The 71,766-nt window shown below is 40.0% G+C and overlaps 3 protein-coding genes and 1 long non-coding RNA gene across 5 annotated transcripts; 2 read left to right on the top strand and 2 right to left on the bottom strand.

Moving 5' to 3' along the window:
• Window positions 1-7,776: 7,776 nt before the first annotated feature.
• On the bottom strand, window positions 7,777-22,480 carry LOC116511742. 2 transcript variants are annotated; one of them, XR_004255768.1, is made up of 3 exons: window positions 22,442-22,480; window positions 12,313-12,458; window positions 7,777-9,024 (listed from the first exon to the last, which is right to left on the bottom strand). It is a non-coding gene; the product is annotated as an uncharacterized LOC116511742 (long non-coding RNA). The 2 variants fall into 2 exon arrangements; XR_004255767.1 differs by lacking the exon at window positions 22,442-22,480 and adding an exon at window positions 12,833-12,954.
• Window positions 22,481-22,566: 86 nt separating this feature from the next.
• Window positions 22,567-29,722, top strand: MIEF1 (mitochondrial elongation factor 1). Its single transcript, XM_032221578.1, has 6 exons — window positions 22,567-22,684; window positions 23,568-23,993; window positions 25,291-25,439; window positions 25,656-25,836; window positions 26,614-26,876; window positions 27,467-29,722. The coding sequence occupies exons 3-6, from the start codon at window positions 25,296-25,298 to the stop codon at window positions 28,271-28,273; spliced, it is 1,395 nt and encodes a 464-aa protein (XP_032077469.1). The 5' UTR covers window positions 22,567-22,684; window positions 23,568-23,993; window positions 25,291-25,295; the 3' UTR covers window positions 28,274-29,722.
• Window positions 29,723-39,798: 10,076 nt separating this feature from the next.
• ATF4 (activating transcription factor 4) lies at window positions 39,799-42,798 on the top strand. Its single transcript, XM_032221628.1, has 3 exons — window positions 39,799-40,271; window positions 41,412-41,726; window positions 41,874-42,798. Exons 2-3 carry the CDS (start codon window positions 41,510-41,512, stop codon window positions 42,710-42,712), a joined length of 1,056 nt encoding a protein of 351 aa, XP_032077519.1. The 5' UTR covers window positions 39,799-40,271; window positions 41,412-41,509; the 3' UTR covers window positions 42,713-42,798.
• A 3,071-nt stretch (window positions 42,799-45,869) lies between these two features.
• On the bottom strand, window positions 45,870-52,037 carry RPS19BP1 (ribosomal protein S19 binding protein 1). Its single transcript, XM_032221787.1, has 4 exons — window positions 51,848-52,037; window positions 51,624-51,758; window positions 49,794-49,891; window positions 45,870-48,526 (listed from the first exon to the last, which is right to left on the bottom strand). Exons 1-4 carry the CDS (start codon window positions 51,897-51,899, stop codon window positions 48,386-48,388), a joined length of 426 nt encoding a protein of 141 aa, XP_032077678.1. The 5' UTR covers window positions 51,900-52,037; the 3' UTR covers window positions 45,870-48,385.
• Window positions 52,038-71,766: the final 19,729 nt, after the last annotated feature.

The following is a 71,766-nucleotide window of genomic DNA, read 5'->3' on the forward strand; positions in this document are numbered from 1 at the left end:
TTTATAATCCAGACACAGAAGAACGCAGAAATATTATATTAAATATTATAATTACATTGCTTCTATTTCTATTAATTCATAATGATCAAGATAATTTAGAAAGGATGTGAGCTGGATATTGATGTAAATTGACAAAGTTTTTTCCCATTACAAATAAAGTTATGGACAGAGTGGAAAAAGTCACTGGGAGGTCATTTTACACTGATTTTTGTGCTTCAAAGGTGGAAGAAGCACTACTACTTTACCTAGAGCAGTGTTTCTCAACCTTGGCAACTTGAAGATGTCTGGACTTCAACTCCCAGAATTCCCCAGCCACCGAATGCTGGCTGGGGAATTCTGGGAATTGAAGTCCAGACATGTTCAAGTTGCCAAGGTTGAGAAACACTGACCTAGTGTCCCATTGGAACATTCCATGTCAATTGTTTTCCAATTGAATCATCTCTATGTTCCATGCCCTACTCTAGGGAACAATGGGACTGGGGGAAAAAAGGTTGTTTCTACTTTATTTTTCACCTAGGAACGATTGCCTTCTTTACGTAAAAAAATACCCAAGGGAATGATTTTTCAAAACAAAAGTTTGTGGAAAGTTTTTAAAAATTCCTATAAGATTGTTTAAGTATATTTTCCCACCTTGCCCACAGAAAGAGCTATAGAAGCCTAGCAAGGAACAATCTATACCATGCTTCATTCAACTGAGCCCTGAACATGAAGAGGAGCAAATATATATGTATTTACTGTTTATTGGCTTGAGATTTGTTTAACATACAAACAAGTTGATGGCTGGGGGCTAACAGCAGCATCTACTTTGAGCATGTGTTTATGTAAATGCTATTTTTCCCTTGCTCTATTTCCTTACCTATTTTTGTCCAAGCAGTAGAGATAGAATCACGCTGCAATGTCCTTGTAAAAACAAAGAGCCTCTTAGAATACTTGAAACAATACTGTTCAAAATGGCTGTTTGATTCAGGTTTGCGACAAAACAGTGCATTTCATTCAAAGATAAGGACAAAGCAGTTTGAACATGATTCCGTTCCAACCTCAACATGCTCAGAATATCTGTTCCAAGCTTGAAATCTTTTATACATCCATTGTGAAATGTATTTCCAAGGTATTAAAATGGAATTCCACATAATTTAACCAGTGGACAGTTATTCATTGGAAGCTTAAGCATTATAAATCATGGATCTACTTCAGATATTTTGTTTGCAATTCGAGAATAGAAGAGAGATTAACCTGTGACAGTTGGCATTATCATTTATAAATATATCTCCAGCCCCTCAATCATTAGAGCAGTTAATATAGATTTTGGCTTTCTATTTTATAAAGTGAAGATGAACAAACACACCCACAGTGAGTCCTTCTGATAAAGATAACTATTTCAGACTATACAGAAAATTCAATTTGTCAACAAAGATCAGCTTTATCATTCACTCATTTGCACTTGTACTGTATCAAGTTTTCCAAATGTTGGCAGGGAAAGATTATTGGATCATTTAAAATAACAATATAATTTAGTGTCTTCAGTTAATGGAGAATAAACAAACAAGCAAACAAATAACGTAAGCTTTGTCCACATTCCATATTATAAGATGCTCAGGACTTGTCACAGGGAAAAAAACCCGTCATGTTCTTCCAACTCATTCTCTGAACTGCTTAGTGCTTTCTCATTTAAAACAAATATCTGTGAAACTACCTGGGGCTGTATTCTGGTCTCAGTGTCCAGCTTAGTGTCATCTGCTCCCAATTTTGTCCGGTGGTTGAACAAGATGTATGGTCTCAGCTGGCCCCCAGGTTTATGAAAGACTGAGGATAAAGCATGGTGGCACTACCAAGCAACATCAGGAGTAGTTCACTGGTGGTCTTTATGAAAGCCAGGGGTCCTCAAACTTTTTAAACGGAACCAATTCATGGTCCCACAGACTGTTGGGGGGGGGGATAGACTTGCTGGGTGGGTGTGGCTAGGTGATCATGTGACTGGGTAGATGTGCCTAGGTAGTCATGTGACTGGGTGAGCATGGCCAATTTAGCAGTCCATTAAACAATGCGCACAAATTAAACTTTAATTTGATATGCTTCTGGGGGTGGAAAGCAGGTTAGGGAAGGGATGTGGCTGCCTCGGTGTGTGTGTACATCTCTCTATCTCTCTCTCCCCCTCCCTCCCCGGAGGCTGGGGAGGACAAAAACGGGCCCATTTTTGGCCTCGACCTCCAGAACTACTCTGCCACCCAAAAACTGGCCTGTTTTTGGCCTCCTGAGGCCTCCATGCATCCCATTTTTGGCCTCCTTGGTCTCCAGAAGATAGGTGGGGGCAGGTGGGTAGATGGGGCGATGTGTGTGGGCAGTCTTGTGGTCCGTCACAGGCCAAATTAATGGCTTCAGTGGGCCGTATCCAGCCGCCAGGCCGTAGTTTGAGGAGCCCTGGTGAAAGCTCATCCATTGCCTGGTTGACCTAGTGCAGCTGCCTAGAAGTTGGAAAAAGGATAGTGAGGGCTGGAGGCACGTTAGGAGATAGCATGATTGAGGAATGGCTGGGGCTTGAACCATTTATCCCCCCCTCTCCAACATACCTTAGGTAGCAGTCAGAACAGGGAATAGGGTCCTGCATTATAAGAACGTGAGTTTTGCCCTCCATCTCTGGTGAAAATGGGTTGGATTTTTTGGAGAGAGTATGCAGGGGGATTGGCTCACCGGTGCTATGTGCCTCATCTGATGCTGCTTACCAATTTAGAGGAAGTGGGTTTAAAGCTGAAGTGTAAATTGGACCTTTAATGGCTGGGGAAAAGGAGTAGGAGGTGGTGTTGAGAGATTGGTCAGTGGTCAGATTCCGGGGAGAATATTGTGATGATGACAGGCAATGGAGGATATGGGAGAAGTTGGGATGGGATGCACACAGAGAGCATGGGAGAAATGCCTTGTATCAATTTCACATTCCAACCCTCTGCCTCCATCTTCAGTTACAGGTTACGGAACCTTATGCAAGCAAGGTGTTTTGAATGTCAAGTTGGCTTCTAATAATGGTCCTTATGAGAAGTGGAATCACGAGATCACTAGCCTTGGTGCTAGTGGTTAAAATGCAGTATTGCAAGCTAACTCTGCCCATAGCCAGGCATTTGATCCTGACCAGCTCAAAGTTGACTGAGCCTTCCATCCTTCTGAGTTTGGTAAAATAAGAACCTAGATTGTTGGGGCAATATGCTGACATATATAAACTGCTCAGAGAGTGCTATTATCTGACCCTGCATAAGATGACTGACCTAACATATATTATCAAGACCTGGCTGGGCCAAGATTGGGGAGTGGTGGTGGCTTACTCTGAAACATGCCCAGGGGGTACCAATTCTAAGCCAGAGTGGGGAATTCCTATTGTTTTCTTAAGATCTGCAGGAGCTGATCTGTAACCAACTGTGTTTGAGTCACAATTGTGAGTCTAGGTCTTAAGACTCAATAGAGAGTTCTGCTACTTTGCTCATCGCCTTGCTGTTTGGCATCCTCCCTGCTTCCTCTGCTCAGTGTTACCTCTGAATTTGTAATGATCTATGATTTGGGAGGATTTTAATCTGCCATCCTTGGGGATAGATTTAAAAGGCAGTGTAGGAATTCGTGACCACCTGGGATTTGACTTACCGTATATACTCGAGTATAGGCCGACCCGAATATAAGCCGAGGCACCGAATTTTACCACAAAAAAACTGGAAAAGTTATTGACTCGAGTATAAGCCTAGGGTGGGAAATGCAGCAGCTACCGGTAAATTTCAAAAATAAAAATAGATACCAATAATGTTTTTGAATATTTATTTCAAAGAAAAACAGTAAACTAGCGGTGTATTCAATGAAATACTTCACTCACCTCATGATGCTGATGTCCCGCTGTGATGATGATGTCCCGTGCAGCCGCGGGAGCGATGTCCCGCCTCCTATGACACACGGCACAGTGATTCCTATCATTGGATCACTGTACCAGAGGAGGTGGGACATCGCTATGTGGCTGCTTGCCATAACAAGGAGGAGGTGGGACATCGTTGCAGAGCGGCAGGAGGGGGAGGAAGGGGAATCGTAAGACAGCCCTGCATTACATTAGAACGTGAGGAGGGGGGATGGTGCGGTGCGCGCTGCGCGGCAAACTGACACAGAGGGAGGGGAAACTCACAGGGGCACTGGGCCATTCACGAGTGTCACCCAGCGGCATGGCCCCGCCCCTTTTTCTCCTCCATTTCGGGCAAATTTTTCACTGACTCGAGTATAAGCCGAGGCGGCTTTTTTCAGCCCAAAAAGTGGGCTGAAAAACTAGGCTTATACTCGAGTATATACAGTAGTTTATTGCAGAGCCAATCCCCAGGACAGGTCATAGGTTAGTCTGTTTTTATTTTTGAGATAATGGTGATGTGATTTTGTGGTAAACAGATCACTCCTTGATGATCCTGGTCTTTTATTTTTTTAATGATGTATAGTTATTTTTTGTTTTTTGGTTAATGCTTATTCTTGTTGTATGTTGCCCAGTCATATTGTTTGAATTAGGCTTAAAATGAATAAATAAACTTCCTGCGAGGAATATTGTGCATTGTACAGGAAGAACATCAACTCATATTTGTAAGAAATGCCTCAACGTTTCATATAAGGCCTTAGATTTGGAAATATCATTACTATGGTCACAAGTTTCCAATATCATGTAGAAATAGAAAACTAGTGAGACAGAGGCATACTCCCTCATTTTTAGTTTCAAATAATTAAAAGGAAACTAGCCCATATTTGATAACTTGCTGAAAACAATCTAGACAAATTAAAATAAGTAGGTAAATTTTATATATCAAGAGGTCTATGGGATGTTCAGAGTTGTCTTAGGACTTACCTGAGTAGTCAATAAAGTGCAAACTGAAAATGATCTTGTGCATTGGTAATGCTTAAGGATTTGAAATCCAGCAATAGGACTATTCAAGCTCCTACCCAAATGCTTTGCTTAATAGGAGTGAAACACTGTCTGGAATATTACGTTCTGTGAAACTAAATATAGAAATCTTAAGAGAGGTTAAAGGTTTGTGCCAGTAAAGTGTATGGAGTTTCCATGCCTCTCCACTCAGCAAAATGGGTAGAGAAATTGTAATTGAAAAATTTGCCTTGCCTACCAACTTTCTTTCAAGAACTGGAAACTATTTATACATTTGGAATTCAACTGTATAGCTCCAGCTATACATATTTCTTGACAGAAGTGATTTTCTGGCTGCTAATTTTACTACAGTATTTTTCCCTACACACGTTTTTGCTTTTGAAAATGAAACCAGAATGTGTCAGTCACAAGTGATCCTTATACAAATCCAGCTGGCTTCAAGAGGGTGAAGAGTAATTCAAACACAGCTGCAATCCTATGCAACCTGGCCTTCTGAATAAACTGGTAAGTATAAGACTGGAATATGTGTGCTGCATTTTCAATGGGCATATATATATATATATATATAATCACAATTTTAAATATCTCTTTCACATCTGTCATATCCTCTCCTAGTTCTGAGGAAATTGATGATACTTTTGACCAGTCAGTGAATTGTGTTTTACTTTACAGAAGATGATGCAAGATTTTAAAGAGAAAAATGTGGTCTGCATGACTTTTTGAGGAAGCTACTATTCCTGGCGAAAACATAAGAGTCTACTGTAGTGGGAAGAAGGAGGAAGTATTTGAAATTATGACTCATTAATTCAGGGCCAAACTATGGTTGTACCGCACCCCATCTGAATTTGCTCTCCTGATAAGTTTGCACCTGTCACATTCAGAAATAGTTACATAATGATATATACTTTACATGTAATGCTAAAGTTTGTTTGGCTTACCATTTATTTATTCTTGCTCTTAGTTACAGAAAACCGCAATGCAAAATATATTTGCTGAAAGTATACTGAATTCATGGCCCATCAAGACACAAAGAACACAACACAATGAAGGATTAAGCAGAACCAACTTATGAAATAAACCTTTTTCCTTGTAATGCAGATGAATCCAGAATATTCTCAGAATATCTCAACTGAAAGGAAGCAGACTTGCCCGCATAACAATAGTGCAGCACTTTAGAATTCGATCTGAAGGGCCTGATATGGTAGTATGCTTTTAGGATGTATCATTTAATGAGGTGAACATTAGTTTTTTCAATTTCTTTCAATGAGGGTTTCTAAAAATATGTGTTTTTACATGAAGAATTCAAACTGCTGTTATTTTTGCAATTGTACACTGTTTAGCTTGGTATGGTAAATCTATGTTTGATCATATAATCCACCAAAGTCTCTTATAATGTAAATACTGTTAACTTTATCTTCTCAAAATTACACCTTGTGCTACAAAAATCAAAGTTTTTTTTCTCCATGAATCTTATCTAGCTAAGCAAAAAATAATCCATGCAATCATAAATTAACACCAGAAAGCAATTATTTGAGTTACAAAAATATTTAAGCAAGTTTCATAAAGTCGTTTTGATTTGTTCTTTGACATCAGCCAGTGACTTGCTTCTTGGCCTCTGATATAACCCTCATACTTCTCCTGTATATACTCTGCTACCTGTCTCTGTGATCTCTCTATTGATTGGGCTTGACAGGGCCACTGTGGTACTTACATTGGTTCATCAATGAACTGCTTTCTTTCTGCTGTAGTCAGTTTGTACATCAAAAGTGGCTCATATACACCTTCAGACCACTCAATCACTTCCAGCAGAGTGGATGCTCTGGCATTGATTAAAGGCTTTTTTCTTGCACGTACAGAAAAATCTCCCAGTGCATCATCGTCTGCACCCCTCAAGTCAATGATCTTTTGTACACCAGCTCTCCTCTCTTGAATGTCATCTGAACACAAGACTGTCTGGATTATCATTTCACTGAAAACATACCATACTGAATGGTTGTCAAAACAGCATACACTACAGCCTTCTTTTGCAGTCTGACTTACTGCAGCTGGAATGTCACATGACATGGGACTTCAATCCAGTAATATTTTACTTTGATGTTGAACCAGCAAGGGTAGTACACACCAACCATGTCTTCCACTATCATTCTTAAGTTTTGGAGAGTTTTGCCTTTGAAGCCATGTTTTGAAACCTATATTTAACAAAGCCTATTTGCAGTTCTCAACCAGCATAAATGGCTTATGAGGCCAATTTCCAGAACAGCCAGTTTAGTGGGAAGTTCTCCTATCCTTATTGCCTGTGTGATCCTATATCCATACACTTGATCAGTAGAGAGATCCTTTACAACACTATCGCTCAGTGAAATGAGAGGCTCACCATTTGAAACTCTGGTGAATGATCAATATCAAGTTCTGTTGCAGTGTCTAGCATGTTGCCAATTTTACATGCCCAATTGTTAGACAAGGACTTCCCATACAATTTTGTGATTAAGTGCCCTAGGGGTAACTCATTTGTGTAGAGTATACACACAAATCAAATCAACTTCTAGTCAAGCTTAACCTCTATCCAGTGTTTACGGTTTACTAGGATTTGTATGCCGCCCACTCTCGAGACTCAGGGCGGCTTACGGATAAAAACAGGGAGGGGGAACATATACAAAATTAAAAAGAACAGACATTAAAATTGCACAACATTCATATAGCTTAGGATGAGGCTGGATAAATCAGCAGCCCCAGGCCTGCCGGAACAGCCAGTGTATGGCACCACCTTTACAGCCAGTATTAATATTTGTAGACTCTCCTCCAATGGCCTCCAATTTTTGTCAATGAATTTCTTCTTCATGAAATATACCAGATTATCTGCAATCACTTTAACAGGTTTTCCTGTTTTTGAGTCTTTCTCTGGAGTGAAATGATAAAGATATCTTCCACCTGGCTCACTGCACACAGATTAATGTTCTTTGATGATACTAGGTAATTCCTGGTTTGAAGTGTTTGCTTTCAGCGTAACTTTATTTGCATCCATATGGCTGCCTAAGATGATGCATTCTATTTTGCCCTTCTTACAGAGTCTATCAAATTCTTGATCTAGTGACTTCATAATTTTTTCAGGACATTGTAATTGTGATCAATTACAAGTTTCTTGTCTTCTTTGGTAATCAAACCAACATCTATGAAGGTGGCTGTGGCACATAGACCAACACTGTATTTTATGCTCTGCTCTGAATAGTGACTTTTGTTATTTCTAATCTATTGTATTCTGTATTTTCTTTTGAAGTAGAGGGCACATGTGTTTGGTCTAAGGCCTCTTCGTAACTTCCATCACATTCCTCTTCATCTTCATCATCTATTGTCTGTCCTTCATTTTCATTGTAAGAGATAATTACTTCATTTGTCAGTATTGAAATGTCTGGAATACTTATATTTAGTGAGCCTTTGTCTCTCATTGCCTTGCCACTTTTGCCTTTTGCCTAGTCATTTCTGCTTGGGCACATCTGGCAAATCAATCTGGTGCAATCCAAAAGACCAATCTTGTTTCTCTGACCCTTAATGAAAGCAAGTTCCTTCAATAGTATCTTTGTCTCCTTAGGACAGGGACAGTTAATGTGGGCTTCTTTTTTGCAGTCAGCAGGGCAGCCAAATTTGGCACACAGGACAATTTGACACTTGCTGTTGAGGATGTCAAACAGTTTGTCAAGTTTCACAGTGAAAATCTCTTTGACATCTAGCTTTCGTCTACCAAGAGATGTTTTTGGCTTGATCCCAGCTCTCTTGGATCTTTTTCAAGAGTATCTCTCGTAAATTTACAACAGGAGTCATAAAAGAACTGTTCACTCTTTCCCACTTTTCAAGTACTTTTGGATATATGTCTCTTGCTAGACTGGTTGCTGGGTAGTTTCTAGCATTATCACTACTTTGTTCTTTTAACAGTTGGCCATATCTTAGAATGTGTCGCAATATTGGGAGTTCAGATAGCAACAAGTCTCTGCCAGCCCCTATTAGGTTGCTTTTATGAGTGAATGTTCCCAGTCTTATTCTTTTTTAGAATCCATTACAGATCAGTTATCACTCTCATAGGAAACGAGCCGCAGTATTCACTCTCTCAGACAAAATAACGTTGAACAAAAAGAGAAAGACAGCCGAACCTGTGAAATGAAATAAACAAAATGTTTAAAAGTTATGATATTTATGTAGTTATTTATCAAGCACATAAATTATATTAAAGTAACCAGAATATATTTACAATCCCCAAGGTATGTCACAACCTTTGAGCACCCCTTGTGTTTGGAAATTGGTGGCCTTTCAACTCCGGTAGTCCTTGGATGAAACCGATTATCTGGATTCCTTTCAGGCCTGGTTACAGCACGGAAACTGCTTTGGTCGCACTGATCGATGATCTCTGGCGAGCCAGGGATAGGGGTCACTCCTCTATCCTAGTGCTCCTTGACCTCTCAGCGGCCTTCGATACCATCGACCATGGTATCCTTCTGCAACGGTTACGAGAGGTGGGAGTGGGAGGCACCGTTCTTCGGTGGTCCTCCTCCTACCTCTCGGACAGGTCGCAGTCGGTGTTGGTCAGAGGGCAGAGATCGACCCCTCAATTATGGGGTGCCGCAGGGTTCGGTCCTGTCCCCCCTCCTATTTAATATCTACATGAAGCCCCTGGGTGAGATAATACGACGGCACGGGATTAAATACCACCAATATGCGGACGACATGCAACTGTATCTGTCCGCCCCGTGCCAACTCAGTGAAGCGGTAGAAGTGATGTGCCAGTGCCTGGAGGCTGTTAGGGTCTGGATGGGAACGAACAAGCTTGCACTCAATCCCGACAAGACCGAGTGGCTATTGATGCTCCCTCCCAAAAATGGTCCAGCTATTTCATCCCTTAGCCTGGGGGGTGAAATCATACGCCCCTCAGAGAGGGCCCGCAATCATACGCCCCTCAGAGAGGGCCCGCTGTGGATCCACAGCTGACGTTAGAACACCACTTGTAGGCTGTGACCAGGGGGGCCTTTGCCCAGGTTCGCCTGGTGCACCAATTGCGACCCTACCTGGACCGGGAGGCCCTTCGGATAGTCACACGCCCTCGGCACCTCAAGACTGGATTACTGTAACACGCTCTACATGGGGCTGCCCTTGAAGAGTGCTCAAAGACTCCAGTTAGTCCAGAACGCAGCCGTGTGAGCGATTGTGGGTGTACCTAGGTACACCCACATTACACCTATCCTCCGCGAGCTGCACTGGCTGCCCATTGGTCTCTGGACACGCTTCAAGGTGCTAGTCGTTACCTGGTATCGGACCTGGTTACCCGAGAGACCGCCTCCTGCCAATTACCTCCCAAAGACCGATTCGATCGCACAGACTAGGCCTTCTCTGGATTCCATCGGCCAGCCAATGTCGGCTGGTGACCCCCCGGGGGAGGGCCTTCTCTGTTGCAGCTCTGGCCCTCTGGAACGACCTCCCCGTTGAGATCCGGACCCTTACTACCCTCCCGGCCTTCCGTAAAGCTATTAAGTCCTGGCTGTTCCAGCAGGTCTGGGGCTGTTGAAGTATCCAGCCCCACTTTAATTATGAATGTTGTTGTAATTTTAAATTGTTGTATTGTCTTATATATCCCCCCTCCCTTTTTTATTGTAAGCCGCCCGAAGTCCTTCGGGAGTGGGCGGCATACAAAACTAATAAATATAAATACAAATACAAATGGAAAGTTGAAAAAATTGACACATCCCTATAAAATTGCAAAAAGTTCTGCCAGAGCCAGAATAAATTAAGCAAGCTAAAGAAATAATAATGGTTTCTCAATGTAATTTCTGTAGTGTGGGTTTGACCAGGGTTTTGTATTTTAGCTCCCTCAAGGGACTTCATCTGGAATGCCTTAGTCAGGGACTAGACCCTAGAGGGAAGATGGCACTATTTCTGTGGCAGGAGGGAAAGAATAAACAATAGAATGACACCTGACAGCAAAGGTGCACTTAATCATAGCCCAAAGATTTGTGTAGAGTTCAGGACCACAGTCCCATTACTATGGGAAAAAATGGAGACTGTCATATTTTTCGGAGTATAAGATGTACCTTTTTCCCTCAAAAAAGAGGCTGAAAATCTGGGTGCATCTCATACACTGAATACAGCATTTTTTGCCTCCCGAAACCCTGTCCCCTTCACCAAAATGGCAGTGCATAGCCTTCAGGAGGCTTTCAGAGTGCTCCTGGGGGTTGGGGAGGGAAGAAATGACAAAAAACCAGGCCATTTTTTGTTCAATTTTGCCCCCCCCCAGCCCCCAGGAGCACTTTACAAGCCTCCTAAAGGCATGCATGCCCTTTATTTAAAAAGGACAGGTCCATTTTTGCGAAAAACAGGCCATTTTTTGGGAGGTCTGCAGAGTGCAAAAACTTTTTTTTTTAATTTGCCTCTTCAAAATCTTGGTGCGTCTTATACTCCGGTGCGTCTTATACTCTGAAAAATGTGGTAAATTGCTTCTTATGCTTGAGGGGCTTTCTAGAAGATTCTTAACATCTATTTGACTGTGGCCTGAATCTTGTAGATTTACACTATCCAAACAAAAGCAGCATTAGAGTAAAACAACATTCAGTTCAGTAAGTAGCTGGTGCAGACCGTTCTTTAGCACAAAGAATGTGTGTTTATAGAGGTAAAAATCAAGATTTAAATCCTTTTACTAGACTGAATTTTCTATGACTAACTAAGTGGAATGGACATCAATCCCTGAGACCCCAGGGGCCTTGCTGCTGGAAGAAAGTCTGAAATATATCTGCACAAATATCTTTTTAGCATACAAACACACTTCATTGCATTCCAGTACCTTTTAAAAGACCCTCTTCTGCACTTGCTAGTTTATTAGACAGCAGATGAGGAAAGAGTGTATAAAGGGAGAAATATTAACATTATGATAACTATTTTTGTAAAAAAAATACTCCTGAGGTTGATACTTTTTAAAAGATGTTTTGAATTATGAATGTAATTATAGGTTATGTTTCTTGCTTTGGTTTGTGATATTATATGGTCATTTTAATAACCATTTTTATTTCTTACTCTGATTTAATACATAGTACTATGAATGTTTTAAAGTAAATTGATGAGATTGTAATCCACTGTCTTCTGATTGCGATGAGAGTAAATTGAATAAACAAATAAAAATAAACAGCATAACTGAAATCTAAGGTTTTCCATATTTCTAGTAAATTAACATTCTTTGCCCATCAATACTGAACCACTGTCACTGTCTTTTTTAAAGCCCTTGTTAAACCTGGAGACATGTGGGGGTTGCTATATAATTGGCCATCCCCTTTGCCTCTTTCCAGATTACATAAAATGTGGGGAACTAAATTGGTTTAACTATCAACTATGCAACTTCCTTTCCTCTTTTTCTGAACAATCTGAACCCTACTCTAAGTAACTTCAATGCCAACACTTACTCTTCACAATCTATGTGTTTTATATACTGAAAACAGCAGGAGGTAGTAAGGATGACATTTTACCAACTGCAGATTCTTTTCTTAGACAGTAGATGAAGTATGCAGAAAAAAATAAGTCTCCCAGGGAAGTTTTGATATTTCATGAGCTGAAAAAGAAAGAGAGAGGAAAGGAAATAACAGTTTTGTCCCTTCATCAGACCAGTACAGAAAAGATTTCGGCACACTCAAACCAAAGTAAATACGTTTCATTTATCATAAAATATTAAAGACCAGGTTTAATCAAAAGTTTATATTGGTTCCAGCCTATTGGATCATCTTGTAAACCCAAATGTAAATATAATCCATCTCTTATCTTTTCATGCTGAATTGCAGGCTCTAGAACAAATAGACCAATCCCAATCAATAAATGATATAAAAACTACCATATCAGATTGTGAAATGACTCATAGGAACTTGTGACATGGAAAAAGCATGTTGTTGCTAAATATACAAGTTAGAACTGAAAAGACCGTTGGCTTACCTCAACAGTCGTTCTCAGGGCGCTTCGAGGAGAGTCCAAGCATGGGTTAACACAGCCTATCTGCCCTTGGACTGAGTAATGTTTTTCTTGACCACGGCTCCTTTTGCCTCTCCATGTTCAGTTTAAAAACGAAAGGACAAATATAAGGTAAGAGTTCACAGTCAATAATACAGTCACAGATTGTAAGAACTCCCCCCCCCCCCCGGGTGGGTTTGGACTCTCGTCGCAGTGCCCTAGAACGACCGTTCAGGTAAGCCAATGGTCTTTCTCCAGTGCGCTGCTTGTAAAGTCCAAGCGTGGGACATGCCCAAGCTATAGAGTCCCAGGGTGGGTAAGAGCCAGAGCCTCCGGAGTTTCAGCAACTCTCTGCAAGATTCTTCTTCCGAAGGAGGCTTCGGCTGAGGCAAAGGTGTCTATTTTATAGTTTTTAATAAAGGCGGTGGGGGAGGCCCACGTGGCCACCCTGCAAATGTCCAGAATAGATGCCTGGGTCACCCAGGTTGCTGACACTGCTGCGCTCCTAGTAGAGTGTGCGGTGATCTTGCACGGGGTCGTCTTGCCCTGATGTTTATACGCCAGCTTAATGCAAGCGTGCAGCCAACGACCTACGGTGTGAGATGAGACCTTGCGTCCGAGAGACCCAGGAATGAAGGAGATGAAGAACACCTCTGAAGGACGGAATTCCTTAGTCCTTTTTACATAAATGCGGACGGCCTGCATCACGTCCAACTTGTGCTATTCACGCTCTCTAGGGTGAGAAGGTTTAGGACAAAAGTTAGGCAATATAATCTCTTGAGATCTGTGGAACAGAGAGTTAATTTTAGGGGTAAATGAGGGATCGAGTCTCAATATAACCCTGTCGGTGTGGATCACGCACAGGTCTTCCCTGACTGAGAGAGCCGCCAGTTCGGACACCCTGCGTGCAGAAGTGATAGCCACCAGAAAGGCAGTCTTGATGGTCAGGTGGCGTAGACTAGACGTACGCAGAGGCTCTTAAGACAAATGGTAGGTCCCAGGATGGGTAACGGCGGACCGTTGGGGGACTGATGTTTGCTGCACCCTTCAGAAAGCTCTTAATTTGAGGGTGCTGGCTGAGAGAACGAGATGAGCCCCTGGCCAGGATGGTTGACAGTGCTGCAAGCTGACACCTGAGTGTACTGGGCGCCAGACCTTTATCTAGACCCTCCTGCAGGAAGTCCAAGGTCTGAGGGACTGAGGCTGAAAAGTCAACAATGTCTCTAGCCTTGCACCACGCTGAGAAGGCGGCCCAGGTTGCATCGTATATTCTGGTAGTGGAAGGTCTCCTGGACGCTTGTATTGTTCGTATGACCTTGTCAGAGATGTTCTGTTTCCTCAGGAGGTCCCCCTCAAGTGCCAGATGGCTAGTTGTAGCCACTGGAGGTCTGGATGACTGATGGCCCCCTGGCTGAGGGAGACTTGATCTTGAGGAATTCACCACGGTCTCTGAACGAAGAGACTGACAAGGTTTGCCGAATCTCCTCATGATCTATTGGAACAGGTCCGGGTGTAGGCGCCACTCCAAGTGATCGATGCGCTGTTGCCTCAACCAGTCTGCCTCCCGGTTGCTGGTTCTGGAAATATGATCTGCTCTGAGAGAAGCCAGATGTCGCTCCGCCCACCTGCCCAGAGCCTCTGCCTCGAGCATGAGCCCCTTTGAATGGGTACCTCCCTGCCTGTTTATGTGGGTTTTTGTCGCAACATTGTCTGTCATTAACAGTACATGATGTCCCTTTATCAGCCCTGCAAATCGGCGAAGCGTGAGTCGGGCTGCCCTCAGCTCTATCCAGTTGATGCTGTGGGCAGCCTCCCTCTGAGACCACTGGCCCTGGGCAAGTTGGCCCTGACAGTGGGCGCCCCACCGCAGAAGGCTGGCGTCTGTGGTCACAATGACTCTTTCTGGTTCTTTGAACAGACAGCCTTTCATGACCGCCTTGGACTTCCACCAGGCCAGGGATCGGGTCACCTTCCGCGGGAGGCGTATGCGCCTGTGGGAGTTGCTGATTTTCGCTCTCTGCATTGGGAGGAGAAACCATTGCAGTTCCCTGGCATGCAGACAGGCCCAGGGAACCACCTTCAGACAGGAGACCATGATCCCCAAGAGCTGGAACAGCTGGACGATCGGTACCGACCTGGACTGATGGCAGTGCTTCACTCTGCTCTTCAGGTTGGTCAGGCGGTCTGGAGACAGGAAAACCTGGCAGGAGTTGGAATCTATGACTGCACCCAGATGTTGTATGCGAGTGGATGGGCGGAACTGGCTCTTCTCCATGTTGACAGAGAAGTCATGTTGTTGCAGCGTCCGAACGGTCAGCATGACATTGTGTCGAGCCTGCTCTGGTGTGACAGAATGAATAATTATATCGTCCAAATAACATTCCAGACGGACAGGATGGTTGCGGAGATGGGCCGCTACCACCGCCAGGATCTTGGTAAATGTTCTGGGTGCTGACGAGAGCCCGAAGGGGAGCGCCTTGTATTGGTATTGGTAGTACTTCCCTTCAGAACAGAACCTAGGAACCAGCATGGATGGGGACATGCAGGTAGGCCTCTTTCAGATCTATCGAGGTCAATAGATCCCCTTTCCTCATGCAATCCAGGATGGAGAGATTGCATCTTGAACCTCTTATAAGCCAGATGCTGAATCAGGCTTTTGAGGGCCAAGATGGTCCTTCGCCCCCCGGAGCCCTTCGGGACCAGGAACAGGATGGAGTAGAAGCCCCGCCCCTCCTGGTCCCTCGGAACTGGTTATATCGCCTCTATTTGGAGAAGATGGAGAATCTCCGCTTGCATGTGCTCCTTCTTTACAGGGTTCCTGGAAGTGGGGCAACGGATGAACTTCCTCTGGGGAAAGGACAGAAATTCTAGGACTAGGCCCCTCCCGATAGTGTTGAGGACCCAGTTGTCCGAGGTGATCTCCTCCCACCTGTCGGTGTATAATTGTAGCCGACCCCCTATGGGAGGAACCCCCTGGTAGTCACTTCCCCCTGCGGAACTGGCGAGAGTTATTGGTGTTGTTGTGGCCCCCACAAAATGGCTTCCGAAAGGAAGACTGATTCTGCCCACTGCGGGATCCGAAGGACCCCCTGTCCTGATTCCTGTCACCCCCTTGGTGAAAATTCCTCTGGTAAGAGGAGGAGGAAGATGCCTGGGCAGTGTCCTGATTTCGAAAGGTTTGCCTCTGAAAGGAACCAGACTGCTTGTGCTCGTTCCTCTTGAGGGTGGCCGGGAGAATTTTTCACTTGTCTTTTGTCTCTATGACGAACTTATCCAGGGCTTCCTCGAACAAATGTCCTCCCTTGAAGGGGGCGGAAGCTAGCTTCCACTTCGCCTTCATATTAGCCTGCCAGTGGCGGAGCCACAGGAGGCGTCGAGAGGTCACATTGGAAGCTAGGGCGTCCGCTGAATACTCTATGGCCGTAATGATCTTGGTGAGATCGTGGCGCCATCTAGATTTTCTGGTAGGTGGATTGGATCGTAACTGCCTCAGCCAGAGCAGAGATGCTCTGGTGAAAAAGGATGCCGAGGTGGATGCCTTAATGGCCCAGGCTGCTGCCATGTGTGTTTTGTGGCAGGCCTTCTCCGATCTTTTATCCTCAGCCTTAAGACCTTCAAGAAGGTCCGCAGGCAAATTAGAATTTGAGGTCAAAAACATTACAGGAGCCTCTACCTCAGGCAACTTCAGAACCTCCTCCATTTTGTTCTCCACTGAATAAAAAGACTTATTCCCTCCCCGCCGCTGGGATTGGTCAGGGTACCAGGCTGGACCCATTGTCATTGGACTACGTCCAGAAAGAGGTCAGGGACCGGAATGAACTCCTGGGTGGAAGGGGGTTCCTTAAACAGACCCTGTTTATGATCCTTAGAAGAGAAGGCCTGAGTGGAGTCTGGCTTGGGATTACAGCCCAATTCAGTGACCACCTTGGCCTTGTGAAGAATAGACTTGAATAATGTTGGTTTGAAAAGGCCAGTGAAGGCCGGCTTGTCGGGGGGGGGAGGTCTTCATCCTCCGAGAGGACGAAGCCCTCGGCCTCCTCCTCCTCTGAGACGGACTCCTCCGAGGAAGTAGAGGTAGCCGGGGAGGCCGGGTCCTTGGAGGTGGAGGTTGAGCTAGACTGCTTGGATTTGGAAGGCTTTGACTTACTAGAACCTTTTAGCTTTATGCCCTCAGCAATGCCCTGGGAAATGGCAATGGAGATGACCTCCCTCATCTCTGCTGACAGAGCTGAGCCCATCCTCCCTGGGGCGGTGCCTACTGGGAAGGCTAGGGCGCTTACGCTTGCCAGTAATACTCCCCCCCAACTGCGGGCAATATGCCCTGAAAGGATCCCAGTTCCTCCCTAAGAGATGAACTGGGGGAATCTGGGTATCCCCAGGATGCATCAGGGGATGGTTCCCTGGATGATCCATTGCCCAGAGATGGGGACCCACTGTCCCTGATCGAAGGGGAGTCTCCACCCCCGCTCCTGACAGATGGGGCTTCTGGGGAGTTTCTGCCCTGGTCTGAGGGAGGACGAACCCCTTGGGGCTGAGGGCCCGAACCCTCCGCCTGTTTGTGGTGGCGGGGACCCTGCCTGGCTTTGTCACTAGGTTCAGAGGGTCCCAGGGAGGGTTTTCTGCGGGCACCCTTACCCTCCTTTCCCCCAATAGATAGGGTCAGCCACAGAACTTCAAGGGAGGAAAGGGCCGCTGAGAGGTCAGAATCCTCCTCCCCACTGCACTCCGAGTCCACAAGTCTTGAGGAGAGTAAAGAGCAGGCCTAGCTGGCGCCCTGGACTAGGTCCACTCTTCTCGGCGGTAGTCTGCGGATGAGAGGCAACGCTGGGCTATTCGCTCTTCTCCTGGCTCCGTTCGCGCTGAACACCAAACTGCTGCTACACACGACACCTCGCAAGCCAAAATGAGCGCACATGGCGAAATAGATCACACAAAATGGCACCCGTTCCGTGTGGCAGCTGTCACACACCAATTTGCTGGCCAATGAGGAGAAAGCATGCGAAACTGGCCAAGATGGCCACCGCTGTTGCCGGGCAGCAAAACGAGACCTCCGCAGACACTAGAAATGGCTTGTAAACAGAGAACCCGGTGACATTAAGCACTACACGGCAGGGAATCTCTCCGCTCATTTCCCTCCGCCGCCAGCTGATGCTGGATGGGTGACTCACATGCCTCGCTCCGCTTGTATTCAGCGGGAGCGGGAAAACCGGCCCGGTACCTCTCAGCAGAGAACAAGCCTCCAGATGCAGTCCTTTAGTCTTGGAAGGTATAGATGAATGAAACTAATTGAAGTGGTCAAATCTACATTGGGAAACCCCAGTCTATCTACCCCTGGACTGGCGCACTCCCAAAACAGTCCCTTCGGGCGGACTGAGTTTTTAAACTGAACATGGAGAGGCAAAGGGAGGCGTGGTCAAGAAAAACATTACTCAGTCCAAGGGCAGATAGGCTGTGTTAACCCACGCTTGGACTCTCCAAGCAGCGCACTGGAGAATAACTGGTTTTATGCATGTGTAGAAAAAAAATGGCAGAATCACCTTTGTTCTCCTATAGCAGTGATGACAAACGTTTTCCTGCTCGGGTGCCAAAAGGGTGTGTGTATGCATGATAGCTCATACGTGCGTGCCTACATCCATAATGCAATGTCCTCTCTCCAGCGCATGCATGGACAACCCCTTGTGCTTCCTCCCCAGTGTGCGCATGCCTCACTGAAGCCTCCAGACTTCTGGTAGGCCCGTTTGGCTGTTTTTCGCCATCCACAGGCTTCAGGACTCTTTCCTGAAGCCTGGGGAGGGCAAAAATGGCCTCCCCTGCCCTCTGGAAGGCCGAAAATCAGTTGGCCAGCACACGCATGTGCGCTGGAGCAGACATAGGGGAACAGCGCATGTGCCCTCAGATATGGCTCCGTGTGCCTCTTGTGGCATGCGTGCCATAGGTTTGCCAACATGGCCCTATAGTGCTTTGAAATGTGGAAGCATTTAACTTATCTGTGCCATAATATTGTGTTAGTCTATAAAATTCCAAGAGCGTTTCCGTTCATATAACACATTATGATTCAATGTGGTTGGCTAGTTTGTGTCTCAGTGTCTTAGATAAACTTAGCTTTTGAAGTTCAGGCATTGTGCAAACCGAGCCATTACATATATCATTAAACATACAGCATGGGAATCTCCTACAGTAACTTTCTTAAAAGTCAAGCTTTCACCAAAGCAAAAAGTAATTATGAGTCTGAAATACCAACAGGCACAAAGTATTTAGGTAAGATAAGAAAAATCTTGCTGAAACAGTCCAGAAAGAACTTGGCAATTCAATTTAGTATCCATAGTGATGCAATACTTTTACTACATGGTTCTCCACAACTTCATGAAGTCCCCCAAGAGCATTAACATAAGCTATGGAGACCAAAGGTGGGATTCAGCCGGTTTGGACCAGTTCAGGTGAACTGGTTGTTAAAATTCTGCCCAGTTTGGCAAACTAGCTAATCCCACCACTAGCTGCCCTGCCCCTGTCCGTTTTTGGGGCCATTTTGGATGTTCAGTAGTAATAAATAGAGAGGGAAATTGAGTTAAAGGCCTCAACAAGGTACATTTTATCTCTCTATTTATTTACTACTACTGAACAGCCAAAACGGCCCAAAAAACGGTACACAAAGCGTCCTGAATACTGGCCCAAAAATGGCTGAAAAACAGGTAAAAAAACTAAGACTTCAAATCTTCAATTATCTCTCTTGAAGTTGTACAACAATCTGGATTTGAAAGGAAGAAGAGGATTTCATTGCTTGTGTGGGCACACATTTCAGACCTCTCAATACCTCACATCCATTGTGCTATTTCCTACCCTGCTGCACAAATCTTTTAAACATTTGCTGGCAAGCACAAAATGAGCCTTCACCTCAAACCACATTCCCCCTTCTGAATTTGGATTATTACACAACCATATGAAATAATATAAAACCACACTACTAAGCATAGTAACACCTGGACTACAGTAAAACTTTGTGAAAAAAATTGATATAACTTCCCATACCCCATATATAGATTATGTTGAACAAATGTAATGTCTTTGAGTTGATTTAAAGCCAAGATATGAAAATAAGGAAAACAAGAAAACTTCATCAAAAACTTGAATTGCCATAATGTTGTCTTCCTAAAGTCCTCTGCTTCCTTTTTTGCTCCAATTACAATTTCTGTACTAATAAACTTTACGTGCAGTTTTAGAACCAATTCTGAGAAAATAAGCTTAAAAGAGAGTCAAAAATCCTTCTACCCACTTGGACCTTTTCCTCATATCAGTACATGAGTAATGGGGTGGGATAGGGAAGGAATCTTAAGTATCAGTGTAAAGTCCTTCCCACCCCACTGATAACAGTTGTAGGATAAATCAGATCAATCTCTCCTGCACAGCTTTTCCTCATTATCAGACTATTCCAGAATATAAATAAAGACAGAGGAGGATGGTTTTATGATTGGGAGAACTTTGTGTCTATCTTTAGGGCCAGAATGATCACAGCTCAATGACAGAACATAGATATTGCATATTCAGGCAAAGCAGAGCTGAGGAAAACCTCTGTTGAGATCATTGCAAACTTCTCGTAAATTATGGTGCATGAAGATGGGAAGATTAGTGATTCTTAGATCCTTTGTATATTTTATGCATAAAACATGTTTCAAAGCAAGTGGAGTACATGCCTCTCTCCACTGCCTGTTTATGTTCTCTTAATTTCTGTTCTGAAAATGAATGTTCATTGTCCATAAATCAGCCAAAAGGTGGCGCTGTTGATTTGATTCAAGCAAGCTCCCTAATCTACCTCCAGAAAAAAAGTGCTTAATTGGTGCCTCAGAAATCCTCCTGCTGACTTTCTATCATGTTATTTTGTCTCTATGATCTCAAAGTTGATTGCTCAAAGCAAACTGGACTTTCATTCCACACAAATTTTTGATCTATAAACATTCTTTCTTCTAACTCCTAGGCGTATACTCTCCCCAACATGCAACTTACTGATTATAAAAAGAAATAAGACTTCCTTGTTGACTTTTCGTGCCAACTAGTTTTTTTCAAAGGTTGAATATGTGTTACTAATACTAAACACCCTAATGAATTTCCTGTTAACATTTACACTTCATAGTGTGAGTATAGTTATGTCAGATTGCAGGTATTAGGTATGTGGCCGACAATTCAGTCCTATAGACCAGGGGTCTCCAACCTTGGCAACTTTAAGACTTGTGGACTTCAAGTTGGCCAATTCCAATGTTTCTCAGTTTAACTTAAACTCAGTCAACATCACATTTCTCAAATCAGTAGTAAAAAGTTCTAAACTGAAACAGATACCCCATGAGTTCTGGCTAAATTTTAAATCCTATTTGGATTCACAGGACATTCTGACCCATAAGAATGGCAGAGGCTGAACTTACATAGCTAAAATGCAATTGGCAAGAGTTTCATTCAAACTAAGCCTCAGAATTAGAAAAGAATCTCATAGGCCAGTGATTCTCAAAGTGTAGGCTGGGGGTCTCTTTCAAGGGGTCAGCAAAGATTAATAAATACATGTTCTAAAATGTCTCCGTTTTAAATTATTAAATAAAATATCAACTATAATTAAATATCAATATAAGATATATCCCACAGAAGCCAAAGCAGTCTGGAGTCCTCAAATGTTTTTAAGAATGTAAAGGTAACTGGAGACCAAAATAGTTGAGAACTGTTAATGTAGGCCACTGAATCCACTTTTTATCCGATACAATAAATTCAGACCTACAATACTTTTATATACTAAACCTACTAAAGCAGATAATTGCCTCCAATTATAAATCAATAAAATTGTTCCTAAAAAATTCCTCATAATGTTCACCTTGTTTTTATTCCTCTGAAGCTAAAGTCCATCAGATCTATATCTTTTGTCCTCTGTGACAACAAATATTAAACCGGACGAAAGTCAGACCCCAAGCCATGGCAGCAAAGAGTGAAATCCTTGTTATTATTTGAGTAACGTCTGGGTTTGGGGCGTTCAAAAATGGGCATTTTAAGAATGCGATGGAAAGACAACTTTGTAAAGCAGAAAACCTTGGTCGGGTAGCTGGGAATGCGGGCGGTGGTACTTTTTATGCATCTCGAGGGCATCAGCGTGGGAAGAAGTTGAGTGAAATTTAGAAAAGTATCCGGACGACCGCTAGACGGCAGCAAAGATACGAAAACGCAACCCTTCGCCCGGGTTCTTGCCTCATCTGAAACCGACGTTTTTCCAGAACTCTGAGACGTTCCTCCCGTCCCACCCCCGCTCCCCTATTGCGCACCACGCACACACCGCCACCCACTTCTCGCCCATTGATGGAGTAGTCCAGAGGTCTCCAAACTTGGCCACTTTAAGACTCGTGGACTTCAACTCCCCAGAATTCTCCAGCCAGCTATGCTAAGTCACTCTGTCTCAGCTCTAGGAAATATGAAGCAATGGTAAAACACTTCTGAAAACTTGCCAAGAAAACTTTAAGGACTAGTCCAGACAGTTGCCAGGTGTCAATACTTTTAAAGTACAAAAACACAAAACAGAACTTGCCATTTTCCAATGGCAGGAAACCACCTGCAATCCTGGCATGTTACCTATGGCAGTAGCCGCTGAGACTTGTTGCGGAACCGTTCCCTCCCTTCGGAAGGGGAAGATTTCTATGGTAAAAGACCCATGCCCCGGAAGTAAAGTGGCCATACTGTAGTTTGACCCTGGGAATTCTGCCGGTTACGGGAAGAGGCGGGGTTGAGAGCTCTGAAGCGCGGCGGATTTGCTCCAGAGGTCCGTTTTTTTTTAATTGCCTCCGCCGATTTGACGGATTCCCCGCCCTCTCACGGGTGAGTCCCAGCGCCTCCAAAACTCTCCCACTCGCCCGGCCTGCCTAGGTTTCCCCATGTGTGAGAGACCCAGTTCGGAGTAGTGGGGGGGGGGGGTTAGGTGAAAGAGGAAATATTTCTTCCCTGATGGCCTTTCAGCTTCTTTATTGAGTGTCCTTTTTTCTTGAGTGACCTCCATCCTCTTATGGAAGGAGATATCTCTCACAGGCTGCTTTGTCATATTACTCGTCTTTGGGTCTCGCTTGAGGAGTTCATAACCGACTTTGGGGGAAACATGTCCGTGTATTTTTTACAAAGAGGCGTCTATTTCCTTACCGTTATGGGAGGTTTAAGTCGAGCCTAAATACTCTTCTAATTGAAGATGGCCCTTTCTCTATGATTGCTAAATTACTACGCATAACACGGTGTAAAAAAAACACCACCTTTGGGGAGCAAGTCAGTTAAACAAAATAGGATTCTGCCCAGATTCCAAAATGTCGAGCAATAAAATACAACACCACAAGTTTGAGAAGTTGTGATATCTGAGGAAGGAATTGGGACACATATAAAGACTTGAAACTTGGGTGAAGTGGTATACTATTAAATAGGTAAAAGCTAAACTGGTGAACGAAAGATCCCTGTGTGTTTGAAATGAAAGCATTGCAGATTGTACTGTTGATCAAGTATAAAATTAATGTCCCTATTATGTACATGAAGGTAATATTTTGTAATGACCACATATTTTCTTTATTAGTTACTACTGTGCTAGTAATACTAGTGCTATGGATTACTGGATTTCTTTATGACTAGATTTATTTTACTCATTCTTTTAGAATTAATAAAATAACAAGTATAAATTCTAAAAAAAGGATTACTTCATTTTCTCTGTTTTATGTATCTTTAGTTGACTGTTCTTCAACTCGTCCTCCATGGCAACGTGGAGCCGTGAAGCTGTGCTAAATCTTTATCGTGCACTGTTGCGTCAGGGACGTGGCTTGCGCTACACTGATCGTGATTTCTATCTGAGCTCGATCCGGAAAGAATTTCGCAAGAACCAGCACCTTACATCCCCAGAAGATAAAGAGCGACATCTTAAAAAGGGCCAGGCTTTTTTGCACAGCAAACTTGGAGGGCTTATTTAGAAATTTCCTTTTTTTTTCTTGTCATATGTTTCTTTGCTCTTATTTTTCTTTATTTATTTAATAATTTGAACTGGATGGTCAGTATCAGAAGTCTGCTGCAAACCTGTAAAAAACAAATCTCCCAAAGTATCCTACATATACCTCTGGGAGCATTTCTCCTTCCTTTTTGCAGATGCATTAAGCTTCAGGTAAAATATATGGAGAGGATGTATTTTGCTGTTTTAATTATTCATTATTTGTACAGATAAAAAGCTAACCTGAGTAATTAGAATATTGAGTACTAATCTGAGTAATTGAAAGTTAATTTTTATTTATAATAATAAAACAGTTCTAGCATGCTTGAAATTGGCATTATGAAGAATGTAGTATGTATGCTAATAATTATTACAAAATTAATGTTTACAGAGGATGGAGAAAATTATATCCAAATTTGATTGCTGTACTGGCAACTCTTACTTTGACTCCCCTTAAATTCTGGAAATCCGTTTGTTTAAGGGGCATCCATTGAAATCTCGGTTCATAATTTTACAGTTCTAGTCTACCTGCAAATATTTTTTTGGTGTTTCATCTCTTTAACTTCTAAAAGCATTGTTTTTTCTTCAGATCTTCACAAACTTTTTTGTGCAAGTATAACTTCTCCATCTACATTTTCCCCCTCCTTGACATATTTGCAATTAAAAAACTCCTTTAAAATTCCTTTTTCAGAAACTCCCTTTCACCATGAAATATTTTTTAAAAAAATTAGTCTCTGCTATTGGGGGTTCTATTCATAATAGCTCTAAGTTTATTAATGTGAAAGACAATCTTATTTACATGTCAGATATTAACTAATGTGAGTTTTAGTGATTGGTCTTGAACAAATCTCACTTCAAGTCAATCTTACCCAGCCTGGTATTTTCCAAAAGTGGTTGTTTTGACTGAACATTATGGGAAGGTCCCAAGTTAAAAATCTGGTTGTTGATATTGAACAATATTTGAATATATTAATGACTGTAATGATCATATGCTTCCTTCTTAGATTCCTCCTTTGGAAGAATGACTAAATTGAGGAAATTGCTTTAATGTCTAGAATAATTTCATATTGAAAAAGTAAACCTGATACAGAATTCAGTTCTAATTGGAGACCATTCTTGGACTATAGCCTTGCACATGGATTTGTACCACACCCCCAATTTAGCCTTTTTTACATTTTTCTAGATAGAGTTTGCATTTTAATTTGATGGAAAGTGAAATTTTTAGTATTAAAGTTTGTGGTTTTAGTTACTGATTTATATTGTGTTAACTAGCATTGAGATTGTGGTTTTTACAATTGGAATTACAAAACATGTTTAAGGTGATATATTTAAAATAAACTTAAAAAAAAATAAAAAAAAAATTAAATAAACTTAATCTTAATAAAAGTCCATGGAATTAAAACCAAATAAGCATTGAATGGCAAACTGAACATTTTGAACAGCATGCTGTTTTTTTTTTTTTCCTATGTAGGAGCAATGGCGGGCGCTGGAGAGCGCAAGGGAAAGAAGGATGACAATGGGATTGGCACGGCTATTGATTTTGTGTTGTCCAATGCTCGACTTGTACTGGGTGTGGGAGGTGCTGCTATGCTGGGGATTGCTACCTTGGCTGTCAAACGGGTAAGAAATTTGTTTATTTGTGTCAGAAGCATCACAGTTAAAATAAGGCATATTATATGACATAACATTTAAAATACAAAATACAAGATTAAAAGAAATAATGTAGTTGGTTAAAAAAAATCAAGATTTATTGAGGTTGGAAAAAATGCAGTAAGGAATAGAGAAATTAAGTCTCACTCAGTCATATAATCAATATTCTATTTTCACTCTCTGCAGATGTATGACAGAGCAATCAGCGCTCCAGCCAGCCCCACCCATTTAAGCCAGTCAGGAAAGAGAAGCTGGGAGGAACCAAGTTGGCTTGGGTCATCATCACGATTACTGAACCAAGACATGAAGACAAATCTTAGTCGTTCTCTGCAGACTCTACCCACAGATGCTTCAGATTTTGAAATAGGTAAGAAATAGTCTAAAAAAAGAATATACATATTGAACTGACTTTATGCTATATTTAATTGCGATTTCTCCGCGGGTCGCCCATGAAGCCAATGATGAAAGAAGACTCAGAGGCAGGTCTCTCTCGGGATGGGCCGACACGGAATAGAATCCGGAGGCCTCTTTTATTGAGCATACACAAGGAAAGGGTGGATTCACATGGTCTATGTGGACCAATCATGGTTGTACAAGTCTATGGTATATGGTAACTCATTTACTTCCATGTAGACCTAAAGAATGCCCATAGTCAATAAATCTTTTATCATCGTGCAAACTTCTAATCCTTAATTAATGTTTGAGAGTTAAACAGTTGTAACCCCTGATTTAATCAACGCTTATAATTAAGAGTCTGTGATTACTGATCTGCTTAGTGTTAAGAGTTAAACAGTTTTTACTGATCTAATCGTATGGTTAATCATTACTTCTGTTCTATACGTGTTTCAGCACAGCTAATGCATGCCTGCACGTATATTGCAACATTTAATGTCTTAGCATGGCTTTGTAGTTTGTCTTATTTGATTTTTTTTAAATAACAAAAGATGTCTGCTTCTGGATTGTCCCTTGGATTTTCTTTCTCCCTTAAACCTTATGTTGAGGGTATTTTGTTCCTATTGTTTTCTACTGTTAAAAAATACACGTTCAGAACAGAATAATTTCAATGCAGGTAATTTATACAAGCAAACTTGCAGTGAAATGTTTGGCTCTTTTTGAGTTTTTCTCTGTTGTATTACCTGAACAGATTCCATCAAACCTATGAAACATAAATCACCTGCTAAGAGAAGCCAGGTGGAATTGAAGAAATCCCGCCTACGGATGTCCTTGCAAGAAAAACTGTTTACTTATTATCGGAGAAAGGTGGCTATCTCTGTAGAAGAACAGATCAAAGCCAAGCAAGCTGCTGTGGATATCTGTGCTGAATTACGCAGCTTCCTCCGTACCAAGTTGCCAGACATGCCTCTGCGTGAGATGTATCTGAGTGGTAGCCTCTGTGATGACTTACAGGTGAATGGAGGAAAAGCTTTAAATGTTCTTCAGCAAGAATAATGTTGATAGAGATAATTTATCACACTATTATATTTTTAGGGTTATCTTTTGATTTTTGTGTGTGTGTCTAATCTTATCTTGTGTAAGAAGACGACCCCCTTTTTGAGCCAGTATCCACATTTTTTTATTCTGTGTCTTTTCTCTTCTACATCTGCTCAGCAAAATATATTTTCATATTGTTTAACTATAGTATAGCATATTATTTTTAGACTAGCATATGGTGTCCATATGTGCTACTTTTCTATTGTCATTAAAAATAATACCTATTTATTTTGAAAGTTTGCTGTAGCTGCCTCTATGGCTTTAGTACAGCGAAAGAAGATACTATATTGTACATCACTGATACTGTAACTGAAGGGTTCTTAGTATTCCCAGCCTTCCTTCTGGCCTAGCTTTTCCCAACTTGGTGGTCACATTAGTTGGATTATATCCTTTAATTATGAGAATTCAAATGCAAACATTTGGAGGGAGGCAAGTAAGTTATGTGATAGTTGATAGGACCAGTCCTCAGATGTTTAAAGCTCTGTTTTATTTCTCTCTGCTGCTAGGTTGTGACAGCAGATCACATCCAACTTATTGTTCCTCTTGTGCTAGAACAGAATTTATGGTCATGCATTCCAGGTGAAGAAACCATTATGAACATCCCTGGCTTCTGCCTAGTACGTCGGGAAAACCCAGAATATTTTCCTCGTGGTAGCAGTTATTGGGACCGCTGTGTTGTGGGAGGTTATCTCTCACCCAAGTCTGTATGTGGTACCTTTGAGAAAGTAGTGGCTGGCTCCATCAATTGGCCAGCAATTGGATCTCTCCTAGATTATGTGATCCATCCAGTCGCACCCTTAGAATCTCTAACTTTGGAGGTCCAGTATGAACGGGATAGGCGCCTTCTAATAGACTTTTTACCATCTGTGACACTAGGTGATTCTGTATTGGTAGCCAAGCCACATCGACTGGCCCAATATGATAATCTATGGCGACTCAGCCTTCGGTCAGCAGAGACAGCTCGCCTGCGGGCCTTGGACCAAGATGACTCTGGTTGCCGTTCTTTGTGCCTTAAGATCCTCAAGGCCATATGTAAACTGAACCCAGTTCTGTGTCGTCTTTCTGCCAGCCAGCTTACCAATGTAATATTACACCTGACCCAAGAAGAAACTGATTGGTCACAAGATGCAATAGCTGACCGTTTTCTTCAGGCATTGAGAAAACTAATTGGCTATTTGGAAGAAGGAATTCTTCCGTGTGCTTTAAATCCCAAGGTGAACTTATTTTCAGAACTTACTACTGAAGAAGTAGACGAATTAGGTTATACTCTGTACTGTTCACTTTCAGAACCAGAACTTCTGCTACAAATGTAATCGCTGCCTTAAGTGTGAGTTAGTGTTAGAACTACTTGCCATGACAATTTGTCTTCTGAGTGACCTATGCACATCTTGCCCTGGTTATTTTGCAAGTCTGCCTCTGCATTTTTATTGTTATTAAATAGGAGTGGGGGGCTTTAGATTTCTTGGTGCTACTGGTCTAGTTCCACTACACTCAAGGAACTGGAGGAAGAAGCAACTTTGAAGATCTGCTCAATTTGCTATAATGTTCTTGTTGATGTACCCACTGCTGGAGTCCCAACATATGCTCTCTTTCCTGTAATACGTTATACTTTGCTACAGTGAAAATTCTTACCTCCTATTTCAAAAGTGTAGAATTGCCACTAACAATTTTAAGAACCTCCCAAATATAATAAGATTTGTTCCTATTGATTGGTGACTATTTCCCCCCTTTTTATTCTGAAAGTGCTTGACAGAAAAGCTTCAAGAAAAACATTTGTAGCAAGATATATATTTGTGAATTTGTACATTGACTGTATCTATATTGTCTAAAGGAGGGTTTTTTTAAAAAAAAAAATTGCATGCTGCTTAAATTCATGTGACACTCAGAGTGATGATAACCCCGTATTTTGAAAACTGAGTGCATATTGTCTAGGACTTGCTGCTTTGCCAGATTGGAGTCCTTCACTGCACAAGCACATTCAAGGTCTTCAATACACCCTTGTTTGGAAAACTGGGAGCAGATTTCTAACTGATGCAGCGGAATGTAAGAAGAGAAATGTCACATTCATTGCTTTGTCCATGTGTTAATTATTTGAGAAATTAGAAAATATCACTAAGGCCCAGAGCAGGATACTTGAAATAAAGATTCTTGAATAAGTGCTATGTCACTTCAAAAATGGTGTGCCTTAAAATCATAAAGAGTAGTTAAGAGGTGACTGTATGCAAAACTGAAGAGGGCAAATATGCTTTGGTTGGCATAACTTTATGTGCTGCACTTGTTATTGATGGTCACAGATGTCCAGTCTGAATTTGAAGCACCTTTGCCCTCTTCAATTCTGAATACTGCATATCATTAGTGTTTGAGCTTCAAATTATTGGCTAGCTGGCAAATGTATGGACACTGGCATATACTTCCTGAAATGACACTACTGGAGGAATGCAAAATAGTTTTAAGTGAAAATATATATTATGCTGTTTATACTTAAAGAAGGTGGCATACTATATATTTAACCAGTTTGATCCAATTGTATTCAAGAAACTATCAGCACATTTTCTCCTATGTGGTCTTCCGTATGTAATTTATATAACTCTCTTCTTAATCTCTATTCATTCTTTGAAATGATACAACATTTAGGGAGAAGCTGCAGTAGCTGTATCTCTTGCTTTGCAGATACAAGCATGGCATAGTGAATGTGTAATCTCTTGGGAAAATGTGGTTTGTTAATGCTGCTATCATCTGGTACGTCTTCCATCTTCCCCCAAGGGAAAAAAAACCCAAGAGGAGGTACTCTGAAGAGATGAAACTGTCAAACCTGCGTAACAAGTATTACTACAATACATATGTAATTCTGAGGGTTACCTTCTTTCAAATATCCACCCTCAACATTAAATGACAGTGAATTATCTCATTAATTTGCAGGTCCTGAGAATTGAACATAATCTTCCATATTCTTTCTGTTGAAAGTGGTGCTTACTAAGGTTATATATGCTTCAGAAAATTTTTGAAAGGAGGAGTTTGGTCCTTGTTTACACAGAATGACCTGATACTCAAAGTAGTCAGTTCTTTTTCAGGGTGCTACTTAAAAGAGTTGTGTTAACTTTAATGAATGGAATCCATATTTTGGAAGTCTGCAAAAATGAATTTAATGAATAGCACAGAGTTGCTAGGTTTGTGCAAGGCCCAGAATGCTTCTTTTAAATCACTGTCAAACTATAACCCTAGTGCTTATGTTATTGAGATACTCTTCAGTTTAGTTGTAATGTGTAGGGTCCAATTCTGTAACATCTTTCATTATATTTTGAGATCAGATTGTCTTTTTCAGAGGGCATATATTGTGGCAATGGAATCAGTATTAGCCTAATTTAAATTTCAGTGTTACAGCCAAAGACAGAAAGTTATCTGTTGAGTACTTGGCAATTTATAACCTGGGAGTGTTTTTAAAAAAAATTTATACTGAATAATAGTTTCCAGAATACATTCCTCTCCATTCTCAACTTTCCTGCTACATGAGTTGATGAACACCTACACAGACATTATGTGGTTAGAGACTTTACTATGATGCCCATTGTTTGCCATCTTTGCTCCCTTTTTCCTTTTGTTTCTTACCCTGCTGTTTGTTTAGAGCAGGAAAGCAAATCATATCTGAGGCAAGAATTGGAAGAATCCAGTATCTCTTGTATTCCCAATTATCTATTACTTTTAAAAATTGCAAAACATTTTATTAATTTTTTGATTGTTATAAGGTTGAGTATATACTATATGTAGCTTTAAGCAATTATCCTTGTGACAGTAAGATGCCATTTTGATTTTTTTCCTTTACTTTCACGTCTTTTAACTGTTATTTCCTACAAAGCAATGATAAATTGGGATTCTTTTTCTTTGAAATATGTAAAGTATTTAAGCCTATTTCATGATAAGGCTGATAATACAACAAATTGCTACTGCCATCAGTACAAAATCCAAGCTTACTCTTCTGTTGACTGTAATATATCTTGCATCCTAAGTGAATCATTGTGTGAGGCAGCTGTAAGAATTTCCCTGGAAAATTCAATTTGAAAACTTAGTGTTCTTAAACTTACAAGTATTCACTTAAATTGTATGTGACAACTTCCTACTGGCAGATTTAGTTTTCAGCTCAAAGTCTGCACAACAATCAGAATATAGATATTGATTCAGTAGTATGAAGTAGAACACATGGCCATTCTAAATCATTGGGAAGTGGGAAGCCAATGGCAGCAGCTGATGGACTCAAGCCAAAAGCCCTAGTCTGCTCATCCTGGAATATAGGTGTCAAACCAATCAATAGGAACTGCAATTATGACCAGCTAGCTGAATAATAAATTTGTCTTCACTTGGCATTGTTGACCTCCCAGGTTTGATGAAATACTTGTGACATTTGTGCAGGCTGAAATGTATAAGGGTTGGGGAGAGAATTCAAATGGTCTGTAACTGTATAAAAGTTGTGAAATAAAATCCTCCACAACCACGTGGCTCTTTTTAAATATATGCTGGGGCCTTTTCTACATTATTTTTATGAAGAGAAAATACAATCAGATAATCATGAAATTAATTACTTTCTTCATTTACAACACTCAGTGATACTCAGAAGAATGTTCTCAGAGTAAACCTTAACCTTTATAATGCTATGTCTAGAATTGCATCTCTGTACTTGGACTTGACTTACTGGCCGTTTGTCTAGTGACCATTCTAAATTATAAAAAGTGGCATAACTATTTATTTTTCACATGACTGTTGCAGCACCATGGTCACGTGATCAAAATTCAGACACTTACCAACTGATTGATATTTATGACAGCTGCAGTGTCCCAGGTTATGTGATCACCTTTTGTGACCTGACAAAGTCAGTGTGGAAGCCAGATTTACGTAAGAATTGTGTAACTATGATCCACTTAACATCTGTGACAAGGAAGTTTGTAGAATGAGGCAAAAATCTCTTAGCAAATGTCTCAGCAACAGAAATGTTGGGATCAAATTGTGGTCATTAGTCAAGGACTACCTGTAATTAGAATATTTTGCATTTTAAAAAGTTCTAATAAAAACTGCACAAAAGTATGATACCTGATATGTCAAATTACAACCCCAAATTTTATTTTAGCTATCCCAAATCATCCATATGTCTACGAAAGGAAATCATCCTTGATATGGTAGAATTTATGCAAGTAGCACTGTTATGACATAAAAAGATCATTTTACCCAAAATAGAAATAACGAACGAAGTTAAGTACCTCCATGCAGCAATTTGTGTGTAGCGTGCTTTCTGTACTATAGTAGAATTAAATAAGTAAAGGTATAGGTAGGTGTACATATTATTGTAAATCAAAGAATTGTTCTGGATATTGCTTGAGTTTTCCCAGATATACTATGAGAGATAGGTTATAGAAAACACAATGGTTCTGTTTTGCTACCCATTATTAGAATGAAAGGTATGGTGGAGAAAAGGACTTGATAACAAAACTGCAGTGTGCTGTTAAAATTCAGTTACTGTGCTTTCTGTCCTCCAATTCTGATTTTTATTCCCAAGGCTCTTCTTTATATCAGTTCAAGTAGTTCATCCGGTATTGCTCTTTTTTCTATGGAAATATTTTAACAAACTTGCTCTGTATTCATTTCTGACACTCAGTGTTAGCTACGTATGCCTGTTATTAGCTGCTGCATAAAAGGAGCTCTTTGCACCATGTGTTAAGTCAAACTAAGAGTAACTAGTAGCTGGGTCTGAATTTCTACTTCCCCATAACAGTAAGAATGCAATTACTTCACAAACTAATAGGAATTATGCATTATTCTAGAGGTGGACCATACTGTTTGTAGAAATAAAGTCAAAAATATTTTATTCAAACATGAGATCTGAAAATTTCCTCTTTTGGAGAGAAAAATTACCTGAGTAACAAAAATGCCAGTGAATTTGTCTAGTTTCAAAAACTATTTGAAGGGAGTAAAGGGAGGGCTTGATGTAACAGTGGACCTGACATACAGATTTGCAACTTTCTAACTACTGTTGGATTCTGATCCTATTGCCCTAATATGCAATCTCTGGCCTGGAACAAATTGCTTAATCAAGCATTAGTGATTTCACATTATGAGGCTAATGCATAATTTTGGTAACACAGATTCCCATATGTCTATGTATGTCAGGTGCAAAGAATTAGGATCATCTATTATATTGTAGCATAATTCTTCAAGCCTATACACGAATCAGGTCAATTAAAGCTTAACACTAAATTGGCACCAGATAAGGATCAATGGAATTCAGGAGGGTCTTTGACTGCTTATAGGAACGCTCTAAACTCTGCAACTCAGCTCTTTTACAATATATGACAGTGAGGGTGAACCTTTTTTTGCCTCAGGTGCTAAAGCTCGCATGCCCACCCCCATAATTGAATGCCCTCTGTGCCATGCCTCTGCAGATGCACACATGACACACACACAATCCGCATGCCCCCCCCCATCTTCTAATAGGGTGGAGATGCTATCTCCACCCTATTAGAAGAGGTGTATCATGTAAGTTACCAACGCTCTTTTTCAGCCTTCCAGTAGGCCCGGTAGGTCCATTTTTCACCATCCCCAGGCTCCAGAGGCTTTCTAGGAGCCTGTGGAGGGCAAAAAACAGTCCAACATGAAACCAGAAGTTCGTGAATGGACTTCTGGGCTGCCCATTTGGCTGTTTTTCTCTCTCCAGAGGGCAAAAACCAGCCCAATGCGCAAACCGGAAGTTCATTCCCAAACTTCTGGTTTGTGCGTTGGGCAGTTTTTCGCCTCCCTTCAAGGAAGCCTCCAGAGGGTGAAAAATAGCCAAAAATAAAGGCTGAAAATCAGCTGGCCAGCACGCACATGCACACTGGAGCTGTCAGGACAATGCCTTGTGTGCCCTCAGAAATGGCTGTGTGCCACCTGTGGCATGCATGCCATAGGTTCACCATCATGGGTATATGATAATAGAAGTAGGAAGCAAATCAAATTATAAAGAAGCTAATGTTGAACTAGACCAGAGGTGTGTAACCTTAAACATTCAAAGAACCATTTGGTCCCATTTCCCACAGAAAACACAGGGAGCCACAAAACCTGGGTGGGTATTGCCTACTCAATGTTACTCACTTCCACCCAGTCACATGACACACACACACCCCCCAGCCACACCTACCCAGATTTTGTGGCTCCCGGTGTTTTCTGTAGAAAATGGGTATCTCTGTGTCTCTGCTCTCTCTAACTCTTTCTCTCTGTCCTATCTATGAGTCTGTCTGTCTGTCCATTGCCTGTCCATCCGTCCGTCCATCCATCCATCCATCTGTGCTCTCCTGCCCAGCTTCGTGTGTCATGTGAATCCAACCACTTGGGCTGTTGAGGGGGCATGTGTTCTGACCTAGGCTTCCTGAGACAGTAAAAATCACACGCTTAGTCCCTAAAACCCTTTTTATTTAAATTGCTGTGAATTATGTTCATTCATAGCTCATAATAATTCACAACCAGTCTGTTTAAGAGTCTGACAGAAGTCTGCCACAGTCCTTCAGGGTAAGTCTGATAAGCACTCACCTTTATTTCCCTTGAAACCCTGTCAAAGACCTAATTGCCAATTAGTTGTGCAAGGCCAAATGCTCCATTTTGACTGCAATGGAGTCAAAATGGAGTGTCAGAGTTTAAACCGACCAGAACAAACAAAGTTGCTTCCTACAAGGCTCATGTGCCTTTGCTCCTCGTTTATGTCTTATGGGAGGGGCCAATCATCTCCAAGCCTTACTCCCGAGTCACCCCTTTTGTCTTAATTGTTCTTGCCTCTGGCAGCTCTGCGCATGCGTGCACTGGGAACAGGCTCCCCCTGTTCCTCTGCCTTGCTGCTGTCAGACTCTGGAGGCAGCACATAACTCCCAGATGGCCCTTGTCCCCCTCTGCCTCCGACGCAGAGCCCTCATCTGAGCTTTCCCCAGACTCCAAGACTGGCCCATGTCCCCAACCTCCTCACTGTACAACTCTGCTGCCAGTTCTGCAGGCCGCTGGTGGACCACAACAGAGTGGAGGCTGGCAGGCAATGCCAAGCATTGGAGATCTGCACAAAATAAGGCAAGTCCAACCCCTTTCCTCTCTCCCCCCATGGTGAGGGTCCGGGCAGCCTGAGGACAGCTCCCTGCTTGGAGGTGGCCAGCAAGCAAACAAATGTGCTCTGGCTGGGAGGTGGCATTGCAGAGTCCCACCTCTGGCTGGCGAGAGCAGAGCAGGCAGGGTGCACATCTTCCCCGCTGCTGCAATGGTGCTGGCTGACCTCTACATGCAGGCACATAGGGGCTCCTATGGCTGCTGCACCTTGCAGAGAGCCCCGTCTCCTTGCTGAGTCCTGGGAAGACTCCGGTTGCTGGCACCACTGTGTTCCCTGCCAGCTGGTGTGGCAGTGCAGTGCTTCCCAGGTGCAGGGGGGCTGGATGGTGGCAGAAAGAAGTGGGCAGAGGCTGTTTAGTTTGCTTCAGTACAGGGTGGGGACACAGAAGGTGGACAAAATCTGTGCCTCTCAGCGTTTAACCTTCAAAGACTCCTTTGCATCACAGAATTTGATCCTGCACTGTCTCGCTTGCTCTCCCCTTTCTTTCGTTTCTTTGTCTCCGCCCGCCCTCCCTTTCTTCTTCTTCCTTCCTTCCTTCTTCTTTCTCTTCTCTCTGATTCTGATTCTCTTCACACCTCATCTCTTGCTGGATCTCACCAGCACGTCTTCTGGCCCTTGTTGGTGCTGTGCATACCTCGATTGCTCACAGAGACACTCTCTGTCCTTTACCTTCTCAAGTCCGGTGAGGAGCGACTGGAGAGCAGGCGAGTGGTGGGGCCAGACAATGGTGGGATCACCCAACAGGGAACCGCAGCAGAGGGAAGAAAGAGCCACATGCAGCTCCGGAGCTGTGGGTTGCCGTAACCTGAACTAGACTTTGGGATCCTGTTTCGAATTTATACTCAATAGAATATATGTAGTTGTGGTGACAACACTACCAATGTTTCTCTTTTTATTTATTCCTTGATTCAAAGGAATGATTCAAATCCAGGAACTACCAAGGAGAAAACCACACCTTTACCAACATTGGCAGAGTAAGCTATTATATATAAATAGAAAGCAAACTTCACACTCACTAGCAATGATGATATTACCTAGTAGTCGGGTAATGCAGCATCTGCAAGAAACTAAGCAAGCTCAGAAAGCACCAAGAATTCAGCTGTAGTGTAGACGTATATGGACAGTAACAAAATTCAAAGCAGGAAGTTTAAAATTTACTAATGTTAAGATAAGTTCTTTAAGCAGCATATAAGCTAAGGCTCTATTTATTTTTTTCTCTAATACCAAACTAAATCAATCCGTACCTTTATATCTTTTGCTGAAATTCGGAATGAGCTGTTCCATATATTTTTACAATCTCTTCAATAAGAGGTAAAAAAGAAATTTCAATCATTCTATTTTCATTTAAAAGAATGGGCAATGAGTGGGCTGAGGAACCTTTTATACTGGCTGCTCACTATAGATACCCACTCAACCACACATGCAACCGCATAGATGCATTTTCTTACTGTTGTTTAAAAATAATTTTGTTTGTGGTGAGGGTAAATGAATTTCCTCTACATTACTGATGTACTTTTGTAGATTCTTTTTTTGGACAACAAATGATAAAACTGAATATAATTTGTTACACTCTTTTAATATTTTATTGTAGCCACCGTTATTGTACAAATCTTTTTTTAAAATCTGAACACTGCAGACAACTTGTATTACGATTTGTTTTTTCAAAACCTGCCCTGATAAAATAAATTGGGTATTCAATGTACACCTGTGACTTCTTTAATTCATTCTTTTTTCTTTTAAGAATCTACTTGATCATAAGTGTCAAGTATTTAAAAAATTGCTTTCAAGTATATGCAATATAGATGCATACTCTCTCAAATACTCAAAACAAAATTTGTTTAAAAAACTATAGGTATACGGTAATTAAAACTGTTCGGCAACATATATAATAAAATAAACTTGTAAATACATTTGGTTAAATAACCAGTTGAGTTTCTGAGTTTGTTTCAAAATAACTAAGGTACAGGTTGCCCTATTTCAACAAATAAATTTAGGTCTGATCTTTTAAGCAAACAGGTCTGTCTACTTACTGAATGTTTTTCCCCTTTCTGGTCTTGAGCAATTTATTTCCTCTTTTACATCCTATGAAAATGTCACTGTATTAAGGGGAACAAAGAATTACCAGATGAGAAATACTGGAAACATTACAAATAGCTTTAGGATTCTTATTTTGCTAGTATAGATGTCAGTATTATATGGATAAGCAAACCCGTAACAGAAACAGAATTTATAAACTTTGTTATGAACAAATATACTTCAGATTTTCCCTGATCCTGAATGCATTTGTGCAGCCCCATTTTTAGTTCTAACATATAGGGAGATAGGCTTGTAGCCTGCCACAAATGTGCCGTATGTTGCAGAAAAGCTGGAAATGGCAATGGCACATTTCAAATGATAAGGCACCACCAGAAACAACCAGAAATTTTAGAGGAAAAGCCAGTTTATTATTATCTCTTCCCATTTTTTAGTTCTGCCCTCAAAAACAGTGCTGCCCATCTCCTTACATACTTAGGTTTATTTTTCATTGTTTTTGAACTTCACTATTACCCTTTTCAGACATCAATTCTCCAATCACTCATCCTGTTAACTCTGTCAAAGAATTGTGAATTTTATTACAAATTAAAGCTATGGAAATGACAAAGAATTACCCCAGAGGTCATTAGGAAGTTTATTTTGAAGCAGTATCTGGGAAGAATCAGAAAACAAAAGTGGAAGCACATTTGGACATATTTTTGTTGTTAGTTGCGAAGTCGTGTCCGGCCCATCGCAACCCCATGGACAACGTTCTTCCAGGCCTTCCTGTCCTCTACCATCCTCTGGAGTTCATTTAAGCTCACGCCTACTGCTTCGGTGACTCCATCCAGCCATTCTTCGACATCCCCTTCTTTTGCCCTCAATCTTTCCCAGCATTAGGTTCTTCTCCAGTGAGTCTTTCCTACTCATTAGGTGGCCAAAGTATTTGAGTTTCATCTTCAGGATCTGGCCTTCTAAAGAGCAGTAAGGGTTGCTCTCCTCTAGGACTGACCGGTTTGATAACCTTTAGTCCAAGGGACTCGCAAGAGTCTTCTCCAGCATCATATTTCAAAGGCCTCCATTCTTTGGCGCTCAGTCTTTCTTATGGTCCAACTTTCAGTGTCATACATTGCAACTGGGAAAACCCTACTTGACTATACGCACCTTGACTATACACTTTTGTTTGCAGAGTGATGTCTCTGCTTTTTAGTATGCTGTCTAGATTTGCCATAGCTTTCCTCCCCAGGAGCAAGTGTCTTTTAATTTTTTGGCTGCAGTCCCCACTTGCTGTTATCCGGGAGCCCAGGAACTAAAAATGTCACTACCTCCATTTCTTCCCCATCAGGAATTGAGAGGGCCGGACAGACCTATTTTAAGATTAATATTTTCATTTTGGTGCCTTTTTTTTACTGATTTTAAGTGCCTGTGTGATAACACTACAAAAATACTTCCCCCACCACAAGTATTGCAGTCTTATTTTAAGAGGAACATCTGATTTGTGATTTTAAGGATTGGAAAAATAATTGATTTGGCGTGATTTGGATCGGATACTATCTGGGAAACTTCGAAGAGGAAACTTCAAAAAGATCTCAGTAGTTGGTAGCATATGCTTAACGAATAAACTTTAGGCACCTGCCCTTTACCAATATGCAGGGAACAGGCTGCGCCCACTTCGTCTCTTATCGTGCCTCGTCGTTTCCCGGGCCTAAAGTCCAGGACATCAAGTCCACTTTCTAGGTGACGCTGTTCCGCGAAGCCCCCGTCGCCCGCAATAGCCCGTACCTCCGCCTTTTCCTCAACAGCAGGGCCAGAAAAGCTGCTGATGCTACCCCGCCCTCAGACAGCCATGACACATCCGCGAGTAAAAGGGCGGTGGCTGTTCCAATGAGGCGCCTGCCTCGGTCCCCCCCCCCCATAGCAGTTTGGGAGGGAGGGGATGGAGTTCCCGCGCCCCTCACATCAGCCGCAGAGCAATAAAACGGATGTTTGTGCTATGCGTCACAAACGGCTTCGAGCACAGGATCTCCATATATGATGATTCGACCCAGACCAGCCCTGAGGAGTGGTTGCGACTTCCAGAACAGATTCTTAGCCTTGCTGCCTTTAGCCGGCTACAAAGCTTCCAGCCACCATCTTGCCCCTATCCTCACCCCTTGAGCGCGGTGCTTAGGGATTAGCGAAGGTCGCAACCCCTCAGCAATCTAACCCGCCCCCCTGGGGACAAACGGGCATCAATGGCCGCTAACCCCAAATGGCGAAGAGAACACGCAGTTAAGACTAAAGAAAGAAGACTAAACGAAGAAGGCTATTCTCTCATTGGCCTCCAGACAGAAAATGTGGGGAGAAAGAGCAGCATTTTAAGAGGAAGCCCTCACCCCGCGGCTCTATTTTTAGTGATCCTGGCCGACCCCCCCCCCCCCCCAACAATTAAGCACAATCCTTGACGTGATTTCTTCCTTAAGCCAAAAATACTTCACACGGCACGCGAAGCTAACGATGCCGACCAATCAGGTGCTCCGTGTTCACGTGCTTTGTCAAACTACTGGAATGCAGAATCGGGCACACCCTTCCCCCCCCTTGGGCAGCCAATAGGAAAACCAAGCTAGAATTCTTTTTTTTCTCACGTCACGTGTCTGACCGTAATTGAAGCCGCGGCGGCGGCAACCGACGTTATAATTCAACAGAATAGTCCCTGTAATCCTTCCGCAAGTTGTTGAGTTGGCCTAATAGAATGCGGGTACGAAGCCTCGCGGAGTGTTTGCTTCAACCCCGGCGTCACAGAGAGGGCTCTGTGAGGAAGTCTTACTTTTTCAAGTGGCATAGATTCAATTTCTAAGATATTGGGCGGAAGGATTTTATGGAACCGTTGCATACTGAAAGGAGGTCTACCGGATCTCATTGACTATATAAAGAGAAAACGCGCAAATTCTCGCCTCTATTGTCTCGCTGAGAAGAAGAGCCGGGTCTTGTTTTGTCATTTCCGAAAAATAATAATAATAGTGGCATCTGTCCCCCCCCCTTTTTCCCGGAGTGTAACAGTGACCAATCGAGCACTCGAGGAGGGGTTTTAATATACCCGGCCGCCACCATGGCATGGTAGGGGCGGCAGGGCAAGCGACGGCATCGGCCATTGCAGAAGCGCAACAGCGGCGGCCGCGGCCTCGGCACCCCCAAGCACCTGCAACCATGGCGTGAGTATCCTTGGGGTGAGGGTGGGGAGGTGGAAATCCACTAAGGGTGGAGACACTGGATTTTATTAAATAATAAAATAAACGCCACGATCGGTTTAAGGAATCGAGACTTTAGGGAGTAAAGATCTATGTATGGACTTAAAACAGCTGGAGTTTGGAAATATATGGGAGGATATTGGAAATCTCAGCCAAGAAATAGCATTTGTTCCTGACCAAAAAATACGGGGAGGGGGTGGGACGGTATCAAGAAATAGGTTAGCGCAAAGAATTCCAGACTATTGAAATAGTCTATTTATGAAAATAGGTGGTTTAATGAGCCCTTGGGTTTCCCAGACTAATTAGATGGCAGAATGATTTCCTTTGTTGTCGGTAAAATCCCCCGAGATTTAAGCAATTGGTATGCTAATAGTTTTTTCTGGACAAAAATAGAACATTTACAAGTTAAAATTGTCCTGCTTTAAGAGGAAGAGATAGTAATCTAAAGAGCTTTTCACAACAGAAATGCCACGAATTAAAATTTTTATCTATAAATATACTGACAGGACTGTCTAAAAAAAACCATTTTGTTGAAATAACTAATGGCGTTGGGTGGAATGCAGGTTTGAATTGTTTTAAGATTAAGAGAGAGTGAATTATCTGTAGGTTTAAAATAAACTTTTCTGTGGAAAGCGCCAATTTTTAAATAAGTAGATCTGAACAAATGTGGTATTATGTGTCTGATATATCTTAACAATCATTAAGGTTCTCAGTGACCTAAATGGAAACGTGGCAGGATACAAAATGGCGGCCTATTTGTACGTTATAGACATGCACAGCAAGCAGATCATGAAATGGCTGCAGCTGTTGTCACTGATGAATTCATGAATCAGACCAAGCTGGGTGGAGACTGAATTGAGGCTGTGTAGTTAGGAGGAAATAGAGGGCTGACTTGCTGAACAAATTCTAGTTGGCGCTGTTGTACTGTAGTTCTAATTGGTGTCTAAGACAGATAGTTTAGATGAAGCCTAGGGGGGGGGGGGGACTGGAACTGTAGGAGTCATTGCTGCAGTATTACCGTGCATAATTGGCCCTATGTGATTTTTAACTTGAAATTAAAATCTAAAAAGCTCTTTATAATAATTGTTATCTTGTTTATTCCAGGTTTTTCAAATCATCACACAGCAGCTTTGCTGTAATTGATAAAGACACCATCTATTTGTCTAGACAAATTGACGACAAAGTACTAAAACTTGACCAAAATGAGCTGCTCAAACACAGAGATGTTGTTGGGGGACTCTCTGTCCCCATTCAGCCAGCAGTGTTTGGTGGCTGATATAGGTCTGGGGCTCTTAGATGACTACTTGGAGGTGGCCAAGAACGTCAGTTCACATGGGTTCTCCAGCGCTAAGGCTAAAGTGGGCTTCTCCGATTCGCTGGATGTGGACAGTTGGAATAATGCCACAGACAGCAACCAGGGTAAGATAAATTATATTCTGCCAATATTTGGTAACCTTTTGAGGTTTTTAATGCATCTATTTAAATGTATATAGTTGTTTGATAGATCTAAAGCAGAGGGAGAACTTTTTTTGTATTTATTAAGATCACATTTTGTTTGTTTTACAGAGGATGCCTTTTCTGGCATGGATTGGATGGTGGAGAAGATGGACCTGAAGGAGTTTGACTTTGATGCGCTGTTAGGTATTGATCTGGAAGCCACCGTCTCCCCAGATTTGCTCATGGCCACGTTGGAAGACACGTGTGACGTGCTTGACCCGCCCATTGAAGAAATTCCCAACAAAGAAAGTTTATTAATGCCAGAACCAATTAACCAATCCCCCAGGTCTCCTGAAGCAGACCAGGTGGCCCCATTGACTACATTGTTGCCATTTCCAGTACCCCAAGGGCCACTGATTTCTACTGTTGACCATTCATTCAGTTTAGAGCTAGGTAGTGAAGTAGACATTCTTGAAGGAGACAAGAAAACAGAAACCCCCACTACTTTAGTGTTTCCCAAGCGCGAAAAAGAGGATGAAGTACATTCTGACAATGATAGTGGAATATGTATGAGCCCAGAGTCTTACCTAGAGTCACCTCAACGAAGTCCTGCCACTTCTACTAGTTCCCTCAGTGATAACCAATCAGTTACAATCCAACTTGATGTTTCTGTTAGGCCCAAGCCTTATGATCGCCCTCCAGGAATCATAATATTAAAGATTAAAGAAGAAAAGAGAGTAGATAAGAAACAGAAGAAGATGGAGCAGAATAAGACAGCTGCCACACGATATAGACAGAAGAAAAGGGCAGAGCAAGAAGCTTTATCAGGAGAGTGTAGAGAACTAGAGCAAAAAAATGAAGCCCTGACAGCGAAAGTTGATTCCCTGAGCAAAGAAATTAAATATTTAAAAGATCTGATTCAAGAAGTCCGCAAAGCTAAAGATAAAAAGGTTAAAGCCCCAGAATAGAATAGTGGAGTAGGAGTTACATGCATGTATATTGCTTACTGCAAACATCTATGTTTAATGCTTAATAAATTATTTTTTAATTTGGATATGTGTATATTCTTTAGTGAAGTTTTTTTTTGAAACTTACTTGACTTCCTCAAAAAAAACCAATTGTTACATTATAAATGAACAGCAAAAAGATAGCAGTTGTGGTTTAACCTACCTTAAGATGCCTTTTTAAATTTCATTCTATATCTTACAATTTTGGAACAACACAGTTCATACTTATCAAATTAAAAAAATGTTAATTTCTTCCCTAAATTTTAAAACCATTCTCAATTCTACTTGAATCTGCCTTCATACATTTTGTTAACTTTGGATTTGATTGATCAGCCAATATACCAAATGTTTAGTTTTCCCATCAACTTTAAATGGATCTTGTACTAACACCATATCATGGTCTCAATTTATGTCTACCTATACCCCTCATTTTATCTTAATTGCTTCAAAACTTCCAAGATCAGCATAAATGTCTCGCGGGTGGTTTCAAAATTGAGAAATCCAAGAAAAGGGATGAAAATAACGGTTTTAGAAATGGCACTGGATGAGGATTTAAAAAGACATGCAAATAATAAACCAGAAAAGGTGATATGGGCAGTTTATTTTTTAACACTGGAGGCACAAAAGAGTGTCTCGAGAGTGGGCAGCATACAAAATTTAATAAATAAACAATAGGGATAATGTGCATTTTTTTGTTCATAAATCATAGCAAGGTTCTTTTGTGTGCCCATGACTAAAATAGCACTTGAGCTGGAAAGGTACATTAACATGCGTAAGAACAGTTTCACAAATACAAGGTAGAAAGACCCTTAAGAGAAAAATCTATATACAGATGAAACATACTTGGCATGTTCATTGGCTAGCATAATTTGAGTTGAGCATGCCCAGCAGCTATCTTCCATGTAACAATTCATAGCGTCCATAATAGCATGATCCTGTTAATGACTCATTGAATTCAAGAGGTGCAATTTTTACATAATAGTTTTATGAGTTCACTTATATACATTTCTGGCCTGGACCACTTCTCAGGAAAAAAAAAATCCACCTGAGGAATCTGCTTGCTTGAAAGAAATTAGAAACAATCACAGGTATTCCTTATTATTAAATACACGACTACACTAAGGTCCCTTTCCTTAGGTTCTCATCAAAATCTAACTTTAAATCTAGCACTTTAAATGGGCTAATTTAAGATTATGAAAAACTGCATCAAGAAAATGCCTCTTGCTTGTTTTGTGTGTTTTATATCCAAAATTCTTAGGTAAAAATTTATATTGGTTTTGGTAAATTCTTTTAGCCAATAGTAAATAGTCATTCAATAGAAATAGAAACATAGTTTTTAGTCAGATTTTAGAGGCAATTTCTTTTTTGGTAGTAATGTAATGATGGTTTCCTTGATATTTTGAAAGACCTGGTTATGTCATCAGGCCTGGGCTCTTAGGAGACTGACTTATATGGTTCCATACTGAGGTAACCATTCTCCCATCAATGAAGAGTTATTACAGAATATGAATTTTTATGCTTTTACCTGTTGCAGTGATCCAAGTACTGTGTGCCACCCAGAGTTGCCCTTGATGAAATGGGTGGCTATATATATTTTGTACTTAAAAATATATGCCAGGAGAAAACCCAGAATTTTTGTAGTTTCAGGTTTTGGCTGCAATCTGATTGCATTCCACAATGATATATAGGACAAGTTAGAACAAGTATGTACTTAGCGCCATTTTTCCCCAGAGCAGTTCCAGCATGAAGTACACAGCCATTCTTGATCTTTCAGGACCTGTCCCCTCTTTGTTGCTGTCACTGAAAAGATTAGGCCAAATGTCTTTATGGTATCTTAACAATATAGAACAAGCCCCCAGTGTAACATTTGCTTCCCATTCACGTGCTTTTAAAATGTGCTTTACTGCACCTTGGTTTCTGTTAAAAGTACAAGTGTGTAAGCTTTAAATGTCAACTGTAAGGAATAGGCTTCCAGTGTGGCATATTCTACCTGTTCCCTTTGTTGTTAGTTGCGAAGTCGTGTCCAACCCATTGCAACCCCACGGACAACATTCCACCAGGCCTTCCTGTCCTCTACCATCCTCTGGAGTCTATTTAAGCTTACTGCTTCAGTGACTCCATCCAGCCACCTCATTCTCTGTCATCCCCTTCTTTTGCCCTCAATCTTCCCCAGCATTAAGCTCTTCTCCAGTGAGTCCTTCCTTCTCATTAGTTGGCCAAAGTATTTGAGTTTCATCTTCAGCATCTGGCCTTTTAAAGAGCAATCAGGGTTGATCTCCTCTAGGACTGACCGGTTTGATTGTCTTGCAATCCAAGGGATGTTCCCTATCTTAAGGATCACTGTTACTGCATTTTTCTGCACTCCCCCAAAACTACTTTTTTGTTGCAGCAGATTGTGGTTTGTAATCTACTTACAAAAGAGCAGGACTTGAGACCATGAAAGTGAGAGAAACAGGTTTATTGGATGCATCGAGTTCAGCGTGTTCACACACCAAAATCTGAACTGAACTGAGCTCTGCCCAGGATCCTACTTTTATGCCGTGTTCCACACGGTACATTCTCAAGGCGTTTCCATACACGAGACAAGCATGACATTTCAAAAGGGGAAGTTCACGGACTGTTACAGCAAAGTACATAGGAGAAATATAAAAAAGAGAAGTTCCTATTTTATCTTAAGCTGTCAGCAGCTTTTTACCTCTGTTCTATCTCTCACTTCCTGTGCCCCCACTTTACAGGGTCTTGCCACAGAGTTCAGCCCTATTTGTAATACTTATGAGGAAGTTGGGGAGAAGGTTCACTGCAGCTAAAAGTCAACTTTGGGACTCCAGGGCACTGGAATAAAAGCCAAACTAAAATGAATTTATAAGGTCCATTCTATTAAGACCACCTAACCTGGCCAGCCACTGGTGGGTTTACCTGTGCAACCCATGCTGTATCATTTTCATGCTACAATATAAGTTGAACAAAATCTTTTCTGCAAATGCATCAAAATATAAAAAATGCAGATTAACAGGACCATTTTGTATAACCTTATCCAATATTTAACATCAAAGTTAGAAATTCAGTTTGATTTATAGTACAGGCTGAACTTAAAGAGTTATTTTGATCCACAAGCAAATTCATTCTAACCACAGTAAACTTTAATAAATTTGTGAGCAACATACATTAACTACCATTTAAGCAATTTTGTATTTGTTAAATGAAATGTATAAATGATTGGTACCAATAAATTGGAGATTGTTTTAAGTCTTTCAAACGATTCAGACTTCCTCCTACAGCTGTCTTAACAAGTAGCTTCACTACATAGTAATCACTAAATGCTAAAGCTAATTGTAGATACAGGTAATTGTGTAATTAAATAAAAAGCTATAAAAAATTAAATAAAAAGCTAACTGTAGATAACATTTGTTAAATATTAAAATATCCAAATAAAGTTCCTTTACAGTGTATTAAGCAGCAACTGAGAAACAGCGCCTCCTGGCCTGTTTTTCAGATGTTTGAGGCTGGGGCTATTTTGTTCCAAACATGAACTGAAATATGAACTGAAATTGATTCTAGCAAAGCTGATTTAGGTGGTGTGGGTGGGTGGAGGGGGGAAAAGGTATTGGCAGTATTTAGGGGAAAAGAGAGACTTCCTATGAATCATTGCTTGTGGCTAATGGTTAAAATATACCAGCATCTTTCATGCACATGCTCAGCTACAAACTAATAACTGTAGCCTAGCATGATAGAATAATTTAACTATCTGGATAATTTAGGATTGTACATTAGGGAAACCTATAAAAATTGGTTAATTTTACCACAAAAATGCATATTCAGTTAGTACAATGTGAAAACGTTTTTCTCCTTCCCACAAAATAGAATAATTTCAGCCACCCAGTGTCACTGAGTTGGGAAGCTTTGTAATTTTTTAAAATAAATATTTGCTTTATATAATTTGAAAATTAGAAAAGTTTATTTCACAATTACTCTCTTTTGAAAAGAATAAATAGGAGAAAACATTATTAAAGCTTTTTTCAGGATTATAACTTCAAGTATTAGTATGTTTGCTCAACATACTAACGTGGTTAACAGTAACCTTGTCAACTACTTAATGTATATAGTTGCCTCGATTCATCCAGTACACTGAACTACAAATTAACTAAACGGGTTGGGTTTTGCAAGTCAAATGCCACTGTGTAGCCAACTCCATGTAAATCTGAAGTATTGTGCACTTTCAGTCAGAAATATTTTCAAACATGATTTTATTCTGAGTTATGATTTTGGGCTGGTCACTCTCTCGCAGCCCAGACTACTACACACAATTATTGTGGGGAAAACAGAAGGAGGAAGGTGTGGATATGTTCACCATCTTGAATTATTTGTAAAAATATTAAAGGTGTGATGCAAAAAACTCTGATAACCACATCCTACTAGTGAAAAAGAATTACAATGGATGATGCATATAATAATTAGCTTAATGCTAGTAGGTTTAGGTTTAGGTTTATTAGATTTATATGCCGCACTTCTCCCAAGGACTCAGGGCGGTGTACAACATTAAAAGAAACACATAATACAAAAGTTAAAAAAAAATTAAATAGATTATCCCAAACCCAATTAAAGTAATGAGTAAGGGATGAAAAAAACCATGTTTCAGTGTGTTTGCATGATTTTAGTAAAATGCACAAATTACTGTTCTTAGGTAGTAACTGCAGTTATGAAATAATGCATAATTTTACTACTATAAATATTGCATCAATATGAATTTTCCAACCACTGTTTAACATTTGATTATCCCTCTGACCCACTCTTGTTCTTGAAAAAATTCTTTTAATTTTTCTTTTATCTGCTTGCTTCTAAAAATGATATAATATACTTAGGCTATTTATTTCTGGTACTTCAGAAACAATTTTTTGCCTGAACGGTCTGGTGTAATTGGCCATCTTATTTCTATTAAAAAAAATCATTTATTAAAAAAATGACAAATGACACATTGAATAAACTCAAAAAACACTTGTAAAGTAACTAACAATATGGTAGGAAATTATACATACTACATTTTGAGAAGAAAAGAGTATTGCAGAGGTGCCCTTTTCCTAAAAGGTATCACAAAAAGTGACATACTTGCATCTTAAGTATAGCAAAAATAATTGATATCCTTGCGGAAGCACTTCAAATGCCTATAAATAACTGTTTCTATGTTGTTATAAATGAACTAAAATATTTGGCTATGAATTAAATCAAGGTTTCATATTACTACCCAGAAGTGTAACTTTGTGTAATAAGGCATATTCTTTCAGCTCTGATATTGCAACATGCAATCCAAATTCTCTCTTCCATATCTATAGAAAGTACTTGTTAATTTAATTTACTCCTAACAAATGTGACAAAAGACTGTTTTGTCTGGTTCAAGATAGATATTTTTTTCTAGCAGAGTCAAAAGATAATCTTAACAGTCATATATCCAAACTCAGCATCAAAGATCTGGATTCTCTACTCTTGGCACAAACCGTCATTCCATATCAAGTGCAACAATCGAGCAGACCATATGTAGAAATACTGTAACCTTATAATAGACGTACTTCCCAACCATAATAAGACTGGCACGCATTTGCTCACTGAGGCTGATATTTTTAGCAATGAGGGTTTTTTTTGTCAGATTGTTCCAGCTCTTCCAAAATACTCTCTCTCAAATCTCTGGAAGTCTTCTTCAGTGAAGACAGTTCCTTCTGGCTTCTTCTTCACTTTTTCTACAGGGTGGTCTTTAGCTTTTCTCCCTCTATTTTGGGTTAAAATCTACAGAAATAATGCAAAGGATACATATATATATGTAATCATTAATCAGTAGTATAATAAACCTTCCAAGTTTAACCAAACTTTAATAGAGTATTTTATTAAATTGATGATAGATACAGGCCCTTGTATACAGTCCTAAACACCACTCAAGGATTGTATTTGTTGGAGCATTTGAAAACAGCTTTTTATCTGAATTCACAGAGGGATTCTCCAGATTTGATGCATGATCCTGGGAGAACTTCACTTTAAGATACTCCCAACAGATGCTATATGTATGCCCATATAGGCTGTGAATTACAATTTTTGCTTTGAATTACACAGCGCTAATTTCAAATAATTCAATTTGAAAACTCAAGATCTAAAATATTTGGCAAGGACATGAGAAAAAATAGGAAATAGAGACATGAGAAACAAGCTTCCTTCTCAAAAAGCTACCATGTTTTCCCCAAAATACGACATATCCTGAAAATAAGGCCATGCCATATTTTTCGGGTGGGCAAAAATATTAGCCGTCCCCTGAAAATAAGCCCCTGGACACCCCACCCCCCCGCTGGCCAGGCAGAGCACCACTCACCAATCTAGCGGTATCCCGAAAGCGCCAAGCTGTGGGAGCTGGGGGAAAGGTGCTCACGTTGCTAGGTTGGTCCCACCAGTCTTCCGGCAGTCGGGCCACAACCACAGAGTGCACTCCCAGAGTGGCTGCTGCCGGAAGACTCAGCAGCCGATCTCTGGAGTTTGGAAGCTGGAGAAAAGTTATGCTCAGAGCGCGGTGGCTGGGAGGCATGTGAGCTGGGGGCGGAACAGGCGCTCGCGCAACCTCCTTTTCAGCCAGGCAAAGCACCATACACTGACCTAGGGAGTATCCCAAATGTGCCAAGCTGCGGGAGCTGGGGGGGCAGGCGCCTTCAGGATATCCCTAGGTCAGTGAATGGCACCCTGCCCGGCTGGAAAGGGAGGTTGGCGGGCAGCTGCTCGTGAGCGTGGTCACCTCATGGCTGTTGTGCAACAAGCCGTTCGCCCCTAAGGCTGTGCCCAGCTCTTCGGGAGCACGCTCACAAGAGAGCAGCCCCCCCGGCAACCCCAAGACAATAAGCCCCCCCCCGGATAATAAGGCCTAAGCCATATTTTGGGGGTCAAAAGAAAATAAGACCCTGCCTTATTTTTGGGGAAACACTGTATCAATTGTGTATAAATAGAATTGTTTTTTTAAAATTTCCAATAGCATCTCCTCTCCACAAAAAAATAAGTGACAATTAAACAAGCTGACCTTTTCAGTAATTGTACTGTCTGCCACAAAATGAGTACCCAACATATATTGCATGTTCTTCTTAAAGTGGTCAGTTGCTTGATGTTTTTGATATTCCTCTGGAAAAAATAATACAATAATAAGAAAACATGTAGATAAAACTCAGGAGGAAATAAATTCATATTTATCTTTAGGGAGTTAGTACTGGAATTGTAAGCCTGATTCATCCTGCTTGCCTCATGTTTTAATTTGATTTCTTGTAGCCACTATTTTGGAGGTGTCAAATTGCATCAAGGTATAAGTGAATTTTCACATGCAGTAAATGAGATAATAAAGCAAAAAAAAAAAACTTTTTTCTTAAGGGAGTTTGTTCACATGACAAAAACAGTGGAAGGTTTTAGACTTATCTCATTTTTGAGACCACAGAAAATATGACCATAGAATAATCATCAATGCATTTTATTATTGTCTTCAGTTACAGAGAAAACCTGTGTACTGCATAAGATTTCAAGGAGTTTTGTATGCAATAGTCTGTAATCTGGTTGTCTTTAAGTAAGCACAAATATAAATCACAAAATATAGCTCTGTTGGCTGAGGAACACAAGAGCTATAATCAAAAACATGACCTCCAAGTTGTGGGTTAACTCCAAAACATGCTTTCAGCTTATGTGGAATGTAGGTCAAACTTTGGGGTTTTCTTGTTGCATTAAATGAATAAAGAATGCATTTTGGAGCACGGTCAAATCTATTGTGGTACATTTGTGGGAGAGCTGGAAATAATTGAATCAGCAAATGGAGTGATAGGATATAAGCATGAGAACATCAGCAACTGCTTAGGGAATAACAGGAAGAGAAGGAACTGGAAGTTCGGAGGGCAGGAAGTTTGGTACTATGTCCCACACTTGGGCACTGGTACTGCTGAAAGGAAGAAGAAATAAAATGCAAAGACTGGGCATGGGCAGATGAATAGACTATATCACACTGGAGTATCCTGAAAGGAGAAGAGAGGGAAGCATCTTCACTGACCCTGCCACTTCCTCATTCTCTTCTCTCTTGCCTCTATCTATACCATGTTCAATTACTTCTGTCTGGAATAGATCTATTTTGTACACATACAAGTTTTGTACACAAACACATACAAGTTTCAGCTTGGGCACAGACCGCACCACCCCAATTCTGAGTACATTATAAAAAGATAAGATGAAAATATCATCACTACCACCATCAAGCTATGACATGCAGGGGCTCTGCCTTTAGAACACATTTTTTTCAACACAATAATACATGATTTTATTATTTATTTTTAATCAGTTGGGAGGAAGCATATATTGTCATTTTTTCATGCATGTATATTGATTGAAATTATAAGTTATCTTGAATGGGATATAAAAGGAGATACATAAAGTAGGTAAAAATATAGTTACACTAACAGGAAAAAATAAAAATGTTATGCTACAACTCTCATGCATGTCACTCAAGGCTGTGCATAAGATTGGATACAAAGATTTTAAACCGACATCAGTTGGGTAAAGATGCTTCTGTTTTGCTTAAATATAGAATGGAAATTTCCATGAAAGTTTCATGCAAAGTTATGCATTTATTGCTTGACTGCAAAATGCAAGTACAGCTCAAAAATTTGCACTAGTTAGGCACAACCTAAGTATGATACCGAATAGCAATAGCACTTAGGACACAGTGCTTTTACAGCCTTCTCTAAGCGGTTTACAGAGTCAGCACATTGCCCCCAACAATCTAGGTCCTCATTTTACCGACCTCGGAAGGCTGAATCAACCAATAAATTCGTTGAGAGTCGTCTACTTGGTCGTCATTCTCCATCTTCCCCCTACTCACCTAATGCAGATTTGATAATTCTTCCTTTGATTGTGGCTTTGTCTCTTTTGGACCTTGAACTCTTCTTTTTCTTCTTTTTCAACCCATTATTGGGTCGGGCAGCGGTCCCTGGTCTTTGAGAGGCGGAGTCGGACACTGTTTATCAAACAGAGAAACGAGAGGGATGATTTAGCCTAAAGAGCTCTCCCTTTTTCTCCCTTGGCCACCCTGCAGCCCTCGGTTACCTCCCGCCGTCTCCAGCAGCTCCAGTCCCTTTCTTAGCAGGGAAGCGGACATTTCGCTCTCTATCCAGACACGTGAATTATCTTGGACTTCCTTTCTGTTTCAGCTCTATGGTCTTTTCATGATTATGCTACTTCCGAGTGCAGTTTTTCTTTTTGCCACTCTTCCTTCGACTCACTTTCCTTTACCTAAAGTCGCCACACTTCCGGTGTCTTTCATCCCGAGTGGACTAATTATGCAAGGGTTGCCAAGCTTGGCAACCTAAGACTTGTGGACTTCAACTCCCAGAATTCTCCAGCCAGCTGCTGGCTGGAGAATTCTGGGAGTTGAAGTCCACAAATCTTAAAGTTGCCAAGTTTGAAGACCTCTGGTTAGTTCCTACAGCGGTTTTGAAAAAGGAAGAAGAAAACGATGTAATTGTAAGACGACAAAGGAAGGAGAAATTGTATCTTATTTCGGAAGCTAGCAATGTGTTCCGATCTTTCATTCTGATCTACAAATTGTGTTGCTTCGCTTCTAAGTAACGTAAGATAACTGCTAGCAAACAATAACTGTTATAAAGTATAAAATATCCTAATAATAAATATTTAATAGGTTATTAGAATGTATCGCTTTAAACATATGCACTTTGAAAGCAAAAATATTAGGAGACCAGGACCTGAACTGCAGTATAATCTGAATTTATAGTGTCAGAGAAACACATGCTATAGAATTAAATGGGATTTACTAGAAACAACTGAGGGCAGGTACTTGGAATTCAACTCTATTGAACATAAAGGATTTTGTTCCGAACAGTGTTACACTTTCAGGGGTAATTTAAAAAAATCCATTAACATATGAAAGACCGTTAAAGATCAGTTTTGCCATTCATTAAACGTATTCCTGAAATGAAGTTTGTTTAAGATAAGAGATGGGTTATAAAGATCATTTCATTTTAAAGATGGTGAATTCTTTGAGAAAGTTACTAAAATTGTTGCTTGCTGTGATGAAGAGGAAAATTATTTTATATATTTATTATTTTTCTTTTCAACACCCATTTTGTTCTTTTAGGTTGTATTTTTTACTGTTGTAATCTTTAATAAAAAATACTACAAAAAATGAAGTATAAAGGCAATTTGGCACGATTCATATTATATTTCACATTACAGACAGAGTCCTTTTTTCTATTCCTGGTAGACTTCAATTATCCTCTCATTCTTATTGTCACTCTTGATTCCTCATACCACATGAAATTAATCAAGATATAAGATAGATATATCATGGCAAAAAATTATTTATTTATTTGGAATTTATATAGCTGACCAAGTTGAATAACTGCAATTCTGGATAGTATACAGTCAATAACAATGAAATAAACAGCAAAAAAGTCATATGGTTAAAAATAGCAACAGAAATTCGTAAGAAACCTGGAACACCAAATTTACCTTATATCCTCCAGGTGAGAATGCTAATCAATTTGGCCTCAGTGCCCAAGGAAAAATACATTTTTTATTGTTTTTCTGAAGGCTAACATATATTGCTTAAAGGGGAGGCCGTTCTAAAGGCTTGGCCAGTGTTTCTCAACCTTGGGGACTTTAAGTCCTATGGACTTCAACTCCCAGAATTCCCCAGCCAGCTTGAGGTTGAGAAACACTGGGCTAGGCAGTATCTAGTGCAGGGGTAGTCAACCTTTTTATACCTACCGCCCACTTTTGTATTTCTGTTAGTAGTAAAATTTTCCAACTGCCCACCGGTTCCACAGTAATGGTGATTTTATGAAAACCTAATGAAATATTTTAAATAATGCTATGATTTTTTTTTAAAAAAGTCAATTAAATTAAAAAAAAAGGAAAGTGCTTCAGTATCGGACAAAACCCCTACCGCCCACCATGAAAGCTGGAACGCCCACTAGTGGGTGGTAGGGACCAGGTTGACTACCACTGGTCTAGTGGTTAGGGCACCTGGCTAGAAAGCAGGAGGCTATGAGTTCCTGCCTTAGCTGTGAAAGCCAGCTAGGTGACCAGTCTCAGTCAGCCCAACCCACTTCACAGATTGTGGGGGAAATAAGAGGAAGATGTGTTGTATATGTTTGCTGCCTTGAGTAATTTGTTAAAACAAAGGCAGGTGCAAATAAAAGAGGTACCTCCTGGGTCTTGCTAAATGAAGGGAAGGGACCTCTGCAGCATTACTATACTACTAGAATGAGCGCAGAGGCTCCCACAAATAACCCAGCTTCTCTCATATGTAGCTGTAAAGGTGATAAACAGCATCTTGAATTGCACCTGGAACACCTATTGGGAACAAATGCAGATTGCAGAGTAGTGGTATACAAGGTGTGCTCTTCATTGGCCATGCCAATGAAGAGAGCCGAGATGGCGCAGTGGTTAAATGCAGCACTGCAGGCTACTTCAGCTGACTGCAGTTCTGCAGTTTAGCTGTTCAAATCTCACCGGCTCAGGGTTGACTCAGCCTTCCATCCTTCCGAGGTGGGTAAAATGAGGACCCGGATTGTTGTTGGGGACAATATGCTGACTCTATAAACCGCTTAGAGAGGTGCTGAAAGCCCTATGAAGTGGTATATAAGTCTAACTGCTATTGCTATTGCTATGCTGCTGCACTCTAGATAGTTAACAACTTCTGGATTATTGGCAAAGGCACCCTCATGTACATTGTGTCACAGTAATCCGACTGGGAAGTGATTAAGATGTAATGGCAGGCACAGCCTCCCAGTTCAGGAGCAGGTACAACTGGTACAAAAGATAAAGTTGTGCAAAGATCTTCCTGAGTGTAGCTGCAACCTGCTTTTTGAGCAGGAACTGTGACCCTCAAATTGCACATTAGATTTCCCCACCTAGGCCAAAGATGGATAGCCTGCAATCTTAAAGTTGGAAATGAGTTATTATTTAGATATATGATAGCTGCCAACTCCATATTAATCCTAATAAAGTCATAATAAAGTATTCTTGTGAAACATACAAGTAAGAAGCAGATTTAAATGATTGCTTCAACACAAAAGTTTTAAAATTAGTTTCAACTTTTAATCTTTACTATCTTTCTATAAAAGAACATGTTACATATTGAAACAGTAATTTACTGTAGAGGACAGGTAATGGATATAACAAATTTCTAATGCAATTTAAATTCATACAAGTTACAACCAGGAGGCTTTCATAGACAGTTAAAGCCAATCACCATCACCCTCCTTATTTCAGGCTGTACTTCCTTCTCAGGTCAATTGGCACTCTTGACATGAAATTTGCACTAAATTGATAACTTCAATAGCCCTTGTCTTTATAACAGGAATGCTGGCATGATTGAGATATTTTTCCATTACATTTTCTATTCTTGAAGGAATCACATTTATCTCTGCCTTGCCAACAGCAGACAGATCCATTTGTGCCAGCTCTTTTATTGACCAATGACTTTAAATTAACTTCTTATAGTAGGTACTACATTTTAAGATAGCATGTAATTTTAGCAGAATCAGCAGTTTTTTTAATAACATTCTTGAAATTAAATTCAGTACTTGGAAGTGCTGGCAAGTTCAGTGCTCTACTTATTTAGTTAAAAATCTTCATCTTATGTGAAAAGATTCTTGAGTTTGCACTAGATCCTTTTAGGGGCTTTCCTCCGGGCATTGTTTTCCTCAATTTCATGAGGTAGAAGAAAAATTTACCAATATACTTCGTGCTACCTCATTGCTAAATCCAATTCTGCTTCAGCTATGAGGCCAGTGATTGGTGCTGTTTTGGGACAAAAGAGGAAAACAATCACAGCTATATTCAGATGTAGATGCCTTCAAAGTTACCTGGGGATGAATGGAAGATGACATCATGAAGATGCAGCTAGTGAGGCATTTTTTAAAATATTTTTTTTATTTTTTACTTTCCAAACAAATACAACACACAAAGTCTTTCTTTACATACTGTAGAAAGTGTATCAGTTGGTTACAAAAGGCTTTTGTGCATCTCTTCCACAGTCATCAAGCATAATTCATATTAACTCAAGTATTTTAACTCAGATATTTATACGTGTTACCATCATCATACCTCCATTTTCATTTGACTATAATTGTTTAAAAAAATCCTTTATCATAAAATATACCAAGATTTAATACATAACCACATACTGGCATTTAGTTTACTATTTTTAAAATCCTCCAGTAACACTGAATCCTCATGTACTATTCTAGCTAAACATCTATAATATTTAATAACAAAATTTTCTAATCCTCCTTTCCAAATCACTGTTTACAATTTACATCCAGTTTCCTTACATTGTACACACACATACATACATACATACATGTTGTTATCATTATCCCTCCTTTATTTATTTGATTATATCCTGTATTTCCCCCCAATAATCAAGACTTAACTGTATATAACTTAGTTCTTTGTTTATTAACCTTTATATATAATCCAAAAGAATTTCTAATCTTCCTTCATGAGTATCACTCAATATTCATATACAATTATTACTTATCATAATACTATACATTATATACATTATTATCATTATTAATTATTTATTTAACTATACCTATTGTCATTAAATTTCACTAAGTTTAACTAGTTTTAAATTATACTCTTTCATCTATCAACCTGTATCTTTCCAGTAGCAAAATAGTCTCATATGTTCTGTCATTTGTGGTGTCAGTCCTCTAATCATCTCCTTAATTAAATTTGTATGGACTCCTCTTAGCAACTCCTTGCTTATAAAATCTCTCATGTAATTTCGATGCCCTTCTTCTATTTCCTTAATCAGCTTATCTTTGACTGTCGGTAGTGTTATCAAGGATATTGCTAATAAAATTTCTCTCTTTAGATCCATAAATTCTTTTGTTTTTTTCTTCTTCTGTGTCTTGCCATCTGGGGTAGAGTTCCCCTCCATTTAATTCCTCTTTCTTTATTCCACTCTTTCCATTTTCAGAGACAAACCAATCACCATAAATATCAGCAAATTTAATTTCTTTATAGTCATTTTCCTGTTCGATTTTTAGGATTCTGACCACCACTTTTTGCACTTGATAAACATCTCCAACTTCTTCATCATATTTTACTGTTAAATGCTCTAAGTCTTCCAACTTCTTCTCAAATGTGTTTGATAATTTTTGTATTTATAAGAATATCTTTTGCAGTCTTTAAGTTTCTTTCTGCTGTTGAAATTGTGTCATTATCTCCAGCTTACAAACACTGCTGCTCTAGCTTGGAAGGTTTTAACAAGATTAAGCATAGATTCACAATAAAGTTTTATTTTCACTTTTCTCTGGTTAAAGATATACTTCAAAGGGACATCTGTATGCTTTTCTTCTTATCACTCTCTATAAACAAGCAGTGAGACCTTGGAGTGCCAAGCCAGGATAATCAGTGAGAAAAGTAAGAGTGTTTCATTTCCAATACACAAACCTCCAGCCTTCGAGTAGCAGTGTTATAGTTGCAATTTTCTTTGTTTCTTTTTGTTTCTTTTTTGTATTTCAAGTTAAAAAAGTCCAATTCTTGAATGAGTTAGAAGAACACCCACAGCAATGAAAGAGGAGAATTTTAGTCCATAGGTTACAAAGAATAATAAAAGAAAAAAATAGAAGAAAACTTAATCCATTCGTTTTAAAAGGCTTGCATAATTCCATCCATGAACATAGCATTTAAAAAGTAAGATAACCCACTGTCAAAAACCATTCAAACTTAATTCTGGCGCTTATTTCTTTTGTACTCCAATTTAAATTAATTTTAAGTTTTTTATAGGCAGTCTCTTTTAAAATGGTAAAAATTCCTCACCAGCTGGAAACACTTTCTCTTTCCATATTCTTCCGTTTTGGAGCTGCCCTTACTTCCTCAGCCTAATGGCTGTATTTTTTGTCGCCCGCTTGAAGACCTTCTCTTGGATCGATCAGGGACTTTGCGATGTCCCTGAGATCAGCAAGATATATTCTTCCTGTTTCACCGTCTCTGCAGGACGGTTTAGGTCCGATTGGACCACCCAGCGGCAAAAGTATCAGCTGCGGTCTCAGAGCATCGAGACCGCATGTCCGTATCATCTTGACATTGGCTCCTCCCCCAGCTAGTGAAACATGTTCATGCCATGGTTAACATGATGGGAAGAAGCACTCTCAGTTTTTCTGTTCAGATTTGGATCAGGGACCACTGAGTCGTCTTTTTCCCCCCTAACAGGTGATTTGCCTCAAACATGGAAGTCAGTCAGTTTTCATCACCTATGGTGACCAGATAGCCATAGATAACTAACCTTATCTGATGCCGAGAAAGCTAAACAATTTCAGATCTTGTTATTATCTCAATAGGAGACTATTAGGAAATTCCAAATCTGTAGTCTAGAGTGCAACTATACTCTAACACTGCACAGACCCAGCCATATAATCACCAGGCGCTTTGCTAGGGTTGAGGAAAATGTTACCTTTTTTCATCATCAATTAGCCAAATCATTGGGTTTAACAGTAATACAATGCCAGCTTTTTCAGAAGAAGTTGAATACATATTTAAAGATTTTGAAGTATTTTTAGTGTAATATAAATAATGATGTATGCAATTAGTCTACTTCAGAAGAACTTAATTTCTTTTAAAAAGAAAATGTTTGCAATGTTACTTTTTCATCACTGTTGTAACTGCAAGTGGTTGCTGAATGAGGCAGTTGCTAAATGAGGACTACCCGTTGTCCCTAGGAGATACTTCTGCTGTAGCCCTACAGTAAACATTCAGAGAAACTAGTCACACACTGCACTAAGTCATAATGTTGTTTGGTTTTGGCATGGTACATTAAAGAAACTGAGCTACTATACTGTAATTGGTAAGCCATTGTTTAGGGCTTAGTGTGTTGTGTAAATTTGGCTATTTGTGATTTATTCAGAAAATAATATGTAACAAAAGTGTAACTTAGCAAGATGTTTTAATCAGATCATAGTTTGCCTTATTTATGATTTTAGGAGTTGAAGTTCTAACACAATCAGTTTCCTTTCTTTGTATTTGAGTCAAATGTAATACGTTTTTCCTGTAATTTACATTTACCAACTTATTTTAATGGAACCATTTCATTTTTTAGTTCCTCCTATATGAGTAGCATGGCTTGAATATGAAAATATGATTTCTACTGAAATGTATTATAATATTATATATTATAGTATTAAATATATAGTATATACTTTCAGTTGAAATTATATATTATATGCCAACATCTACTCTGCTGTTGTTCATGTATACCTGTGTTTGTCAACCTGAGGCAATTTGCTCTACTGTTGTTCTACCTAGACAGAGATATATATCACTGCCTTGCAGATGCATAATAGAGCCGCTTTTAACTGGTGACTTTCCTTTGAAAAATGATGTTTTCTTCCTGTACATTTATAACTGACTGAATCCAAGCAAATGGGAGGCAGTTATATGCCTTTTGCTCTTGAACTTATCTTTTTGAATTCTAATGTTCCAAGACATACCTCACTGGGATATTTTCCAGTACTACGTCTGTTGAAAATACTGGGGATACTTCCTGGAGAATTTTGTCCATATTTTCATAGTCCTACTTTTTCAACACATTAAGAACAAAAGAAAAACTCCAATATTTGAAGATTGAAAATTTGAAGATCTGTACAAGTATAGAATTGGGTATGGCTAGTCTAACGAAGAGAAGGACTAGGGATGACATGATAGCAGTGCTCCAATATTTTGGGGGTTGCCACAAAAAAAGGGGTCAACGTATTTACAAAAACACCAGAAGGCAAGGCAAAAAACAATTGATGGAAGCTAATCAAGGAGAGAAGCAACCTATAACTAAGCAGACATTTCCTAACAGTGAGAACTGTTTCCAACCAGCTTGTCTCCAGAAGTTGTGCTCCATCACTGAAGGTTTTGAAGAAGAGAACCATTTGTCTGAAATGGTATAGGGTCTCCTGCTTGAGCAGGGGATTGAACTAGAAGACCTCAAGGTCTATTCCATTGCAATTCTGTTATTACGTTAAAAATTGAGTAGAGCATATATATGCTAAAAAAGTATTCTCTTCTCAGCAATTCCTACAAATCAGATATGAGAGCATTATGAGTACATAATTATACTTCATATAAATGAAGTAAATATTTACTGCACAGAGACATAGAATGTTTTCTCCAAGTATCATATCTGTCCACTGTGCACTTGGAGAATAACTGCAGATGTCATCAATTCCTGTTAGATATTTCTTGTTAACATTTATAGAATATAGAATAACAGAGTTGAAAGGGATTTGGAGGTATTTTAGTCCAATCTGCTGCTCAAACAGGAGACTCTATACAATTATGGACAAATGCCTGTCCAATCTATTCTTAAAAATCCTCCAGTAATAGAACCCCCAGAGTTTCTGGAGGCAAACCATTTTACTGATTAATGGTTCTCCTTGACAAAAAAATTCTCCTTAATTCTAGTTTGGATCTCTCCTTGGTAAGATCCTATCCATTACTTCTTATCCTGTCCTCAGGTGCTTGGAGAATTGGACGATTCCCTCTTCCCATAAGTGCACTAATGTGCCTATCCTCCCTGTCATTGTATTGTATTCTTTTATTCTTGTTCTCGGTTTGCTTGACAAATTCTAATAAATAAATAATAAATAAATAAATCGCAACCCTAGTCCTTCTCTTTATTAGACTAGATATCCAGTTCCATTCATCATATATTTTATCCACCAGCCCCCTAATGATTTGTGGCCCTTCTCTGCCCTCTTTCTAGAATCTCAACATCTTTTTGGTATTATGACCAACACTGAATGCAGTATTCCAAGTGTGGGCTTACCAAATCAGTATAAGTGGTACTAACACTTCACATGACCATCATACCATCCCTTTACTGACGCAGCTTAGGATTGCATTGGCTTTTTTAGCAGCTGCAGAACACTGCTGGCTCTTATTTAAATGGTGGTCCACTAGGACTCCTAGATCTCTCTCACAGTTACTACTGTTCAGCCACATGCCGCCTATTCTATACCTGTGCATTTGGTTTGCCTTGCACAAGTCTTGCGTACTTTTCTCACCATTGAATTGCATTTTGTTGAATAAGGTTCAGGTCTTCATTTTGTATCTTGAGCCTATGTTCCAAATTGTTGAGTATTCCCCCCAGCTTAATATAGCTTCAAATTTGATGAGTTCCCCTTCCATCCCCTCATCTAAATCATTTATGAAGATGTTGAAGAGTACTGGGCCTAAACCAGAATGGAATTTATTGATATCTATGAAAGTTCTTCATGTAATGCTTTCAGAACATCAGCTGATGGCATTAAGGCAATTTAATTTCCAAGCCATGTCTAGGTTTGCAGATATATACAAACATAAATGGTAATAAACCATAAATTCAGAGGAGTTATTTTTGAATAGCTGTACAAAGGATACTGCTATAAATCTTTAACAATCAGTTAAGAAAAGATCCTGACTTAATGGAAGACTTGCAGTGTTTTATTATTTAAAATATTTATAAACCATTTGTTTAAAGGACAGTATGTTAATTTCTATTAAAAATAGTTGCAATCAGGTAATGTTTGTCAGAACTGAAAACCTGTTAATCCTGTTAACTTATTGTTAACTTATGGCAGTATTATCTAACCTCCATCCTTGAGATTGATGAGGAAGAAATATGGGTTCAGTACAAGTATACAATGAACTAGACCCTTAACAGCAAAAGAGCACAAATTCATATTTAACTATTCAAGAGAGGCTTGAACTAAGCTGTTACCATTCTCACGTTCAGCAGTGGGAAGCAATTGATCATAGCTCTTAATTTTTAACAATATTAACCACCTATTCTTTTTTTTTTTTAATTGTGCCGCAGCTGCATACTTTCTTGAGCTGTTTCCTTTTGGGACGAAGCATAACCTAGTATGGAAATGAGTTTCTCATTTGTAGGAGCTTAAAACATTACATATTGGATGTGTCTAGCCTGCCGTTCCTTTTTTTCATCACAAGATGTCACCCTCCCATGCCCAACTTCTTTAAATATTTGTTTCAAAAAACAGGAAAGTATGGATGGGAGAAATGCCTAGTATTATTAACCTGTGCTAGATTTTGTGCATATCACACATTTATCTCTGCATTATCTTTGTATGTGACCTGAGTATATATTTCGCTTGTATATGTGTTATTTTTTTCAATAATTAGAAAGTGCACAGTAAATTATTGCTTTCATCTTATACAACATTAGATAATTGACAGTAATATTTCTATTACAGTGACCAAATACTGCCTGTGGGAGTGTAAATTATCTCTCAGCCAAAGAGAACCACCCATTGTTGATCAGAGTTCTGAATTTTGACTTCTCTGACCCATATTTAGCACTACTTTTTGCTGGTGTTTTATATACCAATGAGACGTCTCTTTGTTTATTCAGTTTTATTACCATCCAACTCCAAGTAATTTGGACAACTCACAGACCAAAGAACATCCACAAATTACAAATAAATATGACTATAATAAAATTAATTCCAAAAGATTACAAGATTATTACAAAATAGCAATCCAACAACACATCAGTCTCAAACAGGGAATATGCACACAGTCCCAAGGCCTGGGAGAACAGCCAGGTGTAATAAGGGGTTATCAAATATGCAGAACCCCCTCTATCACAGATGTAAAAGGTGACACAATTTCCCTGTCTTCCTTTGCCCTTGCCAAGTTTTCTCTCTTCTGAGGATTGAATTTGATCCTGACTGGAGATTTTGAAACCTGAAATCTATGATAGTGGAGAGGCCCATGCAAGGGAAGGATATTCTATATATTTCTGATCAGCAATACTTTTTTTTATAACGAATGTGTCACACTGGCTGAGAATGCCTGCATAATTCCAAATTCCTGTGCTTCATTCTGAAAGTTATACAGTGTAGTTGTTAGCTTGTCTAGACTTTTTGATGGCAAGTTTTCCATAGCACCTATTCACTCAATTCTCGGAATGAGTTAATTTATGGTATTAAGCTTCAGTACAATTTCTTGAATAAACCAGAACAATGGGATCTGCACAATGTGCTAAGCCAAAGCAAATAAACACATTATACTTAGAATCATGTGTGAACCCAGTCAGAATTATTAGGTTATGTTTCTCCTCACAGCTATATGATTCAACCTCGCTAATGGCACATTCAGGCTTTCTTCCTTTCTCTGCTGCAACTCTGGTATCATTGCTTTATCTCTAGTTTCATTTACTTATTTAAGTGAAGCTTTATTGTCATGACAATATAGTTTCATGGTGGTGTGCGCAAAGTGCTAACGCCCACAATAGCACTCTGTGATCTCAGAACTAAGTTTGTTGTTTCCCTGGATGTGGCAGAATTCTATTGTCTCATACATAAATGATAATTTGAAGTGGTATTGGATGGTAGAAATGCAATAAGCTTCAGGTCCTACCCCGCTCCCAAAATATGGGATGAGGTCAATATCAATAAAAATGAAGTTGTAAATGTACAAATGGCACACTTTGGGATACTGCGATTCTTTGGCATTCGGAAAGATATAATTTGGCCAGGATTCTAGAAAAATAAATGAGGTCACCCTACAGAGATAAACTGAAGTAACATTTTGCTCAAGAGGACCCTAGAAGTTCGGAACTCACCACTTTGAACTTCTGTGCATCCTCATTTGTGATCTAAGGATGCTTCCATACTATTTAACTTGTCCGCTCCAACTTCTAGCAGCAATTTTCTGTTGCCGTTGTGTCAGCAGAAATGTCATCAGCTCCTTGAGCCACCTAATTCTTTCTCCAGAAGTGCTCGAAATAGCAAGTGGCCAGCACTCCATTCTTCCTTGTTCATGCACTGCTGTGTTAACTTTTCATATGAGGACAGAAAATGAAACAACTGCTACAGAACTGGTCACTATATGGGAACATGATAAATGAGAAGAAAGTGACATGTTCAAATTGTATCCAGAGGAGAGGTCTCCAAAGGTGAAGATGACAGTAATGAAGGAACAGTGAGAAGGAACATGGCATCTTCTCTTTTGGATGATATGGAACCAACGGAAGACATGAATACTTGCTCATGGAGAACCATCCACCCTACACCTACAAACAAACAAATGCTAAATTTGTCTTCTCTGTGGTTCTTTAGAACAGCGGCTACAGTATGTTGATTGAGGTGATGTACAGATGCTGCTAGAAGCCCCACAGTATATAGAGACAAACTTTTGGAACAGCTCTAACATAGGAGCTGGGAAAAGAGAATAAAGAATCACGAGGCAAAGGAAAGTAAAAAAATGCCTGTATATAGTTTGGCTCCTTGCTGTCAGTCCAGCTGTAGTGCTGAAATGAAACTCCAGGAAGAAATGAGAAACTCTATCTTGATTAGCAAATAAATAGTGTACAATCATAGGGATGCAGCCTGCTAACCCAAACATCCATTTGTATTCCACCTTATATACAAACACAGAAGGTTGCTATCCAGTTAAAAGGACACTCATGTCTGTTTGGGACTGGCTAAGAGGAGAGAGCAGATAATCTATATTGCATACGTGCACAACTGTTTTCTCTAGCACAGCCAGAAATTCAGCAACCGTCCCTTTGCCTTACTTTTATTGTTCCTCCGCTCAGTGTTTTCTTTAATGCTCTGTCCTCCTCTTGGTTGGTCTCCTTTTTCTGTCTTTTCTCCATTCATTCCGCCGCTTTTCTGAAGTCAGCTGCTGGTAAATATTGCGGTAAAGTCCAAGACTTTTGTAAAAGAAGCCATTCAATTGGTCTGAAAAGAACTGTAGAACTGTATTTATTTACTGTATTTATCTTCCATATTTATCTTCCATATTTTCCTTAGAAGATCAAGGCAGTGTACAAGACAGTCCGCTCCCATTTTATCCCCACAACTATATCCCTTTGAAGAAGGTCGGCCTAAGACAATGACTGGTTCAAAGTCACTACTAAGCTCAATGATTACTTGGAGAGTTGAACTAGATCCAATCTGGAACTATTGCATTCTATCTGGAATTGCTCTCTATCTATAGCCTTTCATATTTTTTTTCCATTTTTGGTCCCCAGCTTTTTTCTCCATCCATTCACATTTATTGTTTCCCTCCATTTCCATTATGGAATCTATTTTGAACAGTACTACAGAGGCAAATATGTAGCTATCAATATTTTGCAATTATAGTCCTATCCTCACAAATAAACCCATTGAAATGACAAGAGTTCTCTTCCTGTTAGATTTCTGCTTCTTTCCTGTTCAGGTCTTGTTCGTCCCTTCATATTGCAAGAAGACTGATAGAAGCCAAGGTCTCCAAGCAGGAAGCTTGAACATCTGGAGCTAAAGGGAATGTGGAAAAATAGCAGTGGGTTTATGCAGGAATGGAGAAGATGCTTATATATATCAGGAGCCTGTTTTTTTAAAGAGAGGCAAATCAGAAATCCTAATGGTTCTGCAAAGCATATTGGACTCTTTTAACCTCTGTTGCTTTATTTTAATACCATCTGACTTTCCCTATGCTTGCTGTTTGCACCTTCCTTCTAAGAAAGAAAGAAAGAGAGGGAGGGAGGAGAAGAGAGAGAGAGAGACGAGAGAGAGGATGACGAGGAGAGAGAGAGAGAGATTATATTTTTGGAGGGTGGGGATAGGATAAGGAGAAAATTCAAAGATTTTAAAATTCAAGTCTCCAGATCAAAAGCCCATTGCTATGTAATTGTGTGGCTGAGCTCCCCCCCTCTCTCAAATTTTCCATGCAAATGATATTAGAAAGCAGGGCAGACATATTGAAGGGGTGGTAGGTGTAGCTTTTCCAAGGTTTCATTTTAAGTTTGCAGATAATCTGTAACTATCACCTGTTCCAAATGGGGGAATCAGGGGAGTGGAAACATCCCCCAAACATCTGCTTCTTCCACAGTCCAGGACTGCAGTTGTCATTTTGGTTTTACTGGGCAGGAGGCCTGCACACAACCTACTGTATAAAGTGCCAGGATACATAATTTCTGCTTCATCACATTGCCATGTAATTAATATTTGATTCCAGCAAATAAAGGAGGCAATGGGGTTAAATGGGGTTAGCTACAAGAAAGAAAGGGACAAGTTATTTCACAAGAGCCCCATCAGAACTCTTATTCTTCCTAAAGGGAACTTCTAGTATCTGTTCTCTTTCCTTCTCCCCTCCCCCCAGTAATCGGCATCACCATAGAAACAGCCGTAAATGGTCTGCACAACTATTTCTACTGGTGAAAGCACAGAAAGGAGTGGGGCAACTATGGATCATCAGGAGAAATTCTAGATGGCTAAACAATAAGCATTCAACATTTTGCAACCTCCTATCCACTCATCCATCAAAGTCCCAGGAGAAGGTATCAGAGGGAAATATTCATTTGTCATGATGTTCTACAATCTTCCAGTCCTTCTAGTTGTAAATGTTGGTCTTCTGCCTGTCTTGAAATAATTTGCCAAATTGCCGGTGGTAAGGAACAGGGCTAGAAATGCAGACCATACCTTTGGCATACCCTACTTGTATATTTTGGCTTCTTCTCTACAGTGGCAAGATATAAATCTATCAAAAACTGTCACCTGAGCAGATGTCAGTGTGTAACTAAGTAATTAATCTCAAGGGGAGAGCTATGAGTTCAAGGAGGAGTGTTTATTATTGGTGAGGACACCAAAGCCGTCTCTGGAAAATTTTTACCTGGGACATTTGGCCCAAGACATTTTGATACTTGAGGCCAAGATGATGACAACTTCTATATCAATGCATGTCTAAAAAGCCAATTAGATGAGACGGTGAATCTATTTCAGCAGAGGTAACCAGACACAGTCTTTTACTACATATGATGCCAATAGTTTAGGATATTGTTACAAGAATGGCATAACTAGACAGTCTATTTACTAACAAGGATAATGTGCTGAAATGGCAGGCAGGAAATCACAATTTTAAGCAAGTTCAGAAGTCATATCAGCCTGGGAGTGTTTAAAGATGCAAGCCATGAACACAATGAGAATCCAGAGGCAGTTAACCAGAGTCAGTTCAATAAATAGAATTTCCAACAGGCAGAGAGGAGGCTAGATCAGTACTTAGAATCAAAGGTTAATATAAATGTATTTTTCCAGCACTGGTCTGTTGGGAATTGAGGATCTACATAGGTGAATTTCCTGAAAATGTATTTTAACTCCAGCTGCCATCTATAAAAAGACTAGCTTCTTGTGAGAACAATGCTATTTCTAAGGAAGTTATTAACCACCAAAAATTGCATAGAGCAATATGTTTTACTTTGGGATCTGGATGCTCAGTCACATGAAGTTTCTTGGGTTTGATAGAGTTTCATCTTTCTGCCAATTCAGGAATTGCATTGGCTCCAATCAAAGAACATACATGGAAAGAGCTCAGGTTTTCGAGTTTAGGTTTGCAGGGTACCTTTAGAGGAGGAGTTCATATATTTTCCAGTATACATCAGCAAGTATTGCAGGCCCAATTGGCAAAGAAAGCCCAGGACTGTATCAGTGGAAACATGCAAAAGAGCCTTCACCCTGCAGTGAATAGACAATGGCTAAAATGATGATGAAATCTGACATAGAAATCTGTCCTCTAATACCATATTAGTTTCTGTTTTCTAGCATCTGAAGTAGACCCATCATTTTGTCTAGTTGGACAAACGTCCTGGATAGCTTTATATAGAAAATCCTTATATAGAAAATCTGTAGAAATTTTCAGTCATCCAGGCCCTGGTTGTCCCAAAGGTGCTTTTACAGGAGGCAACTGAATTTTCTTGGTTTTTCTTTGAAGACATTTTTGCTTCTCATCCAAAAGTTTCTTCAAACTCTTCTGTTCCCCATTATCCTGTTAGAGCTGAAGAAGCTTCTTGGATGAGAATTGAAACTTCTTCAAAGAAAAAAACAAGGAAGTTCAGTTGCCTCCTGAAAAAGCACCTTTGGGACAGCAATACGTCAAGTAATCCTTTCTTAAATCATTAAGGTTCATGGGCCATAACCTGTCATTTGAAATGGGCTTGAAATGGTCTGACAACTGTGATATAAGAGCTGTAATTTATTTTGTGTGCATTTTTTCAAATGTGCACCTGCTGCAGTAAAAAAAATACTGTCAATTCTTTTCAAATAATTTGTTTTTAGACATTTAATCAGCTTAGTGCTGTTAGAAATATCAAGTGTGAGTGTGTGTGAGCCAGCAGTGTGCTACAACTGCTAAAAAAGCCAATGCAGTCCTTGACTGCATCAACAGAGGAACACATATCAAGATCATCTGTTAGTACCACTTTATACCGCACTGGTAAGACTACACTTAGAATACCACATCCAGTTTTGGTCACCACAATACAAAAAAGATGCTGAGACTCTAGAAAGAACAATAACAGTGATTAGGGGCCTGGAAAATAAATATGATGAGTGATTATATGTCTAGTCTAACAAAGAGAAGGCCAAGTGATCATTTGTTAGTAGTCTTCCAATATTTGAGGGGCTGCCACAGAGAGGAGCAGATTGACCTATTCTCCAAAGCACCTGAGGGCAGGAAAGAGAATCCCAACCTAGAATAAGGATAAATTTCCTGACAGTGTGAATAATCAGTGGAACAGCTCACCTCCAGATGTTATGGGTGATCCATCACTGTAGATTTTTAAGAAGAGATTGGACAGCCATTTATCTGGAATGGTATAGGGGCTCTGCTTGAGCAGGTGATTACACTAGAAGACCCCCAAGGTCGCTTCCAAACTCTGTTATATTGTTACTCAGCAATTCGTATGAAGCAGCTGAAATTTTCCCATAGCATTCTAAATTAGCTCCTACATAGATCATGCTGCAGTAATCCAATGAACTGAATTTATCAGTTTTTATAACTGATGACTATATATTGAGATACTTGTGGCAGACATCTTGTTTTTTCTTGTATGAGTTATACTTGAATTCCTTATGTTTATATCTCTTCTTATGAACATGTTCAAGGCAGTTCATAGCCACAAAATATTCCATATCAAGTTACTCCAATATGAGCAAATCAAATTTAAATATACAGTACAAAACCAATTATCATAATAGAAGCATCTTAGCAATCAAGACATGCATCTGTCGTTAAATATCATTTAATAATATTTAAGGGAAGAAATTATTTTAAAACACATACGAATGGATTCTTAAATTTACAAAGCAGATTTAGTCAGTTTAGCAAGATTTGCTTTCTCAGAAAGTATTTCAACATGTTGGAGTCACAACTGTGCAAGCTTTTCTCTACAGCTATACACTAGAGTAAGTAATCCATATATTGTACCTCTGACCACATGTAGCTCCAGAGGCCCTTCTTCCCACCTCTTTTTTACCCTTCAAAGTTTCTTTCAGTCATGCTAGCAAGTTGCAATGCCATGATTTCCCCTTCCATTTAAGTTGGGAAATATGTAACAACTCTAATGAGGGAAAGCTGCCCATCCCTCTGCAAAAAAAGGGAATGATTATAACTCTGCTCACTTTAATTCGTAACTCCTTCCTCTGGTACTTTTACCCTTTTTGCTAACTGTTTTTATGGCCATCAAAACATTACCTATCTTCTACTGATTTTAACCTCTTCAGGTGATTAGTGATACAGCCTACAAAAAAAAAACCCTCCCATTGATTAAAATAGAAAAGATTGGTTTGCAGAAGGACACGTCATATTTCCTGAATTCCCTGTGCTTCCTGATATAAACTTTCTTATTGCAATAAGTGAGTTCCTAAGTCTGGGATGAAAACTCTAAAAAAGTAGATACCTGGTGAGTCAGAGACAACCAAACCTTTTGCACCTTCGTCTATATGGATCACCTTTTGCAGTGGCTGATTATGAGATCCTAAAAAAGACTTGGATGATTACAATTAATTCATTTTTAAAATTTATATTATAAATTATAAATAATGATGGTCAACAGCCTATAGAGAGAACATGTACAAGATGTTCTACAGGATATCAGAATTGCGAAAATGTTCCCGGAGGTGCTCACCTATCTGTTGGAAATGCAATCAACAACACGGAACTTACTACCATATATGGTGGACGTGCCATCTGCGAAAAAATATTGAGAAAAAATAAAATATTGGTGGAGGAGCTCACCACATACCAATTGACTAAACCGGAATTATTTCTGTTAGGAATTATAAAAGGAAATTATGAAAAAAAAAATAGATACTTAATTCTACACATAATCACGGCAGCGAGAATTACATTCACACCAAACTGGAAAAATAATTTACATCAGCAACAGAAGAAAATGTAATAAAAAATATTGGAATGTGCAGAGATGGATAGGCTCCCGAAGAATTAAAAAGAGAAGAAGAATTTAATATTACTCCAGTATGGGATTTTATGGTATCATTGGCTAGAGGAAGCAAAGATGTGAGTGTTGCATAAACAAAATAAAAGTAAAAAAAACAAAATTTTTGAATAACTCTGGGCGGTCTGCTATGACGTGTTAAATTCAAATCTATGCAAACATAGTTCCCCTAACCAAATAACTCTGAGAAAGTCACCTGCCTTTTTCCTCTAGGCTTCCAGTACCTTTTTTTGAGTTGCATAATCGCACATCTTATTTATGGAGATATCTGAGGGACCCTGCTGACACAATACAACATATATTTAATCAGCCTATATAGTCCATCATGACTTCCATCCTCTTCTATTACAGAGGGAATAGGTGGCCATCATTGATGACCCATCCCACTGTTCCTGAGATTCAAAGAGCTGAGAACTGCACCACCCAAATGCAAGCTTTATAGTTCATGTAGATGGTGAATCTGAGTATCATAGAACATTGCTGCTCTTTAGCGAGAAGCTGGAACATGGTGGGAGACATTGACAGAGCAAGCTGCTTCTGGTAACACTAAAGCTGCAAGGTCTTGGCATGATTTCTATAGGCAGAAGGGGAGGGTTTGTTTTCAGATATTCTCTCCATCTGTTGAGGCTATCTGTCTGTTGAACATATTACTGTATGCCACTTCTTTTTGGGTTTAGAAGTGCCATCTCAAACTGAATGGAGCAATGACGTATCATAGTTCATATTCTAAGCTCTTTTATTGCAGAGATTCATGGATTATTTGACTGCGTATGTCTTGCCGTATGTCTGTCTCTTACCATGAATTAAAACCCATTTTCATACCATTACTTTTTTCCCTCCTCAGTTTCCCCACAACACCATTTGAAACAGATCTACAAATATATTTTCTGTTGGCAAGCTTGAAACATAGATTGATGATTGATGATCGATGGATTGGTTAGTTGGTTGGTAGTTGGCTTGCATATTTTAAAATGGTTTCTGTCGCCAGATATTTAATTAATTAATTGCCTTTTGGAACTATTCAATTCTAACTTTCCCTGGGTAGCTCACAAGTTAAAAGACTACAATCTTATTTGTTTTTAAAAGCATTCTCCTGCCACTCAATATTCTGTGCAGTTATATAATGAAAGTAAGAACAAAATGGTCCAATAGGTAACGGTTAAAGGTTCTCCTCGCACATATGTGCTAATAATTCCTGACTCCAGGAGGTGGTGCTCATCTCTGTTTCAAAGCTGAAGAGCCAGTGCTGTCTAAAGATGTCTCTGTGGTCCTGTGGTTTGCATGACTAAATGCGAAGACGCATGGACCGCTGTTACCTTTCCACCAACAGGTGATCCCTATTTTTTCTACTTGCATTTTTACGTGCTTTCGACATACTAGGTTGACACAAGCTGGGACAAGTAATGGAGAGTATCTACGTTACGCTATGTCACTTCCTGCTCCTAGGACTGAAAAAGAGTGACTGGCCCAAAGTCACTCAACGGACTAGAAAAAACTACAATAGTTAAACATTTTTCCCCCTTCTCATTCCTCATTTCCTTTTTTCCTTTGCTTAACCTAGCAGTCCATTCCAATGACCACCAAGCTCACAGACATCAGCTGGAATCTTGGAGGATTTATCCAATGGTCAGAGCCAAGCAAAGGACTCAAACTACAGTAGTGGTGGCGCAATCCTATCTTATGACTATATAATTGCTGAGCCATATGTTGCTCACAGGAGTGG

The sequence above is a fragment of the Thamnophis elegans genome, chromosome 7 (assembly GCF_009769535.1).
Source record: "Thamnophis elegans isolate rThaEle1 chromosome 7, rThaEle1.pri, whole genome shotgun sequence".
In the NCBI taxonomy this organism is placed as follows: domain Eukaryota; kingdom Metazoa; phylum Chordata; class Lepidosauria; order Squamata; family Colubridae; genus Thamnophis; species Thamnophis elegans.

What these genes read in the sequence shown, in the direction of transcription:
- MIEF1 (XM_032221578.1), top strand. Translation starts at nt 25,296, where the DNA reads ATGGCGGGCGCTGGAGAGCGCAAGGGAAAGAAGGATGACAATGGGATT. An exon ending in CTACCTTGGCTGTCAAACGG is followed by an intron (nt 25,440 to 25,655) that starts GTAAGAAATTTG and finishes CACTCTCTGCAG; the next exon opens with ATGTATGACAGAGCAATCAG. An exon ending in TGCTTCAGATTTTGAAATAG is followed by an intron (nt 25,837 to 26,613) that starts GTAAGAAATAGT and finishes TTACCTGAACAG; the next exon opens with ATTCCATCAAACCTATGAAA.
- RPS19BP1 (XM_032221787.1), bottom strand. Translation starts at nt 51,899, where the DNA reads ATGTCCGCTTCCCTGCTAAGAAAGGGACTGGAGCTGCTGGAGACGGCG. An exon ending in GCTGCTGGAGACGGCGGGAG is followed by an intron (nt 51,759 to 51,847) that starts GTAACCGAGGGC and finishes TTTGATAAACAG; the next exon opens with TGTCCGACTCCGCCTCTCAA. An exon ending in ACAGTACAATTACTGAAAAG is followed by an intron (nt 48,527 to 49,793) that starts GTCAGCTTGTTT and finishes TTATTTCTGTAG; the next exon opens with ATTTTAACCCAAAATAGAGG.
- ATF4 (XM_032221628.1), top strand. Translation starts at nt 41,510, where the DNA reads ATGAGCTGCTCAAACACAGAGATGTTGTTGGGGGACTCTCTGTCCCCA. An exon ending in TGCCACAGACAGCAACCAGG is followed by an intron (nt 41,727 to 41,873) that starts GTAAGATAAATT and finishes TTTGTTTTACAG; the next exon opens with AGGATGCCTTTTCTGGCATG.